This window comes from Schistocerca gregaria, chromosome 3 (genome assembly GCF_023897955.1).
Source record: "Schistocerca gregaria isolate iqSchGreg1 chromosome 3, iqSchGreg1.2, whole genome shotgun sequence".
Lineage (NCBI taxonomy): Eukaryota > Metazoa > Arthropoda > Insecta > Orthoptera > Acrididae > Schistocerca > Schistocerca gregaria.
The window spans coordinates 90,277,972-90,350,060 of record NC_064922.1 but is presented as its reverse complement, the minus strand read 5'-3'; positions in this window follow the sequence as shown (position 1 = coordinate 90,350,060).

Here is a 72,089-nt window from a genome sequence, read left to right as displayed (position 1 = left end):
TGTTTCGGTAATAAGACATGTGTTCGTATGATGAATGCCGAGGATGAGAGGGTAGGATAATCTGTAAATAAATTTGGATGGGTCTCATGCCACCAATCTTTTATCTGCTGAAGGAGATGAATGTAATGCAGATTTTACCTTCCATTGCAATGTGAATCTGTTCTTGAAAGAAGTGGTCAGCATATTGCTTCTAGTGTCCTTTGTTGTTTTAGGCTTATACAATCGATGTTTGCTCAGCAACACTCCCAGTTATAAGTGTGGATGAAAAGAGTGCTTGCTCAAAGCGCGAATGGATATGTAGCTTTTTTATTTGTGTTTGTGGGTCCGCATGGGTAGCACGTACGTTTTACCCCTCCTCCCTTTCTTCAGTATTCATGTGTACGAAGTTAGCACCAGCTGAACACGAGGAAGTTACGAGCTATAAAATTTTGCTTTTGAAGCGCCACACCAGCAGTTTTTGAGTATTTCATTGCTTGTGGAAAATGTGAACTATGAGGAGCGACTGATGAGAGGATGGACAGTATTCGTGTCCCGAATGTGTGAGATGACGGGACGAAATGCCCAAATGTGTGTCAGTTCCTAAGGGACGAAACTGCTGAGGTCATCGGTCCCTAGACTTACACACTACTTAAACTAACTTATACTAAGAACAACACGCACACCGATGCCCGAGGGAGGATTCGAACCTCCGGCGGCAGTGGCCGCACAATGGCGGGACGAGTTAGCTTTTTGCGACAGTTACAATGGACAATCTCTCCTCAATCTAAACGAATGATACGAGAGCGACTGCAACTTCACAACTATGTGTCTGTGCTTTCTACATTCAGGTTTGATTTCCTGCATGCTGTAGTAATTGTGAACTGACACGGACAAGAAGTCGCGGCAGGAGACTTAATGCTTGAGGGCGAATGACGGCCGCACAGTGCGTCGCCCTGAGGATCCTCAGGCTATCCTTCAGACCGGACAGCGCACTTGCGCCCAGGTATGGGGCGCGAGCACGGAGCTACTGTGGCATCATCAACTTAAATTCAAGCCCGATTATCCATTTTAACTGTCACAAACAATCTAATTCGTCCCATCATCTCACACATGAGTGATATGTGGCTAGCCGGAATACTCATCAGTTCCTCCTCGCAGTTCACATTTTCGCAAAAGCCGACATACTCAAAAATAACTAATGTGGCACTTTAAAAGCTAAGTTTTGAAGCTAGTAAGTTCCTCATGATCGGCTGGTGCTACCTTCTTCCACATGAATACTGGAGGAAGGGAGAAAGTGTAAAAAATACATACTGTCATTGCGGACCCGCAAACTCAGTTATAAAAGCAATATATCCATTCGTGCTTTTAGCAACCACTCTTTTCATCCATACTTATAACTGGGAGTAATGCTGAAGGCAGATTACTAGAATGAGCACAGGGCATTACCAACAAGCAGGCATGTATTGTACAAGCCTTAAAAACAACGCTAGAAACAATATGCTGACCAGCTCTTTGATAAACACATATAGATCTTAATGGAAGCAAAAATCTGCATTACAACATATGTATGTAATCCTCTTCTTCCAGGCAGTTGGTGGTCTCCAGATCATCGTTCCTTTGTTTGTTTCATCAGACACACAGCGTGGAAGTAAAGAGAGAGGCCATGGGGCGCGTAAGGTGTGTCGAGCTCCCCCCTCCTGTTATGTCAGCCTTACAAGCTGTGTTTAGGCGATATAGTAGCGAGGAACAGATACTGCTGATGAACAGAGAATTCGGATATTAATTTATTCCCATACATCTAACATCAAGTAGTAAAAATAATATGTAATATTTCTTGGTATTTTTGCAGCATCAGTGGCCAACAAGATTTGAGTCTGCAAATATATACAGATACAAACGATTTATAAATGTGTCACTCATCAATACAATGTCTGCACAGAGATGTCGAGCCCTGGACACTATGAAAGTCTGCAAATATTGTTCGACTGGAAAACACAAAAACGGGCTGAGTGCGTGAATGTTCTGACTTACGTACATTCGCCGCTGCAGCTCCGGAGAGGGGATGCTCGCACCTCGCTGGCAGCGACGTCATAGTTGGTGGCAGGCGGCGCCCTCGTGCCGCCGTGGCGGCTGTAGGAAACGCGGCGGCGCGACTGACAGCGGGCGTATTTGAAACTGTGGCCGAGCGGATAACGGGCGCTACACACCTCACCTGCCAGAACCGCTGAGCTGCTGGTCACTCCTCGGGGAGTGACATTTCAGGTCGTCCGATTTGCCTAAAAAGTGTTGCTTTATGTAGACGAAGCAAAGATACGCTCACCTCTGTAGTTAGTTTCCCAGTAAAACTTTTACTTTTCGCCTAAAAAAACAAAAAAAAAAAACACTGCTTTGAAATTCGGCGTGTTCTCCGCTAAGCTGTCTTTCTCATTCGCCTTTGAGGAAAGTATTCGGATAGAAAATATAATTTTTCTGTATCTTATAGCCACACATTGCATCTTGATAATGAACTACTTTTCTTTTCGTTACAACCAACACTTATTATGGTACTTGAAATAAAAGTTCGAGCCGGACGCGGTGGTCTCGCGGTTCTAGGCGTGCAGGCCGGAACTGTGCGACTGCTACGGTTGCAGGTTCGAATCCTGCCTCGGGCATGGATGTGTGTGATGTCCTTAGGTTAGTTAGGTTTAAGTAGTTCTAAGTTCTAGGGGACTGATGACCAGAGCAGTTGAGTCCCATAGTGCTCAGAGCCATAAAAGTTCGAATCGAGCATATTGCAGTGAAAAATGTAGTCGCTTGCCGTTTCGTATTTGCTGCATTCTACACCAAGCATTAACGCTTGCCGGCCGGCGTGACCGAGCGGTCCTAGGCGCTTCAGTCTGGAACCGCGCGACCGCTACTGCCGCAGGTTTAAATCCTGCCTCGGGTATGGATGTGTGTGATGACTTTAGGTTAGTTAGGTTTAAGTAGTTCTCGGGGACTGATGACCTCAGATGTTAAGTCCCATAGTGCTCAGAGCCATTTGAACCACTTTGAAGCATTAATGCTTACGAAATTTGGCTAACATATCGAAATTGTTTCTAACAGTGGAAGAAGCGTCGTACCTCTTTCCATTCTGCACAAAGTATATAATATATATTGGAGATCCTCGGCGGCGATGTTGGCACCTTCGTCTCACCCGCACCTGCGCGGCCACTGCCGCCTGGTAAGAGAAGTGCGGAGCCGATTCGTGGTGCTCTTTTTCATGTGATGCCGATACGAGCCGAAATTCAAAATTAAAGAAAAACTTCATGAAATGAAAAGACACAGGGAGTCATAAGCTCATCACACTGTTTGTAATTTTTTTCAGTCTGTGCTGCCTGGTTTCAGGAAAAAATGTCACCTACGTTGTTTTGTTCACATTGTTACCTATAATTTTGAACTCACTCGCTCGTTTAGGTATTGCCTGTTCTTTTTATAGCCACCTTTTCAGCCTAGCACACTTCGAATGTTGAGGTGTTCTACTACTGGCTGTTCCGAATGACGCACGACCGATATACACTCCTGGAAATTGAAATAAGAACACCGTGAATTCATTGTCCCAGAAAGGGGAAACTTTATTGACACATTCCTGGGGTCAGATACATCACATGATCACACTGACAGAACCACAGGCACATAGACACAGGCAACAGAGCATGCACAATGTCGGCACTAGTACAGTGTATATCCACCTTTCGCAGCAATGCAGGCTGCTATTCTCCCATGGAGACGATCGTAGAGATGCTGGATGTAGTCCTGTGGAATTGCTTGCCATGCCATTTCCACCTGGCGCCTCAGTTGGACCAGCGTTCGTGCTGGACGTGCAGACCGCGTGAGACGACGCTTCATCCAGTCCCAAACATACTCAATGGGGGACAGATCCGGAGATCTTGCTGGCCAGGGTAGTTGACTTACACCTTCTAGAGCACGTTGGGTGGCGCGGGATACATGCGGACGTGCATTGTCCTGTTGGAACAGCAAGTTCCCTTGCCGGTCTAGGAATGGTAGAACGATGGGTTCGATGACGGTTTGGATGTACCGTGCACTATTCAGTGTCCCCTCGACGATCACCAGAGGTGTACGGCCAGTGTAGGAGATCGCTCCCCACACCATGATGCCGGGTGTTGGCCCTGTGTGCGTCGGTCGTATGCAGTCCTGATTGTGGCGCTCACCTGCACGGCGCCAAACACGCATACGACCATCATTGGCACCAAGGCAGAAGCGACTCTCATCGCTGAAGACGACACGTCTCCATTCGTCCCTCCATTCACGCCTGTCGCGACACCACTGGAGGCGGGCTGCACGATGTTGGGGCGTGAGCGGAAGACGGCCTAACGGCGTGCGGGACCGTAGCCCAGCTTCGTGGAGACGGTTGCGAATGTTCCTCGCCGATACCCCAGGAGCAACAGTGTCCCTAATTTGCTGGGAAGTGGCGGTGCGGTCCCCTACGGCACTGCGTAGGATCCTACGGTCTTGGCGTGCATCCGTGCGTCGCTGCCGTCCGGTCCCAGGTCGACGGGCACGTGCACCTTCCGCCGACCACTGGCGACAACATCGATGTACTGTGGAGACCTCACGCCCCACGTGTTGAGCAATTCGGCGGTATGTCCACCCGGCCTCCCGCATGCCCACTATACGCCCTCGCTCAAAGTCCGGCAACTGCACATACGGTTCACGTCCACGCTGTCGCGGCATGCTGCCAGTGTTAAAGACTGCGATGGAGCTCCGTATGCCACGGCAAACTGACACTGACGGCGGCGGTGCACAAATGCTGCGCAGCTAGCGCCATTCGACGGCCAACACCGCGGTTCCTGGTGTGTCCGCTGTGCCGTGCGTGTGATCATTGCTTGTACAGCCCTCTCGCAGTGTCCGGAGCAAGTATGGTGGGTCTGACACACCGGTGTCAATGTATTCTTTTTTCCATTTCCAGGAGTGTAACTGCGCTGAATCAGAATCCAACGCGGTTCATGAACTGTGCTTCGTGTACATGCTGACAATAAACCCCCGTTTGACATTTTCTTCAACAGAAAAACAACCGAAGTAAACAATAGGAAAATAAAAAAAACGTTTTACGGTTGAACAATGCTGCTGTGCGAGTAGGAGGCAACAGTACTTTGGTTTTTAATGTATTCTTTTGCAGGGAAGCGTAGAAAATGAAAATACTTTTCTTTGTGCCTAATAACAATGTGAAAGTGTAAAACGTTTGATATTGACACATTCGTCCACAGACAAGGCTACGAAATTGAAATAAAACTCTTTTTTCTTACGATCTCATGATTTCTCTCAGTGTTCTAAGAGAGCGTGCACGCCATATTACATTGTCCTGCCTCTTAAACAGAACTGTTGTATTTTTACATTTTTTATAACGAAATAAACCATTTCGTTTTTCTTCTCGACACATGTATCAGTTCTTTGCCATCTGAGAACATTCTTTGACCAGGCAGATTTAAGCAATGTCTATCCATTTCAGAAGGCGCTAGCAATACGGAAAAGTTGTAACCCACTATGACTACAACTTGACCAAACAGTGGCGATGGACGGGCGTCGTTCGTGTAATGTCGAGCATTATCGGACACCTTCAATCCCGGCTGTGTGTAATTCCACGTTGTGCTGTCATCAAATGTGAAATGAACAGGTTGCAATTAACTCAAAAATCAACAAATTTAAAGCAAACCAGGCAGAAAGGCGACATGAGGTAGTGAGTAAACATGCAGACACGGAGAAAGCAGCAACGAGACCGGAACTGCGCAACTGTGGCAGGGGTGGAGGATCCAGGCACACACCTTCCGGTTATTCGGCAGGGGAAACGCCCCTTACTTTCTCCTACGCTCTATGGTTCCAGACTGCCGCACAGCTGCCGGCAAGGGACCAAGCGGCGGGGCAACCTGAGCTACGGGACAATACGAGTAGCCGATAGCGAGTCTTCGCTGCTGACTCAAAACACTGTCCCCTTCACCCACTGTTCCCGCCGTTTAGCTTGCAGACCGTAACACACGCGCACAGAGTGACATGAAACGACTTTCCCGGTGGAGTCAACTTCAGTTGGAAAGACCACATAGATAATATTGTGGGGAAGGCGAGCCAAAGATTGCGTTTCAATGGCAGGTCACTTAGAAGATGCAACAAGTCATCTAAAGAGACAGCTCACACTACACTCGTTCGTCCTCTGTTAGAATATTGCTGCGTGGTGTGGGATCCTAACCAGGTGGGATTGACGGAGGACATCGAAAGGGTGCAAAAAAGGGCAGCTAGTTTTGTATTATCACGTAATAGGGGAGAGAGTGTGGCAGATATGATACGCGAGTTGGGATGGAAGTCATTAAAGCAAAGACGTTTTTCGTCGCGGCGAGATCTATTTACGAAATTACAGTCACCAACTTTCTCTTTCGAATGTGAAACTATTTTGTTGAGCCCAACCTGCATAGGTAGGAATGATCATCAAAATAAAATAAACCAGAGCTCGAAGAGAAAGGTTTAGGTGTTCGTTTTTCCTGCGCGCTGTTCGGGAGTGGAATGGTAGGGAGATAGTATGATTGTGATTCGATGAACCCTCTGCCAAGCACTTAAATGTCAATTGTAGATGTAGATGTGGAGCGGCGGACTTTGTGGGAACTATGTCTCCTGAGTTCGCGCTAGCATAGACTCCGCCGCAGATAACATCTGTAGGAACACCACCTAGTGTGGACTATAATCGCACGGCCGGTGAACCATCAGGCCCCGCTGATGGAAAATACACTAGCACTCATTAGTGGATGTTTCTCTGACGTAGGTTCTGAGCCCCACATTTTAGGCGGAGAGGGCCGGTAGATCAATTGATTGCCGGAATAGCTCTACGGAGCCTTAGAAAGTTATACCATTGGCTAGTATTGGGAGAACATTTAGCGATTCGTCAAAAAAAAAAAAAAAAAATGACGCGCGGTAAACAGCGATTCGTCAAAAAAAAAAATTGACGCGCGGTAAACAGTCGCCAGGAGGAGGGGGGCTGTGTTTTGGACACTTAGCTGGCGCACTCTCTCGAAAGACAGGAACATTTGGGCTCGATGATGGCGACAGCAGGAGACTTGGGCTGCACGATCTTAAGGGGATCCAGGCGCTGAGGAGGAGGGCGGAGGGTGCCTTGTGACAGGGAACAGCAGTGTTCGTTTCAACAGCCGCCTCCCTCCGAATTCATCGGCTTCCGAGTGTGATGTTCCAGCAGATGAGACGGAAGAGGGCTCGACTGCATACAATCAGCCAGGTTTAGTGTACTGGGCAACACATCTTACGACAGCCGAACCTAGAACAAAACGTCTATCGCATGCGTCAGTAATGAATCAGTTCAAAAAAATTAAGAACATGAACTTTCTGTTCAATTTGGAAAAAAATGAACACCCCTTCGATTCAAAAAAATCAGTTAGGATGTTCTGCGTGACTCCAAAGAGATGGAAACAGAAGGAGCAATTATTCACGATCGGACGTTGCGGCTGTGGGCCATCGACGTGAGATAGCGATGGATCCACAAAATACAAGTATACTCGGTTTTAAAGTTTGTGATTCCTGTGTATATCACTTCAAGAAGAGGTATAACATTGTTGACAGAGTAACAACCGACACAGTTGGCAGGAAGTGGCAGGATAAGGAGGCAAATTTGTCACAGGCGTGCGATGATTTTATAGCGAGGATTCGCAACCACATCGTTAAAGAAAACTTTCCACCGACACATCTCTTCAGCGCTGACCAGAACAGACGAACAACGGTTGTTCATACCGTTGTTGGGCAACGTATATGTATACGAACCACCTGAAAAATTTCCGCAGTCAAAGCTGACAGATACTCCGAATATAATATCGTATGCTGGAAAACAGCGTACATGTGGAAAGTAGATCTCAGGAGCTCTATCGCGACGCATTCACGGAGCTCCAATATACAGTAATTCATACATTGTCTGCCTCCGAAGTACCTGATGGTAAGGTCCCACAAAAATAACTGGTACCTGAAGGATGTAGGGGAATGATTGAGCCTCTGGATATTCATTTTTTCAGACACTACAATTTCTTTGCTTGTTGCATAACGGATACAATCATTATCGTGATACAGGAGCACGTTGGGCTTCGTGAGAGTTTTCTAGCACCGTACACCCTATCCATGTATCAGTTCAGCGCTCCTCGTTTCAAGAACGTGATCAGGTATACAGGACGGATACTTGAAAGACAAATTTGGAATGCGGATCGCACCAATGGATTGTTGACAAATGATGGGTATGCAAAGTATGAGGCTATCGCTTTTGTAAAATGTACCCATCGTGATCTATCTTTCTCTGATTGGTAGGGGTATGGTCCCATGAGTCTCTCACCGTCAGTTCCTGCCCATACCTTGATAAGCGATCCTGATGCCTCAGCTGCATGACCCCTCGAAGATTTACATCTGTCCACACTATTTGATCGCTACATTGTACAAAAGATATATGGAACACGATGAATTTACTTGGACCACCCACTGACAGGTCACATATTGTGTGGCCAGATAAAACATGACGATATGCATCGATCTTCTACATTTAGCCTACAAAGATGAAACTATTCGACAGAACAGATCACAAGAGTATCCAACGCCCTCTGTGCATTATTCATTGTGGTCACTGTTTATTTGATGCACTGCACATTGAATGTCTCTTGTAACAGATTTTACTTGAAGTCAATACAAGTCACATTTTCAACACAACAATGTAAATTTTTTCTTTTCATCAAGTTGTTTCTTCCTTTATATTGAGATCTCTGACGTCTTACCATACTATTAGGTCATACAAATACGTGCAACGAGCATTTTAGCGACTTTACTTGTCAAGTATTTTGTGTCCCTATAGCTCTTAAACGCTTGTCCTTGATTCCCTAAAATTTCACAGTTTTTGTACTTGTGACATAAGATTTCAGAAAATATATGGGTTTCCGGCAAACCGGTATCAAAGATGATGAGATTTACTTGTAATATCCTTGCGAACAATTAGTTATAATAATCAGTTTTGACCTCTTCTGCACTACTTGATGTCAGTGAACTGTATGTAATGAATTTTAGACTCCTTTAATTTTTGCTATGCCATTTACAAAATAAATTATGAATATATTGTGCTCTTCGAATTGCCTTTCGCAGTTAATGAACCAATCCTCCATCCTTAGACAGAATCAATAGAGTGTTATACGAGACTGACTCAGGATACAGTACTTAGGACACCTCATAACTTTCTGCGTTCTTTAGAAGCCGTCGTACAACTTGATTGCTCAGCAGTGGTTCCTGAGGAGTAAATCATTAACGAAAGACAAGCTCGTAGGTCCTTACAGCATTTAAATAGCCCCCGCATGCCATTACCCTACTTTTGGAGCCCTGGAGAAAGACATTCACGGCCGTCGATTTTCTTCAGCCGAAAAGGTGCGCGCTACGTACAATTATTTCTCCATTAAGGCATTGACTATCCTCTCTCAGTGGATGATACATGTATTAGGAGTTATGGCCGTTACTTTTGAAATAATGAACAGTTTACTTATTTCTTTCCATCTGTCTCGTTTTCACTGGCATCAAAACCACCTCTGTCAGTCACACTGAGATACCTGTTTCGCCTCTGGGCGTCGCATCTCGCTCTCTCTTCCACTGCAGCGTTGTGCGCGCTGCCTGTTCCTGCTTCGGCCTCCATTAACTCGCTGGGCAGTTGGGACACTCTACAAACGTCGTCGATGACAACGTGTGCTAGGCAGCAGTGCAGGCACACTAAACACGTTATCGACTATCCTCTCAAAACACACACAAACAAATATACATGTATAAGAACGTAGGCTTCCGCGGCTGGTGTCATAGTAATTAAAATACTTCTGGGTATTATGCCGCGTCATTGCTAAAAACTAACAGCAATAATAAAGTAAAACCGACGTTTCGGCCGAATTGCAACGGCCTTCCTCAGGACACGACTGATTTTGCATGGGGATAGGTGCTACTCTTTATTACAGACTATCGATGTCTGACGTCACTGTTGTAAAACTTTTAATTGGCCCTCTCATATGACTGGCTAGTCATGAAGTAAGGGAAGATGGAAGGGAAGAGGCTATTCGTGGATGTCCATGTCGTCAACGATTGGTAGGTGTCCGCCAATCAGCGTTCGGCTTCTGGTCGGCAAGTTTCCCTCCTGGTGTGCGCGGAAGTGGACTGACAGTTGCTCTACAACTGTTTGTGCAGATACGTCTGTGTCCCGTGTAGCTTCTGCCCCGCGATCGCTCGCGGCCCGTTGGACTGTGATGGCCGGCAGCCAGGACGCCGGGAGTTTGTAGCCATCTTCTCTGTTGATGTTGGCAGGCTGTTTAATAATTTCGATCGCCTCCCGTATTTTGCGTTCTCGCAACCACGATTCTTTCGCCAGTACTCGGGCCTCCTGGAACCTGATAGGTTGTCCGCAGTCACGGTGGTGTGCCGCAAACGCCGATTATGTTGTTGTAATCGGACATAACGTTCGTGTTCTGCTACTCATAAGCTGACAGGTCTCCCTGTTTCTCCTATGTAGGCAGCTCCGCACTCACACCGTAGTTCGTAAACACCTGCAGTGTTCAGAATGTTGACTACACCCTTGGTGGAATCTGACATTTCGTAGACCCTGTTATTGCTACGAAAAATCTGTTTGGAACCTCATCGGTGGAAGACGTTGCCTATCCGTTCACTGACGCCTTTTACATATGGTAAGTGTAGCAGTGGAAGTTTCTCTTCTTTGCCTTCTTCTCGTTTTCTGCTCTCTTTCAGTTTAGCTACCTTGCTTATGATTTTGTCGTCATAGCCGTTGGCACGAAACGTGTGTTGTAGCTCCTTTAATTCTTCTTTGATGTTATTTTCATCGCTTATCCGGTAGGCTCGGCAGTTACCGTATGCACTGTACACATGGATGCGCAGTACGTACGGATGCACTGTGGTTTCGTGTGTTTGTCTCTGCTATTCGTTGTCCTAGAACGAAATTTTTTATATGTTCCCATGCTGCGGTTCTGACCATGGTTTTCGGGGATTTTCCACGGTTGTAAGACTGCCAGATCATGCCGGAGATGCCCTCTCCAAGGATTCCAATTTATGACACCCTCTCCCAGGTTATTATCTTGCCTTATGTTCAGATGGTTCAAATGGCTCTGAGCACCATGGGACTTAACATCTGAGATCATCAGTCCCCTAGAACTTAGAACTACTTAAACCTAACTAACCTAAGGACATCACACACATCCATCCCCGAGGCAGGATTCGAACCTGCGACCGTAGCAGTCGCGCGGTTCCGAACTGAAGCGCCTAGAACCGCTCGGTCACAGCGGCGGACGCAGGATTCGAGCCTACGACCGTAGCGGTCGCGCGGTTCCAGACTGTAGCGCCTAGAACCGCTCGCCTTATGTTACCTACAAAGAACATCTCTGCAATGCATCAGAACTCAAAAAACACTATCTACGTTTAGGTGTGTAGAGTAACAGTAAGAGAACAAAAAATTAGAAGACGTGGCATCCAGAAACTTGGGCTATCCCTTGGTTGCTGCCCACCGTGTTGTTTGTAGAGCGAGCAAGGCAACGCAAGTGTCTAGACGTAAGTCGATCGCTGCTCACACGGGAAACTCCCCACCGCAGTCCCTTCACACTTAGTGGTAAGAGGGTACATCCCCTCAAAACCGAACATATATCAAGCGCTGAAACAGGAAGAAGCTTTACTGGATTGCGAAATGAACAGCGTGGTGATTTTAGTTCCGCTTCGAGCACCGAGCGGGAAGGTTCTTGTTTATGCCGCTTGTTAGTGTTGTCCTGTCTGCCGAGAGAGTCGTAGCGCCTCCGCTCCGCCTTATTGTCCGCTTGTGTTAGTGTACTGGCAGCGGCGTCGGCCGCTCCGCTATGGCTACCATGGTTTCCGCATGTATGCCACGAAAAGGTACTGTGAACTTAACTTTCGATAAAACCACGCGACACGTACAGCCCGGGTCTCTAGAAATGCATGATTGGCATTTCGGTACAATTCATCTGAACATTTTTATGCAGACGAGTACGTGTTTTACGTGACATTTATTGATCCTCTTCAAGCTGAAAGATTACTGTCGCAACGTAGTTCTCAAGTACCGTTCAAGCATCGCGATAATTCTGTTAGTATGGTGTCACTCGCAGATGCTGAAATTGACTTTACGAATGTTGGAGTGTTGAGTCTCCCGTCGGAAGTTGATGACAACTTTCCAAAGGACGTACCAACTCCTTGCGGTAACGCGAAAAACCTCCGTCGTGAACGTTTGTCTACTCAACACAGGTTTTAGTGGAATTCGTTCCGTGGAAACGCATGTCAAACGCAATATTCCATCACATTTAGCAGTGTGTCGTTACCACGTTTGTGTTGTGTATACTGGTCTAGAGGGAACTTGCTTCCTATGTAATGAAAGTGGACACGTTCGGTCTAATTGTCCGCCGATGGTTTTTGCATTAATGCCGCCATTAATGCAGCGTCGAAAATTGACTGTTGCTGATGTTGTTCCTTCCGACTTCAGACCTACTTCTCCTTCAGATCATAATGATAAAAAAGCCGTTTCCGATAACCGTGTGAATGAATATCCGCCTTTACCTCCGCAAAAGGTTCAGAAACCTGTTGGCCCCAGGATATTAACTGTAACAGTGACAAACAAGCGACGTCACACTCAAGATGGCGAGGCGAGGCTTTGGCTGTGCCTTCTGCCCCAACGTGCTCCGCATCCATTGTGTCCCCTGCTCCTCTCGATGCTACGATACCTCCAGTACGGTGAGTGGCGAAGAAATTATCTCCAGCATTCCCCCTGCACGTGATATGGCTCCTTCTCAGCTGCCTGTGTGTGGAGAGGCAGTCCTCCGTTACGATCTGAGAAGACGCAACATCTGGTCCTTCGTCTTCAACCGCCGACTGTTTCCTAAATTTGCCGCCTGCAGCAACTACCGAAAAGAATAAAATTGGTGACCATCTTACCTGTTGCATTTGCACTGCCACAGAAATATTCTGCCTTAGTGTCTGGACCTGCATTACATTACCCTTGTTCTGAGGGGCAGGAAGCTGTGCCTATAACCTCTCCCACACCTCCGTCTGCAGACGTCGCCATGCCACGTAGCGGACATAGACAGCGTATACAACCTGACCGTGCGGCGGCACATAACATATCTAACCGCACATTCCTGTATAGCTGTGATCAATGACCCAAGGTCTGCCCCCGGTAGCTGAGTGGTCAGCGTGTCAGAATGTCAATCCTAAAGGCCCGGGTTCGATTCTCGGTTGGGTTGGAGATTTTCTCCGCTCAGGAACTGGGTGTTGTGTTGTCCTAATCATCATCATTTCATCCCCATTGACGCGCAGGTAGCCGAAGTGGCGTCAACTCGAAAGACCTGCACCAGGCGAGCGGTCTACCCGACGGGAGGCCCAATCCACACGACATTATAATGATCCAAGGACCCAAGACTCCACGTTCCGTTTCTTAAACATTAATCGTGTGGAGTCAGAGTTGCGATTGGCTTCGCTGGGTCAGTTCATTTATGATATAGTCACCTTATAGAAGGTATTATTTCGGCGTTTCTCCTTACCTCGTTTTCGTGTGATCTACCATGTAGCACCCGAATATTCTACGGGGACCGCCATATGCTTTCACGAAGACATTCCTATTGCTGAATTGGAATTGCTGGAAGAGGCATAGGCTGCCACCTTTTTAATCTTACCTTGATTCTTTTATATGTCCCTTCTGGCACTGGTCGCGTTTTTATAAAAAGGAAATCGTTTATCTGTTGCGTAAGAGTGCGGGTATCCTGTTGGGTGGCGATCTTAACTGTTGTTACGTCCTGCAGATCAGTCTCCAGATTTTAATTTCTCTCGTGAATTACATGAACTGGTGCGCTCCTCACGTCTAAAGACGTCTGGATATGTAATTACCCGACGTTAGTTAAATTTACCCACTTCACTGCAACTTCTGGTAGCAAGTTGGATAGGTTTCACTTATCAGAGTGCCTCCCGATTGTATTCTTAATGCTGACGTCATCCCAGCTTCATTTAAGGAACACTGTGCTGTGACTACAATCTTCAATATTGACGACAAACAAATTGTTTCGCACTCAGTGGATGTTAAACGTCGCCCTCCTAGCTGACCCCTCTATCGATGACGAGATGCGAGCCGCGTAGGAGCGTACTCTACGGCCCATTTGGAAGTACTCTTCCATCCTTGATTGTTGCACACAGCCGGCAAAACCGAGTTACAGGCGAACTTTGATATTTTTCTGTGCTGCCAAAGCGCTAGAGTTCGGAGAAGCTACGAATATTACTATTCCATCCAACGTGAACTTTATTATGCTGCGGATCAAGCCCATCTGCGAATTACGGATGTTAGGCGTGTAAAGGCAAAATTGTAGACCTTGAAGAGAATACAAATGGAAGGTTTGAAAATGCGATCCAAGCCACGTTCATTGCTGACGCAAGAACTGACTTCCTTGTACCATTTACTTCGGCATCAGACCAGTCACCGACGCGCATGTATTTATTCTCTCACACCGAATAACTGACGTATCGTCGTGGCACAAGCTGATATAGTGCGTGGTCTAGGGGTAGCGTCTTTGATTCATAATAAAAAACGCCTTGGGTCCCGGGTTCGATCCCCGCCACTGCTTAAAATTTTGATAAATAATCAGCATTGGCGGCCGAAGACTTCCGGCATAAGAAGTCAGCCTCATTCTGCCAACGGCCTTGTCAAAGAGGGCGGAGGAGCGAATAGAGATTCAGGGCACTATCTTGTCCTAGGGGTGGGAAATTGCCCCTAAAGACGGAAGAATCAGCAATGATCAACGACATGAGGATGCAGAAAGCAATGGAAACCACTGCATTAAAGACACATAACGTGTATCCACAGGACATGTGGCCTGTAGTTGAAGAACTGTCATGATAATATCTCCAGTGGCAAAAGATTCCGGAATAGTCCCCCATTCGGATCTCCAGGAGGGGACTGCCAAGGAGGAGGTTACCATGAGAAAAAGATTGAATAATCAACGAAAGGATAACGTTCTACGAGTCGGGGCGTTGAATGTTAGAAGCTTGAACGTGGTAGGGAAACTAGAAAATCTGAAAATGGAAATGCAATCTAGATATAGTAGGGGTCAGTGAAGTGAAGTGGAAGGAAGGCAAGGATTTCTGGTCAGATGAGTATCGGGTAATATCAACAGCAGCAGAAAATCGTATAACAGGTGTAGGATTCGTTATGAATAGGAATTTAGGGCAGAGGGTCTGTTACTGTGAACAGTTCAGTGACCGGGTTGTTCTAATCAGAATCGACTGCAGACCAACACCGACAACGATAGTTCAGGTATACATGCCGACGTCGCAAGCTGAAGATGAACAAATAGAGAAAGTGTATGAGGATATTGAAAGGGTAATGCAGTATGTAAAGGGGGACGAAAATGTAATAGTCATGGGCGACTGAAATGCAGTTGAAGGGGAAGGAGTAGAAGAAAAGTTTACAGGAGAATATGGGCTTGGGACAAGGAATGAAAGAGGAGAAAGACTAATTGAGTTCTGTAACAAGTTTCAGCTAGTAATAGCGAATACCCTGTTCAAGAATCACAAGAGGAGGAGGTATACTTGGAAAAGACCGGGAAATACGGGAAGATTTCAATTAGATTACATCATGGTCAGACAGAGATTCCGAAATCAGATACTAGATTGTAAGGCGTACCCAGGAGCAGATATAGACTCAGATCACAATATAGTAGTGATGAAGAGTAGGCTGAAGTTCAAGACATTAGTCAAGAAGAATCACTACGCAAAGAAGTGGGATACGGAAGTTCTAAGGAATGAAGAGATACGTTTGAAGTTCTCTAACGCTATAGATACAGCGATAAGGAATAGCGCAGTAGGCAACACAGTTGAAGAGGAATGGAAGTCCCTAAAAAGGGCCATCACAGAAGTTGGGAAGGAAAACATAGCTTCGAAGAAACCATGGATAACAGAAGAAATACTTCAGTTGATTGATGAAAGGAGGAAGTACAAACATGTTCCGGGAAAATCAGGAATACAGAAATACAAGTCGCTGAGGAATGAAATAAATAGGAAGTGCAGGGAAGCTAAGACGAAATGGCTGCAGGAAAAATGTGAAGACATCGAAAAAGATATGATTGTCGGAAGGACAAACTCAGCATACAGGAAAGTAAAAAGAACCTTTGGTGACATTAAAAGCAACGGTGGTAACATTAAGAGTGCAACGGGAATTCCACTGTTAAATGCAGAGGAGAGAGCAGAAAGGTGGAAAGAATACATTGAAAGCCTCTATGAGGGTGAAGATTTGTCTGATGTGGTAGAAGAAGAAACAGGAGTCGATTTAGAAGAGATAGGGGATCCAGTATTAGAATCGGAATTGAAAAGAGCTTTGGAGGACTTACGGTCAAATAAGACAGAAGGGATAGATTACATTCCATCTGAATTTCTAAAATCATTAGGGGAAGTGGCAACAAACGACTATTCACGTTGGTGTGTAGAATATATGAGTCCGGCGACATACCATCTGACTTTCGGAAAAGCATCATCCACACAATTCTGAAGACGGCAAGAGTTGACAAGTGCGAGAATTATCGCACAATCAGCTTAATAGCTCATGCATCGAAGCTGCTTACAAGAATAATATACAGAAGAATGGAAAAGGAAATTGAGAATGTGCTAGGTGACGATCAGTTTGGCTTTAGGAAAGGTTAAGGCACGAGAGAGGCAATTCTGACGTTACGGCTAATAATGGAAGCAAGGCTAAAGAAAAATCAAGACACGTTCATAGGATTTGTCGACCTGGAAAAAGCGTTTGACAATATAAAATAGTGCAAGCTGTTCGAGATACTGAAAAATTAGGGGTAAGCTATAGGAAGAGACGGGTCTTATACAATATGTACAACAACCAAGAGGGAATAATAAGAGTGGACGATCAAGAACGAAGTCCTCGTATTAAGAAGGGTGTAAGACAAGGCTGTAGCCTTTCGCCCCTACTCTTCAATCTGTACATCGAGGAAGCAATGATGGAAATAAAACAAAGGTTCAGGAGTGGAATTAAAATGCAAGGTGAAAATATATCAATGATACGATTCGCTGATGACATTGCTATCCTGAGTGAAAGTGAAGAAGAATTCAATGATCTGCTGAACGGAATAAACAGTCTAATGAGTACACAGTATGGTTTGAGAATAAATCGGAGAAAGACGAAGGTAATGAGAAGTAGTAGAAATGAGAACTGCGAGAAACTTAACATCAGGATTGATGGTCACGAAGTCAATGAAGTTAAGGAATTCTGCTACCTAGGCAGTAAAATAACCAATGACGGACGGAGCAAGGAAGACATCAAAAGCAGACTCGCTATGGGAAAAAAGGCATTTCTGGCCAAGAGAAGTCTACTAATATCAAATATCGGCCTTAATTTGAGGAAGGAATTTCTGAGGATGTACGTCTGGAGTACAGCATTGTATGGTAGTGAAACATGGACTGTGGGAAAACCGGAACAGAAGAGAATCGAAGCATTTGAGATGTGGTGCTATAGACGAATGTTGAAAATTAGGTGGACTGATAAGGTAAGGAATGAGGAGGTTCTACGCAGAATCGGAGAGGAAAGGAATATGTGGAAAACACTGATAAGGAGAAGGGACAGGATGATAGGACATCTGCTAAGATATGAGGGAATGACTTCCATGGTACTAGAGGGAGCTGTAGAGGGCAAAAACTGTAGAGGAAGACAGAGAGTGGAATACATTCAGCAAATAACTGAGGACGTAGGTTGCAAGTGCTACTCTGAGATGAAGAGGTTAGCACAGGAAAGGAATTCGTGGCGGCTCGCATCAAACCAGTCAGTAGACTGATGACAAAAAAAAAAAAAAAATTGCACCAATACTAGGTAGACATCTACGTCCTGGACTCGCATTCGGTTCAATCCCGCGTCCGGCTATCCTGATTTAGGTTTTCCGTGATTTCCCTAAATCATTCCAGGAAAATGCTGGGATGGTTCCTCTGAAATGGCACGGCCGACGTCCTTCCCCATCCTTCCCTAATCCGATGAGACCGATGACCTCGCTGTCTGGTCTCCTTCCCCAAACACCCCAACATCTACGTCAAAGATGAGTCCAGTGAAACCTTTTACAAACCATTAGTCACCATCTTGGATACGAGAATTACACCTGAAAATTATGAAACGCTTTTAGTTGCCTTTCAGCTTGACAATGTTTACAAACTTGTTGTGGTATCGCCTTCTCAAAGTTCCCGCGTCTGGACGGACCTTCCAAGGAAATTTACGTGTGCTTTCGGCCTCTGTTGGATGCTACCTTTACGTCCCTTTTGAATGAAGTTTAACAGGGTACAGCAGTGTAGATCTCATTCAAAGTGAGAAACTTGTTTTAATCTCGAAACGCCCTGGACTGGCTTCCCCTGATAGCTTTCGCCCAGTTACTCTGTTAAACTTTGATTATAAGAGTATGACGAGGGCAGTTAGCGGGATGTCGGCTCTGATGTAGATGATTTTTGCAAAACATCAAAGCTGCGTACCTGGTCGTACTATTCTTACCCCTATAGTGGAGTGTCGTGAGGTGGTTTCTGTTGCTGCTGTAACGTCTGGCCCTTGTGCTTTTTCCTTCCTAAACCTTGATAAGGCATTTGATCGACTTAATCACCACTGTTTGCTTCGGGTTCCGGAGGCAGCTGGTTTTACTGTTGACTCACGGCGAGTGCTCTAAAATCTGTTTACGGGTATTTCAGCTTCGGTGGTTGTTAACGGCCAACTGACGCCCGCGATAAATATCCGATGGGGAGCCCGCTATCAATGACTTTGTTTGTGTTGTCTTTGGAGCCCCTCCTTTGGATGCCGGCATCCCAACTGAAAGGTCGGTCTCTTTCCTGATAGACTATAGCTGTTCGTGAATGTACTGAGGACGCTCTGATTCTACTTCGCAACACGGCGGATATACTCTGACTGAGGCTGTAAACGATGATTATTGTGGGAGTCCTGGTGCATTACTTAATGAAGATAAATGTTGGATTCTTACTTAGCCAGGTTTTGATGGTTTAAATGGCTCTGAGCACTATGCGACTTAACTTCTGAGGTCATCAGTCCCCTAGATCTTAGAACTAATTAAACCTAACTAACCTAAGGACATCACACACATCCATGCCCGAGGCAGGATTCGAACCTGTGACCGTTGCGGTCGTGCGGCTCCGAACTGAGCGCCTAGAACCGCTAGACCACCGCGGCCGGCCCCGAGGTTTTGATGACAGGATTGTTTCATGACATACTGCACTGGATCGACATCCCTCTCTCGATATCATCACTGATCTTTGTCCACTCAAAATGGTGAGGCTGATGAAGTCCGAATACCAGACACATACGTCTTATGCAAAGCTTATTACGTAGCCCAAGTTTATCCCCTTCCTCACTGATGGTGAAGAAACTGCATCAGTTATCTGGTTGTGTCATATGGAAACAACATATCTTTCGCTTACGGTATGAGGTGTTGTCGAAGCGTCGTTCCTTTGGATATACGAAGGAAGACGCAGACTCTGTATGTGCTACGTAATATTTTGGCGATGACTCAGGAAACTCACACATTCACGTCTCGTTTGTTCCTCTGTGTCCGTCCTGCTATTCTTGAACCCACTATTGATGTTGGTCGCATGATTTGTACAACTAATAAAATATAAAACACAACATAAAAATTGTTGATACATATCAGTAATTTTTCCTGTTGCAAAATCAACATATTTTTTTAAATTTTTAAATTTTATTTTATTTGTGATATGTCAGTGAACTCACGTGGCCCTCATTTTAGTAAAATGAAACTTGTGACACAGCATTGTATTTTATTACTATTACAACTTTATTATTATAATTGTTTTACTACTATTACTACTTTTCGAATCAAGAACAGCTGCCAAAATTAATAACCTTAGAATTAGAGGTACTGGTAGTAGTGAAGCAACTTAAATCACTTAAGTTAACCAAGTCTTCCAGTCCAGACTATATACCAATTAGGTTCCTGTCAAAGCATGCTGATAAAATAGCTCCATTCTTAACATTTATTTACAACTGTTCCCTCGACGAAATATTCAAGAAAGGTTCTACGAGTAATCCACTAATTACTGGTCCATATAATTAACGTCTATATGCAGCAGGATTTTGGAACTTCGAACATTCTGAATTACCTCCAGGAGAACTGTCTATTGACACATATTCAACACGGATTTGGAAAACATCGTTCTTATGAAACACAACTAGCTCTTCACTCACACGAAGTGTTGAGTGCTATTGACAAGGCATTTCAAACTTATTCTGAATTTTTAGGTTTCCAGAAGGCTTTTGACACTGTATCACGCAAAACGTCCTGTAGTGAAATAGCGTGCTTATGGAATATCGTCTCAGTTATGTGACTGGATTTGTGATTTCCTATCAGAGAGGCCGCAGTTCGTATTAACTGACGGGAAGTCATCGATTAAAACGAAAGTGTTTACTAGCGTTCCACTAGCTAGTGTTATAGGCCCTATGCTGTTCCGTATCTATATAAACAATTTGGGAGACGAGCAGCCGTTTTAGGTTGTTTGCGCGTGATACTGTCGTTTATCATCAGATACAGTCATCAGAAGATCAAAACAAATTGGAAAACGATTTAGAATAGATGTATGTACGGTACAAAAATTGGCAATTGACCCTAAATAATGAAAAGTGTGAGGTCATTCATTTGAGTGTTCAAAGGAATGCGTTAAACTTTGGTTACACGATGAATCTGTCAAATCTAAATGCTGTAATTCAACTAAGTACCTAGGAACTACAATCATGAACAAGTTAAATTGGAAACAACACATAGAAAATGTTGTGGGGAAGGCAAATTAAAGACTGTGTGTTACTGGCACGAAACTGTAACAGAGCAAAAGAGACTGCCTACACCATCCTGTCCGCCCTCTTTCACAGTACTGCTGCGCGGTGTCTGATTCTTACCAGAAACACTATGTGACCAAAAGTATCCGGACACCCCCAAAAACATAGGTTTTTCATATTAGATGCATTGTGCTGCTACCTACTGCCAAGTATTCCATATCAACGACCTCAGTAGTCATTAGACATCGTGAGGGAGCACTATTGGGCGCTCCACTGAACTCACGGCCTTCGAACGTAGTCAGGTCACTGGGTGTCACTTGTGTCACACGACTCCACGCAACATTTCCACACTACTAAACATCACTAGGTCCATTGTTTCCGATGCGTTAGGGAAGTGGAAATGTGAAGGGACATGTACAGCACAAAAGCGTACAGGCCGATCCCTTCTGTTGACTGACAGAGAATCCGGCCGCGGTGGCCGTGCGATTCTAGGCTCCAGTCCGGAGTCGCGCTGCTGCTACGGTCGCAGGTTCGAATCCTGCCTCGGGCATGGGTGTGTGTGATGTCCTTAGGTTAGTTAGGTTTAAGTAGTTCTAAGTTCTAGGGGACCGATGACCACAGCAGTTGAGTCCCATAGTGCTCAGAGCCATTTGACCCATTTGAACTGACAGAGACCGCCGACAGTTGAAGAGTGTAGTAACGTGTAATAGGTAGACGTCTACCCGGGCCATCACACGGGAATTCCAAACTGCATCAGGATTCAATGCAAGTACTATGACAGGCGGGAGGTGAGAAAACTTGGATTTCACTGTCGAGCAGCTGCTCCTAAGACACACATCACGCTGGTAAGTGCCGAACGACTCCTTCCTTGGTGTAAGGAGCGTAAAATTGGACGATTTAACAGTGGAAAAACATTGTGTGGAGTGACGAATCACGGTACATAATGTGGCGATCCTATGGCACGGTGTGAGTATGGCGAATACCCGGTGACCGTCATCTGCCAGCGTGTGTAGGGCCAACAGCAAAATTCAGAGGCTGTAGTGTTATGGTGTGGTCGTGTTCCTCATGGAGGGGGCTTGTACCCATTGTTGTTTTGCGTGGCAGGCCTACACTGACATTTTAAGCACCTTCTTGCTTCCCGCTGTTGAAGGGCAATTCGGCGATGACGATTGCTTTTTTCAACACGATCGACCACGTGTTCATAATGCACGGCCAGTGTCGCAGTGGTTACACGATAATAACAACCCTGTAATTAACTGTCCTGCACAGAGTCCTGACCTGAGTCCTATAGAAGAGCTTTGGGATGTTTAGGAACGTCGACTTCGTGCCAGGCCTCACCGACCGACATCGATACCTCTCCTCAGTGAAGCACTCCATCAAGAATGGGCTGCCATCCCCCAAGAAACCTTCCAGCCCCTGATTGAACATATGCTTGCGATAGTGGAAGCTATGAAGAAGTGGGCCAACACGTTGCTGAATTCCAGCATTACCGATGGAGGGCGTCACGATCTAAGTCATTTTCAACCAGTTGTCCGGATAGTTTTCATCACATAGTGTAGGATTAACAGAGTATATTTAGGAAGGTCAGTGGATGGCAGCACGTTTTGTATTATAGCAAAATAGAGGAGAGTGTGTCACTGAAAAGATACAAGATTTAGATTGGACATAATTGAAACAATGCGTATTTCGTTGCGCTACAATCTTCTCACGAAATTTTGATCTGTATCTTTCTCCTCTGAATTCTAAAATATTTTGTTGACTCCGACCTACATGGGGCCAAATGATCAAGACAATAAAATAAGGAAAATCAGAGCTCGAACGGAAAGATATAGGAGTTCGTTCACTCAGGGACGCTTTTCGAGAGTGGCCACGCATTTAACTGTGATTTTCAGAGTATACATGTAGATGTAGATATAGATAATGTAAAGCATAATACAATAAAACTAAGGCTATTCTTCCGGGTTCCACGTAAGAATGACGACCGATTTGAAACATCAGAACTTAACGTTTCCCAGTCCCAACTCTCCACAGCAGGGAGACGGGTGTGTCTTGTCGGAACACGATCTTGTTCAATGGCTCATTCCGGTATTCAAATCAGAGTACAACAGAATCTACTTCTCTTAAGCAGTAATGACCAGCAATTGAGATGGGAGGGGTAGGAGGGGGTTTCTTGAATATTTTCTGCTCAAGTAACTACCACAAGCCCGACGATATCTGAAATTTTACTGCAGTTGATTGTTTCGTTCCTGTAAGGATTTCCAAAAGTCAAGAACATCTTGGAGGCAGTCTTGAAAAAGGTAGTAAAGAAAGTCCTTTGATCGAAAGTTAAAGCAGTTACAGCCCTCGGTCTCCAAAATTAAGTCTTTTGATCTGGTTGCGACACTTTTATGAGTGACTTCATCAGAAATTAAATATCCAAATTGGCATGTCACGTATAAAATAAATATTAAGCGATAAAGGTTTAGTCACAAAATTTTTAAACAAGAGAATACATGGAAGGCGAGCCACTATGGGCTGTAATAACTTTAACATTAATTTGTAAACGGTCGTTGACTACCCAGTTCCAGTTCATAGCATGTCTCTTTGATTGGAGAGACTTTGCCTTAACCAGAGAAGTGAACGCTCTGGTCTTGGTCGTGTGGGATAGTACTCGGAGACAGAAGGCAAGCATACTCTGTATTAGAAGCCACACATCGGCAGAAGCTCCACATTCGAGGCAGTGTTCATCGGTGTCTATCGCACAGCACAGCGTGCATATTGGGATGTCAGCTAGAGCAACGTTGTGCAGTCTCCATCTTGTCGGAACCTTTTAGTTGAAAATGAGGTACCAGGTGGTGCGGATCTCTGTCGTAAAATATTTTTGGTGAATCGCTCACCGCAAGTCAGGAAACACCACTCCTGGATGGCGTCTTTTAACCACATTCCGAGAGTAATTCGTCATTAACGGGCCGTATTCACCACGTGCCGTAGGTGCCCTAGTATGGGGGAGATTCTTGTGCACATAGCTGTAATCAGAAAAACATTTGGGTGAGGTAGTGTGCAGGCGTGATGTGATCGAGTGTGAAATGGGCAGGCTGGACGGAGGCGCCAGTTCATCAATGAGGAGGCCAGTGAAACTTTGTCGACGATGGGTCCACATCTTCACCGTGGTACTGATGTAAAGAGCTGCTGTATGAGCTCGACCATTGAAAAGTTCCGGTTCACTGCTGGAAAGGGGGGTCTCATACTGTACATTGAAGAAAAGTCAATTACTAACAGAGTAATCAAAGGCTACCTGGTTCTGTTGTACCATCGCTGGAGTCACCAGTAGGATCTGTGCAAAATGAAGTATCTGGGCCACCATGCAGGTGTTAATGAACCTGACCCTTTTGACCATATCTAAATCTTAGAGGAGATAGCCTCATATGCCCATACACAAAGCTTTTAAAATGTGTTTATAGTTCAGCGCCATCGTACAGACGACATCTTCCGTACATACAATTCCCAATCACTGAACTGTATCCATCATCCACAATGGGCCCACACTCCCCTCTCAGGGCCCTTTGCTGATTTCCATGGTTAGTGATTTGACCATGTTCATGTGGCTGCCTACCACTTGATCCATCCTGTCACCATTTGGACCTCCCCTTCAGAATGGGTGAAAAAGGCTGCATCATCCAAGTAAGTGCGGCATCCCAGCTTGATACCCAAAAGATGTTGTTTCACCCTGATAAATCTGGATCTATTGCTATTGCATAGAGGATCGCTGAGAGGTGACAGCCCTGTTGACCAAACATTAGGGTAGGTCTTATGATCCATCACGCCAGACAGGAAAGAATGTCTCATTTTATCAAATGTGTGATCAAAGTCCATCAAGACCATGACACTGCACAGCGTACAGGATGATGCAAAGATGGTCATAACTCGATAGGCGCTAAGGTCTGTCTGCCAAAGGTGGTGTTTCATATGAAATAATTTGGCACAATATTCGCTTAAGATGCATCACCATGATTCTGGTGAAGATAATGAAATCACAGTTAAGCTGGATGACTGTACAATGATGTTGAATCCGTTTGTCCCTGGTTGGTTTCGGCACGAGACCTTCCATTAAAGCCAATGAAATGAGAACTAATAATGACACCAATTCTCGGTACATCTTCTTCCAACATGGAGCCATCAGATCCTTAAAGTTCCGGTAAATTTCAACGGAAAACTATCTGGACCTGGTGATTTATTAAGTACCCCTTGGTAATGCATTCTGCAACATCATCATTTATGATATATCCCAAAAGTGATAGTGATGCCATATCACCATGTGTGCCAAAGAAGGTCTGGGGGACTGCTCCCAAGACCGCATCATGGTACTCCTCCTGATATCGTCAGTGGTAGTGGTCAATTAACGCATGTGCGATGTCTACTTGGGTTGCCACCCTGCTACCATCTGCAAGATCGACAGTGTGTGCCAATAGTCACTGTCTTTGTAATTGAGTGAAGTTGGTGTGTTGCACAGATGGAGGTTCTTTACAATCGGCTCCCTGCGTCTCATTCGCACAATGACGCACAATGTCGTTAGTCTGTGCAAGAGAGCTCTATCACCAGTGTAAGCAACCAGAGCGTGTCATAAAGATGGGCTGACACATTCGAGCCACCATCAAAGCCACAATGTATATGGCAGCATTGACGTTCACATGAGACACACGTAGTCACTGTGAGTGGCCTAAATTGCTGATCCTGCAGGAATTCCACTTTCAGTTTCTATAGTTCATGACTTCTCCACGCCCTCTGTCTTCAGTGGCTGATCGTACATATGTATGTACTATGGTCCAAGAAGCCTTGGGTCAGTGCGTCTATGCTAGAATCACTGTAGCAAGATTGGAGCAGACGTAGATCTAAGCGAGTCTGTTGGTAGAATGACTAGTCACACAAGTAGAGCCAGGGTGATAATCGAGTAACGCATTCAAAGCATCGGCTAGATACAGGAGTTGCACCAAGAGTTGCAGTTTGGGACTTGGAGTGCAGTTTGATTGTTGATGGTTCTGAGTCAGCACACTAATCAAGTCTCCCATAATAATGATGTGGTCATAGTAACCCAAGAAAACGGACGTAATTTATTCCATGTAAAACTGCGACTGATTCAAATGTTCATGTGTGTGAAATCTTATGACACTTAACTGCTAAGGTCATCAGTCCCTAAACTTACACACCAGTTAACCTAAATTATCCTAAGGACTAACACACACACCCATGCCCGAGGGAGGACTCGAACCTCCACCGAGACCAGCCACACAGTCCATGACTGCAGCGCCTTAGACCGCTAGGCTAATCCCACGTGGCTGCGACTGAATCCGCCTTTTATTTGTCTAGGAGGGGCATAGACATTAATAACTCCAGATGCCTTCGTATCGAACGCCTCTGCCAATGCCGAGTACACCAAATTAATTACCGATATTCCATCTCGCACAAGATCAGCCATCCCACTGCCTCATGTAGCAAAAGCAGTGACATAAACAATAAACTCATAGAAGTCTGGTAAGGTCTCCAGTCGACCTTCCTGCAGTAAAACAACATCCACGTCCGCCGCCCTTAGTACATCATGCAGCAGTTGAAGTTTGATATGTGTGTCAGTAAAGTTGAAATTGATAGAGGGACTCTTGTAGGCTTGTAGCTGGTCTGCAGGCTGTGGGACGTTCATAACAACAGAGCGAGGAGCTCCACTGCATATAACGTTCTATCGTTCCTGTTCTGCCAAGGTAACAGTCGCCTGTGCTCCCTCAGCCAGAGGTCCAGGGAGAACATCATCAGCCTGCGCCACTGGGTGAGCGGCTGGTCTGCAGACGCTCACTAACTGGACGTGGTGGCTGCAGGGATACTTCACGTGACACAGGGCATCGTCGTTGCAGTGGTCAGCAATAAACAGCTGCGTATCTGACAAGAGCAAATTGACAGCTAGGTCTTGGGAATTCACGTGTCACAATCTGGGATGGAGGTGTTCCTCAGGAGTTCATTATGGTGGTAATGGACGGCATCAGTTTGCGGCTGTGTCATCTTTTGCTTCTTATGCCTCTTTGATGGCTGCTGGTTGACTGTGTATCAGTGTCAGGTGACAGGAGTGAGTCCCAATTTCAACGGACGAGTGTGGCCTTCGGCACAGCCACTGAATCGACCTCCGTATCTCCATAAGACGTCTCTTCATCTCGTTCTACATCTGACAGAACACGAGGGTGACCGTGTTAGGTGCTGGGTGGCCTTCGTATCCAATCTTCATATCAGCTGTTGCAAAAGATCCTGTGGATGGTCAGGCCCAAGCAGCTGAGACCAAGTAAGGAGCGCTGATGTATATGTGAGAGATAAATACGTTGGAGCCGTGGAAGGCATCAGATCCATAGCATGGAGGTGGGCAGTCCATCACTGCAGACACTCTGAGTGAATGTGGCCCTCTTTTCTACATCCTGAGCAAGTCTTTGCTGGCCATCATGTATGATGATAGCTCTGCATCCCCCGATGTAGACGTAGGACGTAACATGCTTATTAAGTTCAATGCATACCTGTCACAGTGCAGTCTATACAGATTAGGTAATGAATTGCGTCCACTTCTTCACAGCATGTCTGCCAATCGTTCTGTAGGATCTGAATGAAGTCACCAATCATCTGCTAGCACGAACAGTAGTTTTAATATGTATATCACCCTCAATCCGAGATTACCAAGATCTACAGTCACTGGACCAATATTACCGTCCAAATTTGGGTACTTGAGCCTGATACTCGTCTTCTCTAAAATTGCGCCAGATACTGTGTCAGTTAGCACTGAAATACCTAAGTCGAAACAAGGCCCCGGGAGTAGACAAAATTCCATTAGAACTACTGATAGCCTTGGGAGAGCCAATCCTAACAAAACTCTACCATCTGGTGAGCGAGATGTATGAGACAGGCGAAATACCCTCAGACTTCGAAAATCATCATCATCATCATTTGATTATGCCTTTCAGCGTTCAGTCTGGAGCATAGCCCCCTTATAAAATTCCTCCATGTTCCTCTATTCAGTGCTAACATTGGTGCCTCTTCTGATGTTAAACCTATTACTTCAAAATCATTCTTAACCGAATCCAGGTACCTTCTCCTTGGTCTGCCCTGACTCCTCCTACCCTCTACTGCTGAACCCATGACTCTCTTGGGTAACATTGCTTCTCCCATGCGTGTAACATGACCCCACCATCTAAGCCTGTTCGCCCTGACTGCTACATCTATAGAGTTCATTCGCAGTTTTTCTTTGATTTCCTCATTGTGGAATCCCTCCTGCCATTGTTCCCATCTACTAGACTTCAAGAAAAATATAATAATTCCAAGCCGCGTGGGATAAACTGAGCGGTCTAAGGCGCTGCAGTCATGGACAGTGTGGCTGGTCATGGCGAAGGTTCGAGTCCTCCCTCGGGCATGGGTGTGTGTGTGTTAGTCCTTAGGATAATTTTGGTTCAGTAGTGTGTAAGCTTAGGGACTGATGACATTAGCAGATAAGTCCCATAAGATTTCACACACAATAATTCCAATCACAAAGAAAGCAGGTGTTGACAGATGTGAATATTACCGAACTATCAGTTTAATAAGTCGCGGCTACAAAATATTATCGCTAATTCTTCACAGACGAATGGAAAAACTGGTAGAAGTCGACCTCGGGAAAGATCAGTTTGGATTCCGTAGAAGCTAGATTAAGAAAAGGAAAACCCTGCGTTTGTAGCATTTGTAGACTTAGAGAACGCTTTTGACAATGTTGACTGGAATACTCTCTGTCAAATTCTGAAGGTGGCAGGGGTAAAATACAGGGAGCGAAAGGCTATTTACAATTTGTACAAAAACCAGATATCAGTTATAAGAGTCAAGGGACATGAAAGGGAAGCAATGGTTGGGAAGGAAGTGAGATAGGGTTGTAGCCTTTCCCCGATGTTATTCAATCTGTATATTGAGCAAGCAGTAAAGAAAATAAAAGAAAAATTCGGAGTAGGTATTAAAATCCATGGAGAAGAAACAAAAACTTTAATGTTCGCCGATGACATCGTAATTCTGTCAGAGACAGCAAAGGACTTGGAAGAGCAGTTAAACGGAATGGTCAGTGTCTTGAAAGGAGGATATAAAATGAACATCAACAAAAGCAAAACAAGGATAATGGAATGTAGTCGAGTTAACTCGGGTGATGCTGAGGGAATTAGATTAGCAAATGAGACCAAGTAGTAAATAAGTTTTGCTATTTGGGGAGCAAAATAACTGATAATGGTCGAACTAGAGAGGATATAAAATGTAGACTGGCAATGGCGAGGAAAGCGTTTTTGAAGAAGAGAAATTTGTTAACATTGAGTGTAGATTTAAGTGTCAGGAAGTCGTTTCAGAAAGAATTTGTGTGGAGTGTAATGTATGGAAGTGAATCATGGACGATAAATAGTTTGGACAAGAAGAGAATAGAAGCTTTCGAAATGAGGTGCTACAGAAGAATGCTGAAGAATAGATAGGTAGATCACATAAGTAATGAGGAGCTATTGAATAGAATTGGGGAGAAGAGTAGTTTGTGGCACAACTTGACTAGAAGGAGGGATCAGTTGGTAGGATATATTCTGAGGCATCAAGGGATCTCCAATTTAGAATTGGAGCGCAGCGTAGAGGGTAAAAATCGTAGAGGGAGACCAAGAGATGAATACACTAAGGAGATTCAGAAGAATGTAGGCTGCAGTAGGTACTGGGAGATGAAGAAGCTTGCACAGGACAGAGTAGTACGGAGAGCTGCATCAAACCAGTCTCAGGACTCGACCACAACAGCAACAATAACTGTATCAGTTACTAATTTAACATAAACTATGCTCCTCTTAATTGAGAGGTGGATTTCAAGAACATAAGGAACAGGAAATCTTGAGATCATCTCCAAGAAACCGTTCTACTTCCAGAACTTCAGGGTATGCATATTCATTCGAAGAGCTGAATTTCAGTGTCTATTTCTGAATGAATTGGCCGTACTTTAAGAGACAGTGATTCGCCGAAAGTCACTGCAGCACGTGAAGACCTCGCGAATGCAGTTACCTTGGCGAGGACGTAAACAGCTTCGTGTTCACTGCTGCACTCCTCCCGAAGGCAGACTACCGCTTTGGTTGTCAGAGGGTGACTCAAAGCCAGGCCAAAACGTCCATACATCATCGCTGCTGCATCACAATCTTTACTCCTACAGTTTCCTGAGGAACGAAGGACCTGATCTGCGGAATCTGAGTCGATGCCACACATCGACCAAACGTACAACCTACTTAATCCCGAGTTTCCCATGGAATCGTCTTACCACTCAGGTTCTGAGCTGATGCTTCCATTGTTATTGTTATTACCTGAAAAAACACAGCAATAAGTCACTTGTTATAGAAACATACTTGTATTAAGAGGCGTTTGGGGTTTTCGCCCATCTTCAGTTAGCATAATACATTTGTATCTCTACCAATACTACGTTTTTATAGACTGCCTTTTCCTTAATAACAGTTCGTATAGTTTCCATGTTCGCGAATTTTCTATTTACGGTCAATTAAGGATTAGGTGCATTTACTTTTCATGTGTAACTTTTAGCGTCATTTTTTCGCATTTGTAAGTATAGTACACATACATTTAGTGAGGCAAGTCGAGACTGTAGCGTCGACGTGAAAGTGTTTGTGGACCAAATGTCCTGGTCTTCTGCATGGTGACGTGTGAGGACACGTGTTATACTATGCAGGATGGTCTTCCTAGGGTCTTTGTAGTGAAATGCACGACGGAGCTTCATAGGTTGTAAGGAGGCTGTTTAGGTTTTTTTATTGGTAACGCCGCCGCCACGTAGCGCTCTGTATGAAAATCACTGGCTGTGCCGCATGCAGTCTGTGGCTGGTTTGCATTGTTGTCTGCTATTGTAGTGTTGGGCAGCGGCAGCTGGATGCTAACAGCGTGTAGCGTTGCGCAGTTGGAGGTGAGCCGCCAGCAGTGGTGGATGTGGGGAGAGAGATGGCGGAGTTTTGAAATTTGTAAGAATGGATGTCATGAACTGATATATATATTATGACTATTAAGGTAAATACATTGTTTGTTCTCTATTAAAATCTTTCATTTGCTAACTGTGCCTATCAGTAGTTAGTGACTTCCGTAGTTTGAATCTTTTATTTAGCTGGCAGTAATGGCGCTCGCTGTATTGCAGTAGTTCGAGTAACGAAGATTTTTGGTGAGGTAAGTGATTTGTGAAAGGTATAGATTATTGTTAGTCAGGGCCATTCTTTTGTAGGGATTACTGAAAGTCAGATTGCGTTGCGCTAAAAAAATATTGTGTGTCAGTTTAAGCAAAGTCTTGCACAATTGTTCAAAAAAATGGTTCAAATGGCTCTGAGCACTATGGGACTTACGCAGTTCCGGACTGAACGCCTAGAACCGCGAGACCACCGCGGCCGGCAATTGTTCAAAGAGGACGTTTTATATGTCGACCCTTAGCCGAGGATACCTCACTGGAATCTTCTGATTTTTTCTTGTAGTTTGTGTAGTTAGTGTAGCCTTTGTTTATTGCTAGCGCGTATTTGTAGAGAGAATTTCCTCTGTAGTTGCAGTCTTTCATTGTTGGACAGTAAAACAGTTGTGGCATGCATGTAGTTTTGCACGAAGTATTTCGCAGCTGCGCTTGCTATTAACTAGTTATTATTTTCAGTGCTATGTTAATGTGTTTTCTTATTTTTGCTCTTCAAATTGTGCTTTTCTGTGTTATCGTGTGAAATATTGTGACAATAATGGCGTGTGAAAAACGTAACACTAGGCTCGAGAGTAAACTGAGAAATAATAGTGACGACGAGCGTCGCTTATCAGCATCACTGTGTAGTGAATTAACAGACATTCGAAGTAGTAATTTGGTAATTGTGCATAGGGAAATGGAGCGGGCTGCAAATAATTGTGTAGGCAGTGAAACAATTAGTGAACAGGGAAGCATTATCGATCGATCGGTCGGCCACAGCTCGCGTCAGTAATCCGAAATGACAGGACACAATCTAGGAAATATTGTACATTCAGGTTTTGCGTCCTCACCGTTTTCTCAAATAAGTCAAGACACATTTTTTGCTTGTCAAAATGTGAATGTTGCCGGTGCAAATGCACTGCCAAAAAGCATAGAGGAACAGATTCCAGACACTAATACATTATTATTGAAATTCATGCAACAAATGAAACAAAATCAGAGACAAACACAGCAACAGTTAGACACAATGGAACAAAATCAGAGATAAACACAACAAAATCTTCAAAAGTTAGACACAATGGAACAAAATCTTCAAAAGTTAGACACAACGGTTGAATAAAATCAGAAACAAATGGGACAAAATCTTAAAAAGTTAGACACAATGCAACAAAATCTTCGGAAGTTAGACACCACGCTAGAACAAACACGTGAAGATTTAACTAATGAGTTACATAACATTGAATCGAAATGTCAAAAAGTCTGTAATGACGTAAAAACACAAATTTGTGAGCATTTTCAACCTATTTTTTCTCGGCATGAAGATGCATTACAGAATCACGAAGCAGCCATAAAAGAACTGCAAACTATTGTTCACGAAAATCATGAGACCTTGCAAGCTAAAATTGACTCAGTTGCATCTACCAATTCGGTTACGCAACTTTCAAAACTCAGGAAAACTTAAAGGACACAGTAGATACGATTTCAACACAAATGGACACTCTGAAACTTGGTTCAGAAAAACACACAGAGGAAATAATTTAACTATCGGATAAAGTAGCCGAACTTTCAGATCAATTCACTAACTTATCTACAAAGGTAGATGATGATCTAAATGACACAAAACCTGTAGCCTTCACTGACACTGAAGAGTATGAACAAATTAGAAAATTCAAACAGAACCAAAATCAAATCAACACACAGTACAAAAGAGAAATGCGGGAAGTACAAGATCAGTTGGCTCAAGTAATACAAGAATTACATATTTCAGAGGACACTCGCGCTTCAGTACGGGAAGAGGGGCATAGAAATACAGAACAACCACAAAATAATAACACAGGACACTTCTGAAATTATGAAAGAAATTGGCAAGGCGCATTGAATTTTGAGATGGAACCGCCGAAACGATGTAACAATGACCGACATGCGACTCGCCGACATGATGATTTTGACTATAAGCTGTTCATTACTGCACGTAAATACAAAATATTTAAGAATTCTGGCAACGACATTCATCCACAAGCGTGGCTCCATCAATTCTCTCATTGTTTTCCTCCCAACTGGTCATTGGAGCACAGATTAGAATTTATGTGCGGCTACTTAGAGAATGAACCAGCTGTAAGAAATCGATCGGTCATTCACGATTGTCACAGTGAAGGAGAATTTTATCATGCCTTCCTCTCAGCATATTGGTCTCAAGCTATACAAGACCGAGTAAAACATAGCATCAACATGATGAAACATTTCGAACAATCTGAATTTTCCAGTCTTGTGAAATATTTTGAAGACATGTTACATAAGAATCAGTATCTTCCAAACCCATACAGCCCCTCAGAACTCATCCGCATTTGCTTAATCAAATTACCTGAATATTTACGACAGATTATTTTAGCAGGACGATGCAAAGACCACATTGAAGCTTTTCAGGGACTGTTACAAGACCTGGAAATTGACACTGACAATCGCGGAACGCGAAATCAGGAGCACAACAATTACAGGTCACACCTGTCACAATTCCGCAATGACAGAAATAGTGCACGACAAGGCTATTCGTACAACGTGAATCGTGACCAAAACAGACACCACCCGTTTGACAACCGTTGGCAGAGTAGTAATAATTACAGGGAAAGATCACCTCTCCACGGTAATGACTATCACAGAGACAATCAGAGAAACAGACAATATGGAAACCAAAATAATAATTATCAAGGGAGACAGAATAACTTAAGGCGCAACGGTCCAGCGCGCAGTTACGATTCAGGGAGAAATTCTTCACCACGTGACCGACAAGAAAGAAATCTACCGACATGACGACACACGATATGATCGTATCGACAGACCTGAATTGCAGCAGAACTGGCGGGGTTCAAAGAGAGCAGGGCTCTCTCGACAAGGTTAATTTGTAGAAGTTAGGTCTCCAAATCCCATTAACGACGCGCGCCAACAAAGACACAATAGGCAATGACTCATACCGCTGGCAGCCACAAAACGTACTTATGAAACTGACAACGCAGCTGCCGTAGCTAGTAATTACGTAAAAATTGAAGACATTAGGGACATCTTACTCCAGGAACACGACGTAAAACATAACAACATTGCATATCCTGTGATTCACATTACTGTAAATGACGTAAAATTTACGACAGTACTTGACTCAGGCAGCTTTTAGCAAATGCAGCAAATCGAACGATTGCCCCACACTTCCGTTACACAAGACACAAGATTAAATTACAACATGCAGTCATTGGAAAAAGTGTAGATGCACGCCAACAAACCAACTTAGAATTCTTTTGTCAAAGCCACAGCTTCTCTATGAACTTTCTTATTGTTCCATTATTGTCGAAGGAAATTATACTGGGAGTAGACTTTTTGAATGAATACAAAGCAATCTTAAACTTTCACGATGCTGAAATAAGTTTAGAGAAAGAAGGTAAGTCAATAGCTTTGAAATTTGAAGATTGGCTCTCAAACCATGACGAGGAAATTAATCGGCTTTATCTTCTGTTAGACAACAGTTCGGAATTTTCTACGGAACTAGACACTAACAATCACTCTGCAAGTACTGACAGGGATGATATCGACGGCATATTTGAAACTAATGAGTTAATTCAGAATAAAATTCAAAAAATTGATAATTGTAATTACACTGATAGGCAGGACCTTTTTGAGATTTTACAAGCACATTCCACAGTTTTTACTCACAAAACAGGAACAATCAAGGGATTTCAATACCAATTTCGTGTTCGTGAGCATACTAAATTTTGTGTTAGACCATACGTAATTCCAGCACATTATAGGGACTGTGTTAGAACAGAAATACAATTATGCTCGACGAGGGCATTATTGAGCCTGCAGTAAGCTCATACAACAATCCATTACATGTTGTTGAGAAGAAAAATGGGTCGATCAGGCTTGTCTTAGTTTCAAGACAAATCAATACTATCATTATTCCTGAAACGGACAGGCCGCAAACGTTGGAAGAACTTCTTCAAAATTTTAATGGTGTAAAAGTGTTGTTTTCCATTGATCTCAGATCCAGCTTTTATCAGATCGAACTTCATCCAGAATGTAGAAAATACACAGCTTTCCTTTGTTTCGGCGTTTGTTATCAGTTTCGGAAACTTCCTTTTGGCTTGAATATTTCTTCGGCAGCATTCATTCGCGGGCTAAATTCCATATTACCTGAGTTCTTAAAACGTCACATCAACTTAAATGTGGACGATATTCTGATAGCAGAAGCCTCATGGTAACAACATAATCGTATCCTCAACAGCGGTTACGTATTTCTTCAGTATCAGGAATTACAGTTAACTTGGAAAAGTCTGAATTCGGCATTACAAAGGTGAAGTTTTTGGGACATGTTATTTCTTCTGAAGGCATTCAGCCGGATCCTGAAAAGTTTGAAGCAATCAGAGCCATTCCAGTTCCATCCACAAAAAAACAAGTCCGCAGTTTTCTAGGTCTCGTAAACTTTTACCGTCGTTTTCTGAATATGCAAGTTCTAGTTACACCAAAACTTTGTTCTCTCTCTGGAAAAAAATACTATTTGGAACTGGGACAAACAAGCACAGTTGGAATTCAATTCTTTGAAAGAATCGCTACTTAACGCGCCAATACTAGCTCATCCTGATCTGTCACAAGATTTATGCCTTAGCACGCATTCTTCTAAAGTCGGTCTTGGTGCCCATTTATTTCAAGAAGCCATAGACAATGACACTACTGTTCAGAAAACTATTGCTTTTGCTAGCCGAGTGCTAACAAAACCTGAAACAAATTATTCCGTTACTGAATTAGAAGCTTTAGGTATCGTTTGGGCATTTAACAAATTCCGTTTCTTTCTTTATGGTAAGCACTTAAAAATATATAGTCATCATCGTGCATTACAATTTCTTATGTCTTCAAAATTAAATCATGACAGGTTAAAACGTTGGGCATTGTTTCTGCAAGAATTCCACTTCACAATAGTCTACATTCCCGGCAACGAGAACATTGTTGCGGACGCACTGTCACGCGCACCGGCTGGACTCGAGAAAACTAACACAGAAAGCAACCTCGATACAAATTTCAGTATTCTTTACATTCAGAAAGTCGCCTTTGAAAACTTCATCACAACATCTTTAGAGGACATTGCTCATGAACAAGATAAAGATCCGATTTGGAAAGACATCAAAAGTAAATGGCATGAAAAGACACACACACAGATTCGGCATTATTATCTGGTTAGAAACAACATACTTTTCAAACGCTGCACTGTTGGTGACAAGCTATGGGTACTTTGCATTCCAGACGATTTCGTTAGCAAGCTCATTTGGTACATTCATTTCAGCTATGCACATTTTGGTCCACGAAAATGTTATCACATTCTTCGAACGACTTGTTATTTTAACAATATGGAAAAGAGAATTCGAAGAGTCTTGTCTATTTGTAAACTTTGCCAAAAGGCGAAACCATCTACTGTCTCGCATCGTGCTCCATTGTTTCCTATCATACCTTCTAAATTAAAAGAATTTGCTGCTGTTGATCTCTTGGGTCCGCTTGTCAGAACATCTAATGGATTTTCGTACGTTCTAGTCGCTGTTGAACTTACTTCAAAATTTGTTTCTTTCACTCCGTTACGTAAAGCCCCTGGACGGTCTGTATCCAACGCCTTTGTTAAAAATTTCTTACGTGAAGTTGGACACGTTAGTAAAGTAATTTCAGATAACGGACCGCAATTCAGGTCTGCTGTTTGGTCACACATGCTTCGTAGCCATAAAATCAAATCTGTTTTTATTTCGTAGTACTCACCACATTGTAACCTGTCTGAACGGATTATGAAAGAAATCAATAAGCTTTGCAGACTTTATTGTCACAGAAAGCATCAGCATTGGGACAGATATTTACACTTATTTCAAAACGTGCTGAATGAAATGCCTCATGACTCCACTGCTTTACCACCTATTCTTGTACTGAAGAATAAAGAACCACCGAACAGAATCAGAGAGCTTGTACCTTTTCGGAATACACGTAAACTTCGACACAAAGACATAATTGATTTGCCTATTAAAAATATAAATTCTGCTGCAGACAAGAGGAGAAAATAACACGGTAAAGCAAATGCAAAGAAATTATATATTGGTCAGAAAGTTCTCATTAACGCTCATTCATTGTCACATAAGAAGAAACACTTGAGGCACAAATTCTTTCTAGTTTACAATGGACCTTACAGAATCCGACGTATACCACATGATAATTGCGTTGAAGTTGAAACTCTGCTTACTAGGAAGAGTAAAGGTTTACACCACATTTCACATGTAAAACCGTTTATTGAAAGATAATCTGGTTTTTAACTTTGTCTTTGCCATTAAATTTTTCACATCACACTACTAGTACAATTTGTTAGACTTAGAATCTGTTAACATGCAACCATGTTTTGAAGTTATCTATCCAGTCTAGAACCTAGCGAACATTTTTAAACAGTAATTACCGCTGCATTGTGATAGTGAACAGACGACACAGTGTTAAAGTGTGAGTACATTCTTGCTTGTTAGTTGCACGATTACGTAACGGCTATAAGGCTCACATACTTAGAACATTTACCAGTACTGCTAATGAGATTTTAATGCAACATTTTGGTTTACTTGAAAATACATTCTTTATTTGAAGTACATTCGGTAAGATTAAAGATGACTTAGCATTTGGTTTCTCTGATAGCTACACGATTATATCACGACACTACTAATATGTAACACGATTTACATTGTTGCTTTTACGGTGTATCTGTTTTATATCTGCACAGTTTTTCTGTATTATTCTGGAAAGTAAAACATGTTTTAGTAGTAACGTTTATGTATAGCTACAATGAGACAGCCTTTTCTGTAGCACAACAATACGTACAGTACAGTACTTACTTCATCACGGCAATAAGCGTAATAACCAAGATATCTATACGCAAAGCATTTCACTTTCGTTTATCATGAGGTAAGTACATTAACTTCTGCAGAACTTAGCTTTCGGAGGACGATAACTACGACACTTCCACAGAGATTATCTTACAACACGACACACGGTTTAGCGCTACAGTACACGTAATTGAGTGATTAAGTTTGTACTTAAACCATTTATTTTTCAACACATTTGAATTACAAAGAAAGTTTTCCGTGATACATTAAATTCCATTGCTGTAATCTGTAACACCTGAGGATATAATTACATTAATCCTCAAGGGGGTACACGCCTACTTTGTGTACCATGTGTTTGGCAAGCACAAGGAGCCCTAGCTAATATGGTATTTGCTTCTACAACTTTACACATCAGTACCATATTTCTCTAACACATAAATTACACAGCTATCTGATCATTTAACTTGGACAGACAAACATTTATTTTACTACTTCAGTGACAGGTGTTTACGAAATTACGCAGCTGGATAACTTTACACTTATGAAATTGTATTTTGTCTGTGCTGTGTGAACCCTTCATATTTTTCGGAACCATTGTGATACTATGAGAGCTTTGAATGATGCATTTGGTATGGGATCATGATTTTTAAGGTACGTTTGACGCAGATGACACTTTTGACATGAGCAGAGAATTTTTCTTTGGGTTTTGAAATTATTGGAGGAAGCTATGACGAGTTTGAGAGTTGACTGAGGTGTTATCATGTTATTATTACGATAACTGTGTATTTTGCTGTTGCGGTATGTTTATATTCAATAAGCTGACGCTATATGAGTTATTTGATTATGCCATGTATCTGTTACAATGAAATATTGAAGAAGTGTCGAAGAATAAGGTAAGGAATAAAGAGTAGTGGTTAGGGTCTCTGGTTTGTGAAAAAGGTTGTTGGAAACCAAGAATAGTACATTAAGCGTTATGAAATGTATGTAAGTGCGTGAATGTATTACGATGTCGACGAAAACTTTTTGGACACTGTTATATTTATAGAATTTTATTTCCTACACATTTGTAACGCAAATTCTCAACCTGTGATAATATTTTTATATGAGTCTGTCACTGTAGCGGAAACTGCTGTCGTAAATATTTCAGTAAGAAAAGTAAGTGACCACATGCACGTAATGCGTCGTGGGCACCCAGCTGGGCGACAGCCACCTGGAAACAAGCCATTAGTGTGTGCCTTTCAGAGGCACAGGTGGAGAAAAGAAAAAGGTCATTATCCACGCTGTTGACATTCCTTTGTAGAAAGCATCGCAAATATGACACACTCAAACTTGAAAACATATGACTATACTGTGGAGCTCTTAATTTATGATATTTACTAAAATGCCTAATGAAACAATGAGAAACATTTCACAGCTATTGTCTTGCTAGTTGAGAGAAATGCCATATGGCTTGCTTTATGTATTTATTTACTCATTTTGTTTAATATCTAGTTTCTAGCTGCACTGCAGCATTGGTTAAAATAAAATTTTATAGATGTACTAATATAAATATTTTATGCCTACAGATCCAGCCAATAATAAATTTATGATCTACTACCAAGAAAACGAGGGCACATAAATAGACATTTCCATTCACAGGAATTGCATAAATAATTTTTTTACGATTTGGTAACTTATCTGCTAGCGTATGTTCTCGTGATGCATCACTCTAGTGTTAAGATGTGACATAGGTATTAAATATTTTTACTGTAATATTCTTTCTGCTTCTGCTTTGTCATGTTTAGATATAAGTTATTGCATTTTCTGCTGATGTTTGCCAGGCACAGTGTTACTGAATTTGACTTTGTATTACTCTGTTGAGCTAGTTTTACTACTAATTTATTTTTCTTGTTGCTGCACATTGGCTCACATTAGTTGTAATGTTGCATTGCTTGGTAATTTAGATTTACTGTAGCTTTGTTTGCCAATTTGCATTTTTTTGTCATTGCTGTTTAGGTTAATTGTTTTGTGCTGCTGCATTGCCTCATCCCTTAGTTTAGCATCTGAGCTCAGTAGGTTTAAGTTAGCTTCAGAGGGGGTAGACTATATAAGAAACTAACTATGATGAATTGGAAGAAAAGCATTGAGAACCTATAAGAAAATGGTTTGACCAAAAAAGTAGTGTACAGTGAAGAAAAACTATTTTTGAAAGAGGATGTGAACAGAATACAGAAAGCATGCTTGGATAGGACTTTTTTTTGGCTGGAGCAAATGATGAAATAAGAGGGACGATCTATGGAATTAAGTTTTGGGTTGGACTGCAGTACCAAATGTTACACTGAAAACAAACCTTGTCCTTTCCTTTTGTGTTATCCCACTATGTGTTTGTGTACCCTTGTGTATTTATTTTCTTCCTGTCTCTGCATACTGTTTCATAGAGTTTTTTCTCTTCTAAGCTACATTCAGTATGATGAGGAATACTGTTATCCTCAAATATAATTTGCATTAATAACATGTTATTTACTTCGTAAAGATGTTTACACATTATTTATTCTGTTTTGTTCTAATGCTCATGTGTGAAACTGATGTTTCAAAAGTTATTCTGATCTTTTATGTATTTACTTATGTCATAATTCCTGTAACACTGATGTATTTGTTATTTCGATTCTTTTGTAAAGCCTGTATTACTGCAAATGTTATCTGTACTATTATGTTCTTTAATGATGTATTTTGTTCCTTAGTTATTATATTCTTATGTTATGAAATTTTAATTGACACCAGTTGATCAAATTAAGTAATTTGTAAGTTACATTTCACTGCACACGTTTCTGTTGGTCATAGCATATTGACAATATGTGAGAAGTAGGGACTGATAGTGTTTGCACGTGTGTTAATAATTCAGCAAGGGACTGGATAACAGCATTGCTGGTTCTAAGGACATTTCAAACAAATTCTTTGTGAGTGGACAAGTGGTGGTTTATGGACTTGCTATATTGTCCACAAGACTCTTCGATAGTGATTGTGCTCCTGCACAGTCGCAACAGTTGGCTGCTAGCCATCTCTACAAGGACTGAAGTGGGTCTACACCTTTGATGACTCACCAATACCATTATTTCTACAAGGACTGCAGTGGGTCTGCACCTCTGGTGGCCCACCAATACCGTAATCTCTACCAGGACTACAATGGGTCTACTCTGTGTTGACCTACCTACCAATATTCTTCAACTTCGACTGACTCTGCTGTGGGTTTGCTCTGTTGTGGCCCATTACCTGCCTGCATGTCAAGAGTCATCACTGTCTTTCCGTTGGAAGGTCAACACTACTTCTTCAAGACTGCATGGAAATCCACTACTTCCGTGTGCATTTTCTTTTATTCCTCAGTCTGAGAAAAACACTGCTATTTTACTTTGATGAATGATCAGGACTGTCTATATGGACTGGGAGAAAATTTTAGCTTTTGAACAACATTGTATCAATAAGTGTGTGCATTTGATTTCTTTGTTATTGTAATCATAATTATAAAAAAAAATCAAATTTGTGTTGGTTACTGCCCAAACAATTTGTAATTTTTTTGTGGGGAGCATGGGGGCTATGTAAGTGGGCTGTTTAGGTTTTATTATTGCTAACGCCGTCGCCACGTAGCGCTCTGTATGAAAATCACTGGCTGTGCCGCATGCAGTCTGTGGCTGGTTTGCATTGTTGTCTGCCATTGTAGTGTTGGGCAGCGACAGCTGGATGCTAACAGCACGTAGCGTTGCGCAGTTGGAGGTGAGCCGCCAGCAGTGGTGGACGTGGGGAGAGAGATGGCAGAGTTTTGGAATTTGTAAGAAAGGATGTCATGAACTGATATATATATATATTATGACTATAAAGGTAAATACATTGTTTGTTCCCTATTAAAATCTTTCATTTGCTAACTGTGCCTATCAGTAGTTAGTGACTTCCGTAGTTTGAATCTTTTATTTAGCTGGCAGTAGTGGCGCTCGCTGTATTGCAGTAGTTCGAGTAACGAAGATTTTTGGTGAGGTAAGTGATTTGTGAAAGGTATAGATTAATGTTAGTCAGGGCCATTCTTTTGCAGAGATTACTGAAAGTCAGATTGCATTGCGCTAAAAAAATATTGTGTGTCATTTTAAGCAAAGTCTTGCACAATTGTTCAAAGAGGACGTTTCAAGGCGTCTGTATGTACTATGCAGCATTTATCGTTCGCCCTTGGGGAAAAAAAATCAGAATGCAACCCTGTACATCCCCAGATTCATCTTGGTTATTCGTATTTCTATCTTTCAAATGTTTCACTCCTCTCCTCACATAGCCGACGTCCATGCAGACATGTCTAAACAGGGAGTTACAAAAAGGCACGGCCAAACCTTCAGGAAACAGTCCTCACACACAAAGAAAGAAAATATATTACGTGGACATGTGTCCGGAAACGCTTACTTTCCATGTTAGAGCTCATTTTATTACTTCTCTCCAAATCACATTAATGATGGAATGGAAACACACAGCAACAGAACGTACCAGCGTGACTTCAAACACTTTGTTACAGGAAGTGTTCAAAATGTTGTCCGTTAGCGATGATACATGCATCCATTCTCCGTCGCATGGAATCCCCGATGCGCTGAAGCAGCCCTGGAGAATAGCGTATTGTATCACAGCTGTCCACAATAAGAGCACGAAGAGTCTCCACATTTGGTACCGTGGTTGCGTAGACAAGGGCTTTCGAATGCTCTCATAAATGAAAGTCAAGACGGTTGAGGTCAGGAGAGCGTGGAGGCCATGGAATTGGTCCGCCTCTACCAATCCGTCAGTCACCGAATCTGTTGTTGAGAAGCGTAAGAACACTTCGACTGAAATGTGCAGGAGCTCCATCGTGCATGAACCACATGTTGTGTAGTACTTGTAAAGGCACATGTTCTAGCAGCACAGGTAGAGTATCCCGTATGAAATCATGGCGGTGGATCGAGGAAGTACAGTACATACTGACGAAACTAAAACGAGCTCTAACATGGAAATTAAGCGTTTCCGGACACATGTCCACATAACATATTTTCTTTCTTTGTGTGTCAGGAATATTTCCTGAAAGTTTGGCCGTACCAACACCCTGTAGATGCATGGACATCTGGGGTGATTTTCAACAGTATATTTTCCCTCTTTAACAAGGAATTCAATGGGATCACAACTTAGAAGCACTGACGTCGAGCATCTAGGAAGTACTGCCTGTGATCACGTGATAGAAACTAAACACTTCATAGTATGGCCGTATGTGGTGTGACGTCTATACATTACGATCCTGCAGTCATCTTTGTTACATTTTTGGAACTGATATTTTAACAATGTGTTGCTCACAACTTCCAGTAGGGCTCTTGCATACAATTCGAGATACGTGGCAGTTTAAACGAACTTTATTTTGCATAGGGCAGCTGCAGCATTTAAAAAAACGTTCTGTTTATGATGATTATATTCTGCGAACTGTAGAAGCGGGGAAACTCGAAACACGTCATAACATAAATAGAGCTATATAAAAGTGTCGTTTATTTTTCATATTCCTTTGAGTACGTTAGCCCAAACATGGAGCTCAAATACAATTATCATGCGTAAATGGTAGCCATTAGCTAACGACTTTCAGTCTGTAAACTTTATTTCTCCATGTGCGCTCGAAAGTAAAGCTGCAACAAAACAGAGCCGCGTCATTGTTACCAGTGTCAGAGTGTTTGTGCGAGATCTGAAGGAGTAATACAGTATGGCGTGACCGAGACCGTGAGCCTCCACATTGCCTCACAAAACAGAAATATAGTTGCTTTAAACTGGCCATATCTGGTGATCAGAGGAAAGTTGCCGCACACACTTGCCCTGTTCTGCTAAGCACACGCGTGTTAGCGACTTATTAAATTCATGTCGACCCCAAAGGCCATGCGAAATGTTAAGCTAATTGCTAACTCCGCTGTCGGCCGTAATTCACCCTAGTAACACCTGCCAACTAGCAAACGGCTGTTTTGGCTCCAAGGTACCCACCGTCGTAACGTACCGAAAAGGATTGCATTACTGCACTGTTGAATAATAAATTTGTGGAGGTGGAATGCTTTACGTATCGGTCCTTTTCTTAATTTACTTTTCTTCAGTGCTTTCGCGCTACTTCACTTGGTGGTAAAATTTAATTCAAAGGAGACATATAAGCATTCGTATGTGCATCGTATTCTTTATCATTTGGATAATACCACCTGTCGTACATGAGTTTCTTCCAGGATACAAGAATTGTAGCGTTGCACTGCAGGAGTGGCGGATCGGGCTGTTGTAATTTTGTATCTGCATGAATTGTAGCGTTATGTTGCAGGGGTGGTGGAGTGTACTGTCGTAATTTCGTGTCTGCATGTATGTTGTACTTGTTGGTGTAGTGTATACACTGCATTTGATAATTGGTTCAAATGACTCTGAGCACTATGGGACTTAACTTCTGAGGTCATCAGTCCCCTAGCACGTAGAATAACTTAAAACTAACTAACCTAAGGACATCACAAACATCCATGTCCGAGGCAGGATTCGAACTTGCGACCGTAGCGGTCACTTGGTTCCAGACTGTAGCGCCTAGAACCGCTCGGTCACTCCGGCTGGCATTTGCTAATTGTTTCGTGTATGTTGTGACTTAGTAGATATAACAACCGTTCAAGTACATTCGCTTGAGCTAATGCTTGTACAACTACTTGTTTCATTAAATTTGAAAGGGAAGTCTTTATTTATCCTATAATAAAAGTAGTCCCAAACTTAATGAATGAGCGCAGGAGAATAGTAGAGCGAATCCTGAGAAGGTCCTATAGAGGAGTTGGTTTCCAGTTGCCTTCCTCCATTCTGTTATGAAGCGACAGGAATGTGCCTGTGTCGTGTGGATAACTGTGAGCAGTGGGTGTACAATGTAGGGTTGTGTTAATGTTTCTGTGGGTGAAGAGGAGGGAGAAAGCCAAATCTCAGTGCCGGCACACAGCGTACTGCTTTCGAGAATAGCGTGAGCCGCCGAACTGAATGTCCCCACACGACCGACGGTCACCACGAACAGTGTAACAAGACTTCTCCCTTTGGGACACTGGAGAGGTTACAGTTTTAAGTCAGGACGCTGGCACGAAGATTGCTGGTCACGAACTTTACGCCACCGTCGCTCTCTCGCAGGCCAAATACTGGAAGTGACAATGTCATCCACCACCAGGATACGAAAGTGATTACCTTCGAGTCGTATGCCACAGTACAAGCGTACCTTAGGTACATGTCCGAAAGGACAGAGGCCACGCGGAATCCGGAGCTGCGATATATTGTAAGTAGGCTGTTTAGGTTTTTTTTTATTGGTAACGCCGCCGCCACGTAGCGCTCTAGTCTGTGGCTGGTTTGCATTGTTGTCTGCCATTGTAGTGTTGGGCAGCGGCAGCTGGATGCTAACAGCGGGTAGCGTTGCGCAGTTGGAGGTGAGCCGCCAGCAGTGGTGGACGTGGGGAGAGAGATGGAGGAGTTTTGAAATTTGTAAGAATTGGTGTCATGAACTGATATATATATAATGTGACTATTAAGGTAAATATATTGTCTGTTCTGTATTAAAATCTTTCATTTGCTAACTATGCCTGTCAGTAGTTAGTGCCTTCAGTAGTTAGAATATTTTATTTAGCTGGCAGTAGTGGCGCTCGCTGTATTGCAGTAGCTTGAGTAACGAAGATTTTTGTGAGGTAAGTGATTTGTGAAACGTATAGGTTAATGCTAGTCAAGGCCATTCTTTCGTAGGGATTTTTGAAAGTCAGATTGCGTTGCGCTAAAAACTATTGTGTGTCAGTTTAAGCACATTCTTGTATAATTTTTCTAAGGGGACGTTTCAATATTATGTGAAAAATGAAGGTGGAGAGGGGAGAATGCAAAGGAAAGGGAAGGGGCTATTGTAGTCAACTGCATCGCGATTGGGCGTGGAACCGGCGACGACAAGCGAAAATGTGGGTCTAACGGGATTCGATCACGGGATCTCTTGCTTTCTGGGCAGCCACGTTAACCACTGCGCCACCTGGGCACATTGTTTATCTCAGGTGGGTGAACTATCTGGGGACGCCACTCTTGTGGATATTTCCAAATAGGCAATTAGCAAATAGCCAACTGCCGATAGTTGGCGCTCGGTGTGAGCGTGGCTCGGCCGAGAGGTGCGCCGAAGCAGTCACCGCAGTTGAGACAAACTCTGTAGCTGGGTGACGCAGCGGCCTAGTGATCACGAGATCCCGGGATCGAATCCCAGTCCGGCACACGTTTAACTCGTCGGCGCTGAATCAGCGTCCAGCCCCAATACGGCTGGCATCAATAGTCCTTTCCCTTCCCTTCCCTTCCCTTCCCTTCCCTTCCCTTCCCTTCCCTTCCCTTCCCTTCCCTTCCCTTCCTTTCCCATCCCTTCCCTTCCCTTCCCTTCCTTTCCCTTCCCTTCCCTTCCCTTCCCTTCCCTTCCCTTCCCTTCCCTTCCTTTCCCTTCCCTTCCCTTCCCTTCCCTTCCCTTCCTTTCCCTTCCCTTCCCTTCCCTTCCCTTCCCTTCCCTTTCTTTGCTATCCAGCCTACCTCTTGTGAAAAAAGGCAATTATGTAGCTCCTGACGGCTACTGATGCTGAATCTTGAAGCTATTTCCATTATCGCAACTCCTCTATCTCGAATATATCTCGAATATTACGTAATCCGCTCTTAAAATATTGATGAAACTAAGTTACTGATCGGTCGCTGTCATATGACACTATACTGAACTCAGCTATATGTAGAACATTTTATGGTGAGAAATACGGACGGGATGGAAAATTAAATGCTGAGCGACAGCTGTATCGTTCACATAAAGATCATGTTTCAGTAACTGCGGTAACATCGGTCGGTGATCAATATGGCGTTGGTATTGGTCGATATTAGTTGACAGACCCGCCATTAAGTAGCGATTACCTACACTACTGGCCATTAAAATTGCTACACCACGAAGATGACGTGCTAAAGATGCGAAATTTAACCGACAGGAAGAAGAGGCTATGATATGCAAATGATTAGTTTTTCAGAGTATTCACACATGGTTGGCGCCGGTGGCGACACCTACAACGTGCTGACATGAGGAAACTTTCCAACCGATTTTTCATACTCAAACAGCAATTGACCGACGTTTCCTGGTGAAACATTGTTGTGATACCTCGTGTATGGAGGTGAAATGCGTACCATCACGTTTTCGACTTTGATAAAGGTCGGATTGAAGCCTATCGCGATTGGGGTTTATCGTATCGCGACACTGCTGCTCGCGTTGGTCGAGATCCAATGACTGTTAGCAGAATATGGAATCGATGTGTTCACGAGGGTAATACGGAACGCCGTGCTGGATCCCAACGGCCTCGTATCACTAGCAGTCGAGATGACAGGCATCTTATCCGCATGGCTGTAACGGATCGTGCAGCCACGTCTCGATCCCTGAGTCTACAGATGGGGACGTTTGCAAGACAACAACCATCTGCACGAACACTTCGACGACGTTTGCAACAGCACGGACTATCAGTTCGGAGACCGTGGCTGCGGTTACCCTTGACGCTGCATCACAGACAGGAGCGCTTGCGATAGTGTAGTCAAAGACGAACTTGGGTGCTCGAATGGCAAAACATCATTTTTTCGGATGAATCCAGGTTCTGTTTAGAGTATCATGATGGTCGCATTCTGTGTTTGGTGACATCGCGGTGCATGGACATTGGAAGCATGTATTCGTCATCGCCATACTGGCGTATCACCCGGCGTGATGGTGTGGGGTGCCATTGGTCACACGTCTCGGTCACCTCTTGTTCGCATTGACATCACTTTGAACAGTGGACGTTACATTTCAGATGTGTTACGACATGTGGCTCTACCCTTCATTCGATCCCTGCGAAACCCTACATTTCAGCAGGATAATGGACGACCGCATGTTGCAGGTCCTGTACGGACCTTTCTGGATACAGAAAATGTTCGACTGGTGCCCTGGCTAGCACATTCTCCAGATCTCTCACCAATTGATACGTCTGGTCAATGGTGACCGAGCAACTGGCTCGCCACAATACGCCAGTCACTACTCTTGATGAACTATAGTAGCATGTTGAAGCTGCATGGGCAGCTGTACCTGTACACGCCACCCAAGCTCTGTTTGACTCAATGCCCCGGCGTATCGAGGCCGTTTTTACGGCCAGAGGTGGTTGTTCTGGATACTGATTTCTTAGGATCTATGCACCCAAATTGCGTGAAAATGTAATCACATGTCAGTTCTAGTTTAATTTGTCCAATGAATACCCGTTTATCTTGTGCATTTCGTCTTGGTGTAGCAATTTTAATGGCCAGTAATGTATTATGTCTCGCCTTCGGAATTTATTGGACGTTCTACTGTCTTCCCTCTCGCCTTTGCTATCGTACTTAGCGTTCTTAACATTAAGAATTTACAAATGAATATGATTAATGAGCTGCTTTTCTGACTGTTTGTTTAAATGATGAAGGAACGAATACAAACTAACGGGTTGCAACGTCGCACCCTAGAGGGGTAACGATATGAAAGTAATATTTAATAATAGCAGCTGTTGCTGTAGGTGTCGTCGTCGTGTTCAGTCCGAATACTGGTGTGATGCATCTCACTACGTCAGTGTGTTTATACCGGTGCAGTCTACGTCGATTTCAACTGGCTTATAGCATTGAAACCTCCACCTCCCACACTCCCCTCCGTTACAAAACAGACGACTTCTTGTCGACTCAGGCTGAGTCCTTCAGATCAAACCCTTGTTTCAGTCATATTGCGCCATAAATCTCTTTCTCCGCAATTTGATCCCGTACCTCCTCATTAGGACTTTTCAGTGGCATCACTTTGCAAAACACTGCCTCTCTCCCGCCTACAAATATCACAACCGTCATCATCACTTTTAACGTGCTGAGGATGCCTACTATTTCAATAACGGTCGTAATAAAATATACAAAAGTTTTCTTCTTCAGCCCTTTCGAGTCCCCTATTAGAAACGTAAACATCTATTTTACTGTCGCTTTTTCCACTAACTTTTCTTTCGATCAGAGTGCCGTTTTTTCCGAAATACTTAACAATTTCCTCTAATTTTCTTTAGTTTTCTTTTTTTGCTTTTCAGTGGAGAAGCAACTCTAAAATACTTTTTGCAAACGTTTCTCTGTTCAGAATTTGCGTTCTTCAGCCTCTACCTTTTCCATATCAGCTCTGATTTTGAAGCCATTAGCACAATGCTGGTTTCGGTGATTAGCATGTTCAAAAATTCTCTTTCATATGGTGTTCCATTCACCTGAACAAAGTTTTCTCAGCTTTACATTTAGTTGTTCACTTTTCTTGTACAGTTCCTGTATTGTGTTTTGCTTTCTCCAAAATTTCCCTCATGATATTCCTATCTCCCTTTCCCATATTTTTTATTCCTCCCGTCTTTGTCAGATTCAGGCATCCTGCTGCGTACAGACTTTCCAGTTGTGTTACTGTAACATAGTGTTGTAACTTTCTTTGAAACGAGGTATGTCTAGGTCTGTATCACCGTGACTTGGGCTTACTTTAGTGGAGTTTTGAAATATTTTTCAACCTGCTGCAATCTATGTTTTTTTACATTCCAGTTTTATTTTCTCTTTAATAACTGGAATTCTCATGACCACATTCAACCGTTGTTTAGGGTTCTATGTGGATTAGAATGAGTTAGAAAAATTGTATTAAAGTTACCCCATTAAGTGAGGTCAACTAAATGCAAACGTATATCCCACTGAAATAACATTGTGGTCACTTATTCACTGTTCTCACTCCACTGTCAACGTTTCCGCACACTCTGAACATGTAGCAACTCCAATTTCTGTTTTAAAAACATATTTTCAACGTGTTTTAAGACAATCAATAATATTTCGTCTCTTTTCAACTTTACTATTGTCTGTATAAAAGGTCACCAAACAACAATGGAAACACCATAAAAATAGTTAGCAACTTTTATCATGTAGTGAGAACAAAAATGCTGAAAAACGATTTTAAGTGGAAATGAATTTAATTTTTCATCTTCCCCTTTACAAAGTCAGTCTTTGATCAGAGGCTACATTAGGTCCATAGCAACTAAAAAAAATGTCAGTTTGGATGAAGACTGGTAACCAAAGAAGAAGTAAAAGTAGTATTGTGAGATAGGTGAGAGACCTCTATCTTACATTCTAAGAACATTTCCACTTTCTCGTGTGAAACAAAAAAAAAAATTCCCTCCTAGATTTAGACGGAGCAACTTCACAATTTGTCTGTAACTGTTCACCGCACATTTCGTCAGCTGGTACGGACAACTTCCAGAACTTGCCATATTTTATCGTGCATCTTCACTAGCAACTTGTAAACACGCCCTTTGCAGTCCAGTAGAATGTAGTTTCGTATTTGGACGGCGAGATCTCAGTCGCTTCAGAAGAGAGGATCGCAGCGCGAGTATTCTGAGCTCATTCGTTTCCTCTGTCCTCTCCACTCTGCACAGATCTCTTCCCTCGTAGTCAGATCATGTTCGCTTCTGCACAGCTCACAGAACAGTCGCCACTTTGAGAGTCGCTGGCATCCCTAGTTCGTTTTCCCTTCCTTCCCCTGCAGTCCTTCCTTGAATTTAGAAAACTTTTTTTTTTAATATCCTGTGGTCCTACAGCTGGTCTTTCTCTGACCAACCTATGACTGAGCTTCAGCCCGCGTCGCTTCAGAAAGAATTTAAGACCACTCTTTTCCTGGGTGTACTCCACTTTGAACTTGGGTTTCTTTATTTCCTACACGAATTAAATTGTTGTTGTTGTCTTCAGTCCTGAGACTGGTTTGATGCAGCTCTCCATGCTACTCTGTCCCGTGTAAGCTTCTTCATCTCCCAGTACCTACTGCAACCTACATCCTTCTGAATCTGCTTAGTGTATTCATCTCTTGGTCTCCCTCTACGATTTTTACCCTCCACGCTGCCCTCCAATGTTAAATTTGTGATCCCTCGATGCCCGAGGACATGTCCTACCACCGATCCCTTCTTCTAGTCAAGTTGTGCCACAAACTTCTCTTCTCCCCAATCCTATTCAATACCTCCTCATTAGTTACGTGGTCTATCCACCTTATCTTCAGCATTCTTCTGTAGCACCACATTTCAAAAGCTTCTATTTTCTTCTTGTCCAAACTAGTTATCGTCCATGTTTCACTTCCATACGTGGCTACACTCCATACAAATACTTTCAGAAACGACTTCCTGACACTTAAATCTATTTCGATGTTAACAAATTTCTCTTCTTCAGAAACGCTTTCCTTGCCATTGCCAGTCTACATTTTATATCCTCTCTACTTCGACCATCATCAGTTATTTTACTTCCTAAATAGCAAAACTCCTTTACTACTTTAAGTGTCTCATTTCCTAATTCCCTCAGCATCACCCGATTTAATTTGACTACATTCCATTATTCTCGTTTTGCTTCTGTTGATGTTCATCTTATATCCTCCCTTCAAGACACTGTCCATTCCGTTCAACTGCTCTTCCAGGTCCTTTGCTGTCTCTGACAGAATTACAATGTCATCGGCGAACCTCAAAGTTTTTACTTCTTCTCCATGAATTTTAATACCTACTCCAAATTTTTCTTTTGTTTCTTTCACTGCTTGCTCAATATACAGATTGGATAACATCGGGAAGAGGCTACAACCCTTTCTCACTCCTTTCCCAACGACTGCTTCCCTTTCATGCCCCTCGACTCTTATGACTGCCACCTGGTTTCTGTACAAATTGTAAATAGCCTTTCGCTCCCTGTATTTTACCCCTGCCACCTTTAGAATTTGAAAAAGAGTATTCCAGTCAACATTGTCAAAAGCTTTCTCTAAGTCTACAAATGCTAGAAACGTAGGTTTGCCTTTTCTTAATCTCTCTTCTAAGATAAGTCGTAAGGTCAGTATTGCCTCACGTGTTCCAACATTTCGACGGAATCCAAACTGATCCTCCCCGAGGTCCGTATCTACCAGTTTTTCCATTCGTCTGTAAAGAATTCGCATTAGTATTTTGCAGCTGTGGCTTATTAAACTGATAGTTCGGTAATTTTCACATAATTAAGTATCAAGCTGCAATGCGTCTCAGACCCACCAGAGTGATCGGAAACCCAGTAAGCGATAGAGCCGCATCGTGTGCCACCAACATTTCTTGCTGTTCTGAGCCGAAACTCGTCCTTGTTGCCTCTGGGTTACTGCACTTTTCCAACTTGAAGAAGTAAGGTGCTTTATTGAACGTCATATCTGTAAATGAATAAAACGGAGAAATTTTAACTGCCCAGTTCACGATCTGCCTTGAAGTGTGGGAGATGCACCTACGGATATTGCAATACAATTTCACTGAGGATGACACTGTACCGTTTTTGGACCTCGAACTGACCGTAAAAAATGGAAATTTAAGCTTCGATATTTACCGAAAGCCAACCACGATAGATCTTGTTATACATAGGCAGCCACGTCACCCAATTGAATGTAAATCCGCAGCACTACGAGCAAAGTTAAACCGTATTTATGAAGTGTCCCATACCAAAGAAGCTCAAGTGGCTGAATATGAGGCTATAGAGTATATAACGTATAAAAACGGTTACGATCCAGAATTTACTAACGCTGTTAATAGAAGTATATTGAAAAAGAAAATTCTTCCTACCTGTAGCGGATTAGAGACAGATTTTATAACGCTTAGACCAGCCCAGCAGACAAAGAAACGCTCCGTTTTTTTTTTTTAATCTCATATCTGGATGCAGTATCCGAAATAACTAGCATACCTATGAGATCCAAAGGCATTATTCTAGCGTATTTTACAATTTCAGATCCAGGCACAAGGAAAGAGCTCAGGCAAATAAATATAATGAAGCAGGTGCATACTGTATTACATTCAATGATTACCCTACGAAACACGCAGGACAAACCGATAGATCATTTCGTATAAAATTTCGGGAACACCTTAACTTAAATAACCCATGATCTCCAGTAACAGCGTACTTACGCGATGAGGTCCAGAGCATCACAACCCATTCAGAAAATTTAAAAATACGTAACAAAAAAGAAAAAAAGCTACATTTTGAATACATTAGAGGAAGCGGATATTTTTAGACACAAAAAAGAAAACGCACATTTCACTTTCAAAAAAAATTTGAATTAAAGTACCATAGCTTTCGGGCTAATTTTGATTGTTTGTATGATTAGGTGCTAGTGTGCAATAAAATTCTGTATTATTTTAGCTTGTAAAGGTAGCAACCCAGCTTTCCTAGACGTAAGTACATGAGGTCACACAGTCCACATGGATAGCTCCCGTTCCTGCAGACAGTTAGCCTCTCTTTGTCGCTCGTGCGGGACGCTTTTGTCCTTCCCTGCACTGAGCTGCCCTATTGTCCCACTGCCACCTGACACTTTCCACACAGGAATTGGCATTTGCCGTGACTAACCACGGTAGCTGCGAAAAAAAAAATAGCGTCCACTTACTACCAAATATTTTCTCTTTTCTTACTGGATGGAGCCACATTTTAAAGACTGGAGCACGTCTTCTTTGCCTTAAGCTCGGCATAATAGACGATATTCTCTGAATGGTAAATTTTGACTAGGGGCGATGGGTATGACTATGATTTTTTAACGTTGTGAGTATATTTGAGACATTCCTGAATTAGTTATAATACCCGCAAAATATGGTGACACTGTAGTCTGATTTTTCCCATGCAGGTTCACCTGACGATGCGACTTGAAGCCGCGAAAAGGGGTCATGTTTAATGTTACCAGCTGTAAGCGAAGTTTCTCCGAACATCAGGATTAATTAGGCATTAGGTATAGACCTACCTACCTTTTAGAAACCATATGGAAACCGATTTTCTTTCTCTTGATTGGATCTAGAGCACACTGCAGGGTTCTGTTGTGTTGTTTCGATAAGACCTTCGTCCCAATTTACGAACATATTGTCGTGCACTCTTTATGGAGCGGAAAAGTAGTGTTTTAGATTGAAACATGTGTGTACCAAACTCACCCTCCCAACCTTTAGACTAAACAGCGGTAATGAGTGCAGACAGATAAGTGAATGTTATCGCAAATCAAACAAGAGTATATTATTACCAAAATTCACACTTACCTATTATTCGGGTACAGTCCTTTGATTCGGGTAGAATCCTAATCCTCATGTCATCAGTTGGTGTGTTTAACATAACATAACTTAACAAAGCTCTCACAAAACTGATTTATATGTAATCTCATGTTGTGAGAATTGAGAAAGGAAAGCATGAATTGTTGACAACTATAATCAACAAAAAGAAACTTACCACGAAAATGACATCTCTTGTCAAAAATATTTGAACTACTACAAATTATCAGTTGATAAATTTATAAAAGCCCATATGTACTAAAGTAATTTCATATTACTGGTACTTACCTTACGTGATATGCCATTTACATTGTTGAGTTTATAGACTCACCATCATGGCTGCCATTCTGTATCACCTCAACCAGATATTTAAATATATCGACTCTTGTAACTCTTCCTTCAGCTGTATTCATGGTTTAATATAGTAATAATAATAATAATTCAGAATAACGTCCAAGAAACTGCAATTTAGAGAAATATAAAATCTGAAAAGTATACGTTTAGAAAGCTAAGTGATAGTGCAGAAGAGGGGATGTTGCTTCTTTCTGTGGTATCCACCTATATTCGAGAAGTTAGTCTTTCTGTTTTATTTTTTGCATAGTGGGGTGACGGTATTTCTATGTGACCTACTGTTTCTGTGCCGGATTTGTTGCTGGCAGCAGGCATCGTCACTCTCTTAGATGACTGGCACGTTGCGAGTTAGTCAGCTCGGGAGCACTTCCACATGGGGGCGTCCGGCAAGCAAATAATAAACTGCGTGGAGCGTTGCTTGCTTTTTCGAGGCTCTCAGTTCTCACACTGATCCATTCTCTGAAAGTCAGGCATGTTTTTCTTCTCCTTCGTTCTGGCCTTTGTCTCGTCTCTTCCCGGGGTCGACGTTTTGTTTTGGATTTGGCATCGTCGCTAGCGGCAGTCGTCAACCCATACCCCCCCCCCCCCCCCCCCCAGAACGAAATTTGTGTCATATTTCATCCCATGTGGAATTGTACGAACGCTATACGCTGCAAATAATAACTCGGTGATGAATGAGGGCCACAGTCCTGTAGACAATATTGAAAGACACCTAACTCGCCATTACTGTACAAATCTTTGTTTTCAAAATCGACCTTTCGGCCTTAAGGCCACCATGTAGTAGTACGCTACAAACGACTGTACTTCAGCACATGTCAAGCATATATCTATTTGTAAACAGCGTACGAGAGCTGTAGTTTATTGCGATTTCTTTCAAGGATCTCTAACAGTTTATGCAACTTACATCATTTTCATGATGTACACAGTATCACGTTCGTTTAATGTTGGTGTATTCTTACAGTTATCAGGCTCAGATGCGACGATGAGGTGTGTAAATGTCGAGGAATATTAACTTTTGAGAAGTCCTGGGACAAAGTCGTTCGCAGTATATAACTTGATATTGACCATAAGGTGAGAATTGCCACTATGAAAATAAATAGTTTCTACAGTCACTGGCAAGTACGATGTCTTTGAATAAACGTTTTCTAAACGATCCCGAACCGAGTGACTGAGGCGGGACGTGGCTACAAGGTCGGTATTCCCGTTGTCGGATGCGGGAAACTGCTTAGAAATCACATCTTGGCTGGCCTACACACGGCTCCTCGTCGTTAAGCCGTCGGATGGGTACCAGCCGCTGCCGGCGCCCCTCCCCGAATCCCAGGACCGGTGGCCTCAGACCCGCGCCTACCTGGGGACGCGACGAATGATCGGCTTCTTCCAGAAATGACAGTGAAAGTAACAGTCGATCAAGTAGTTTTGAGCTCCGCAACTCACCTGACACTCTAACTGCCATCTAGTGGTATTTTTCAAACTGGCCAAGTCATTTTGTCCAGTTTAATATGCTCCCTGTCAGGAAATATTGTGACCTTGTGTGGACGCAGCTGGACTTCCCAGGTCCTTTATGCACGTAGACACTGTCGAGTGGCCATTGAGAGTGGCTGCCTCAGGTAGCCTGCAGGCGCTGCTGCGAGCAGACGTATGTCTAGACCAGCTGAGCACCACAGCCCACGGGCGCCTTGTAAAATATTACCTGTTCCGGCGTAAAGTCGAGCGTTGGCACCCCAGGCGGGAACGTTAAGAGCAGAGAGGGCTGTGAGATGACGTCAGCCAATCGCACGCTGACCGACCTCTGTCCAGGACGACAACGAGACGGCAGCGCCATCTACACGAAGTGGACGTAAACACCGCACTGCCTGGCCACGGCCCAGTTCGCCCACTTCCACAGCGGCATCAAGAGCAGGCATTTGCATAGCAGGGACTTGGGAACTGTACTACTTGTCTTGTATCAGGGGAGAGCGGTGTGTCCACTCGTACTTAACACTCCAAGTGTACGAATGCATGACCAGAGGCCTCCAGGTCGACTGTCTATATTTTACAGTCCTCTGGGCCAGATTCAGTGAGCGTGCAGAATAGTTACGATCATGCGCGTCTTTGTTCCTATATTTATTTAGGATTAAAAGCTGTGACAAACAGTATCATAAGCCCTGTTCCGGACTTCAGAAGCAGGCTCAACACCAGTGTTTGAAGATGTTTCGGTGACGGTTAACGCGTCTCGTCGAAAGCAAACCACGCGGAGTTCAGACACGGACTGCGCCAATCACCTCTTGTGACGTCACCTGCTCCCTCCGAAACTTCGCTACATCGGCAACTGCTGCCCTCCCAGCACCATCTGATACCGTCTGAAGCGTCTTTGCTGCTCCAGTTCGCGCCGACTGCAGCCTGATAAGCGCTGCTGTTGCCTCCTGTCACCACCTGTCTGCTCCAGAAATTTGAGGGAATACTGTCAGCCGAACAGAGAGGTTTTGCAGTGGCCCCCCTCACACACGTGTGTGGTTTCTTGTAGGCTGGCAGTGCTAACGAGTAAATGCTAGAATCAAAATGGAGTAGACTGATGCAAATTCACACTGATTTGAAGTTGTCTCAAGGTCGGCTGGAAATTGAAGATGCATCCATGGATCATTCTAAGGACAGGGTAGAATACAAGAATTCCTGTGACTTCTTCGAATCCACTATCAAGGGTTTAATGAAGATGGTCTTACAGCTACTGAGGCCTTTGGAGTTATATCCGAGAAGCAGCACTTCGAAAGTACCTACTATTAAAGTGACAAATTCAGAAGGGGGCTATCTTAAGTACTCCCCTTGCAGAGATGCCTTTTTTGCTCTCATTGTGAATAATAATTATATTGGCGACGTGCAAAAGCTTCGTTATATCAATTCTACTTTCCGAGATGAATCAAAGGACCTATCGAAACATATCCATACCACATCAGAGAATCTGTTAATTACTTGCAGCCTTATTATGCAGAGATATGATAATCGAAACATAATTGACACCATACATACAAAGGCTTTGTTGGCCTTACCTACAGTCGACCATGGTACGGAAATCTATTACAGGGAATTATTAATCACATGTGTAGCCATTTTAAGGCTTTAGTGGCTTATGAACCTGACATTGCACTTCACAGAGTAATTCTTTCTGTAGCCATTCTGGCTAGTTTGCAAGCCACCGACCGTCATGAGTATCACATAAAAATGTCTGGGTCCAAGTTTACCACATTGAATCAACTAATAGAGTTTTTGGAAGCAAAATGTCAGGCTCTTGAGTTGATCAATTCAGGGATATTATCTCAAAGTATCCGAAAGGAAATATCAGTAGCTCAAATCAAACGAGAGGTATGGCAATGGGGGCATGATGTAAACCGTCGCTTGCTTTAATCATAAATATATGTCTGAGTGAAGCTACTCATGTACCACCACAATGAAATAAAAACAGTGAATAGTAGTGGGAGTATGGATGAAAACAACTGCATATTAAGTTTGAGGAATAATGACAAGTTTAATTAAACCTTTACTAACTAGAACTGGCTGATAAATCTTACACAAACAAGACAAACACAGATCAGATAAAAAATGATGTTTGATAGTCAAAGCAAACATTGGTCTGGAAGCTATAAAATATCTCCCCTAAATTAATCCCTATTACAATGCAGTCTGACTTTGTTTACACGAATCTCCTGTGAGGTCCAACTCCATTCTAATGGAATCAACCACGTTCAACTATACCACAAACTATGGTTGACCTAAGAACACTCAGTCGTGAATATTATTTAACAACCCTAGGCCGATGTAGCTCTACTTTACCCTTTCACCTTGATTCCGGCGCCAGCAGAAAATGGAGCCCTGTGGGCGAGAAACCCTTCCTGCGGCAGCTGTAAAGTTCTGACGAGTCCAGGAAAATATGCGAACTATTTGGTTTGGTTATCAGAATGCGGAAAACCACTCTATCAGATCGCTGAAATCCCAGCAGATTTCTGTATGAGGTGCACCCATTCACTGGCCTGGCCAAACCAATTTGACTCACAGGCAGGACGGTGCGTACTGGAATTTCTAGACGTCAGACAGCTCGTTCAGGGCGAGTAAGTTCACCCTCACATGACATGATATGCAGTTCCACTGTCGGTACAGTTGGAAACTGCCACAGGCTGCCGGCCGAGGGGGCCGAGCGGTTCTAGGCGCTATGGTCGCAGGTTCGAATCCTGCCTCGGGCACGGATGTGTGTGATGCCCTTAGGTTAGTTAGGTTTAAGTAGTTGTAACTTCTAGGAGATTGATGACCTCAGAAGTTAAGTCACATAGTGCTCAGAGCCATTTTTTTTTTTTTTTTTTTTTTTTTTTTTGCCACAGGCTGTTAGGTCAACACAAGATACAGACCACAAGTCTCACCCACTTTCCACAAAGCCTCGGTACAGGAATCGAGTTAGCAAAATGAAACCGCCCCAACATTACACAAAACAATTGCACTATAATCTATTCATTGATTATCCCGTCTTGACTGTTCTGTTCACCTGGTAGCCAACCGATGCTCCTCTGCCGGGGGAACAAGCCTCTACTGTAAAATGTTTTGTCAACTGGCGCCCTTCTATCCAAACCTAAACAAAAGGAAGAGAGAGCTTCGGCCAGATGTTCCTCTGCAAGTAAGAACCTCTAAACACTGTATCCCAGTATCATTCACATTGCCAGATCGCTGCATTCGGCGTTAATGATCCCAAATTCATCTCGTTCCCTGTTCTCGGTCACCTTCAGTACGGCCCACAGGTACAAGTTCTCTACAGGTTACACATTTAGTTGCAATTACATTCTGCTCACAGTTTCCTCATGCAGAAGAAGTCATTAAACGCATATAGCAAATGTAGTACACTGATATCAGGTCCTAAAATATGAATCTTGTTAAAATGAGAGAGTGGCATGTCACCTATCACTAACTCCCCGCTACCCAATGGTTAGTATTACACTTCAATAAAGTGGTTAGCGTGACAGAGAGCAGAAAGAATAATGGCACTTTAACTGGGTCTTCGAGAATGACGTGCATGACTCATTCCGGCGTAACACCAGGCACCAACGAGTCGGCCTCGAATGATACAGCAGGGGAAGCGGAGAGCCGGCGTCAGCCTGTAGTACGCTGACCAGGAGCGCACCACGGCAGGAGCGGCACCTGTACGTAGAGAATGCAAGCGCCGCTCCAAATAGCCTCGGCCGTACTAGAAGAGCCGCACTGGAACACCAGCACTGAGGTACGAACTTCTGTCATCTGTTATTACCTGCTTGCACGGAAATTCTGTATAGCGAAGGAATTTGGTTATTTGCATGTCGCCAATTGCTTGCGACATCTAAGTGTAAAAAAGTCCACGTTAATTATTGTCACTTTATTTTACTGTAATAAACTCCACAAATAAGATCCTATATTGAACGAGTCAGGAGGATTCCACAGGACTGTGACAGCTTTGCCAACCAAAACCCAAAAATACCACACTCTGGTCTTTGACACGCACCCCTGACCCTAAAGACAATGATTGAATAGTTGGAAGGTCATGCAGACTGTTAACTAACCCGTTCACAACGAAGCTGACGTCAAGCATGGTTGATATCCATATCATCAATACGCTATCACTGAGAATTGACCATTCTCTACTTGGGGGATATCGTGACACCTGTCCAGGCATTCACAGTGATTTACTCCTCTTTAGAGACAAATAACATGACAACTTCTATCCTAGCACCGAGGAAATCTAGATAAGTCAATCGTGTGTTCTTGTGACGTGTGTCGTCTGTTAACCTTGTCTCATAGTAAGGTGGCTCCCTGTTCTTTTTGTTTAGTGGTGTAAATAGTATTATCACAAAATAAACAACATTTAACTGACACGTGGAACATAGTAAGACTTTAAACTTACAAAGACGAAATAAAGACACGAGTCAATTTCAAAGAGTAGTTCCAATTTCAAAAAGTAGTTGAAAGTAGTATTTGTCATTGTTAAATTTTAGATGTGAGTGACCTTGTAACACAGTACACATCTGATAATGGTTTTCTCCCTCATGACAAATACAGTCTGAAAGAAAAGTTGAAAATTACAGTTAATGCAATAAAATAAATACAGCAAAGCACACAAAAATACGAATAAAAAGCATAAGAGTATTTTAAGTCCCCTACTGCCCCCTTCTCAAGGGTCTTTAGGCAGTCCAAAAAGTAACTTATCAGTCAGGAAAATAAACACGCACTACACTCACGAGATATGTAACAGGTTGGACATGGCAGCTGTATGGGGTGAATTGGCGCTAAGAGAAGGGTTACCACGTCACAACATCATCAGTGGTGGCAGCAGTGTCTGTGGCAGGACCTATCTCCTGTCTGTGGCAGCAACATTCACGTGCTGGGGCATCAGATGACGGATCTCTTGTTGAAGACAGCCCTCCAGAAGCCGTGATCGGCGTTGTGGCGTCTGGAGCAGTCAGTTGCTTGGTTCAGCGCCCTCTAGTCCCTCCTTTTCGTCAGCAGCTGCGTTGCCTTCAGGTCCGCTCCCTCGGACACTCTCGCGTCTATCAGCAGTGGACCCAGGTGGTCGCGTAACGTCAGGGCCGAGCCTCCCTTGCTGGTGGGTGCAGGTGAGGTTCCGTAGCGCCTGGAATTCTTCGACGAGGGGGATTGTGTGAGGACCCCTGTCACCAGTCAGCCGCCCCAACGTAATCTTGTCACCCTCCTCTGTCACTTCGGGGCGGCAGACGGGGGCGGGTCGCCTGTAGCTGACACCTGCCCGAGTGGACATGCGGTGACGTCACATCGGTCGTGCCACGTCACAACAGCCCCACCAGCCGCATCGCGACGAGTGCCACCAGCCCAGCATCCCGCCATGGCCGGCCACGGCTGTGATTCTCGCCGTTTGCCGTAGTCCTCTGCACAATCCCTAGTGCATGTCATAGTCCTGTGTTTCTGCAATAAATGTTTACAAAAACACATACATACAAAATCATAACAAAAATATAAACCATTTGTAGTTAAAATTTTACAATATGATTAATGTAAACAAATGAAACACGCCTTCCTGCTCTCTTTCATTTAAACAAAGTTACTATTAAGGTTTTTTTTTGAATTGGCATAATTTACCGGTCTTTTCAATTTTAATTAACGTCGACAGTTAATGGCTTATCTAAAGGACATAATCATTTTCCAGCGGTAAAGTTGTGTTGATGTGGTGCAACTCTGTTTTCTTAGTTCCAAACACCACTCATGCACTCAAATGGGCTAAACCGGCACAGCCTGCACATTCGTACTTCAAGCGCTATCGCACTATGCAACAATTAATTCTAATTATGTCCTACACATCATCAGCTGTCTCTAACCCCTTCTCCTTTACACCCGGATTTTGATAACTTCTCATGCCAACTTATTGGATTGTGACGCAGATGTGACCGGCTGGATCAGAATCTGGGCCGAATACCGCTCGCCGCCATCTGTAAACTCCTTACTGGCTTGTCAGGATGGATCAGATATCGCCACGAATTCACCTTTCTCTCTGATACTGACCTAAATCTCTTAAAATTCGATGCACAAATATCTATTAATAACAGGTGCTGTAAAGAAATAAAATACAAGTTTTTATAATTTTTAGTGCATAAGAATTTTTTATCTTCCGTTTTTGTATCCCATTCGCCCTATCTTTCCTATTCATCTAGAAACACACTACCGTGAGTCGCACTCCATGTGTTCACGTCACGTAATACGCTGATGACGCGCCCCTGGCGCTGCCGGGCCACAGTCGAAATACGACAAGGCGAACATCATAGCACCATTGGAGATAACCCATAACCGATAACCGCCCGGGTTCCCAAGTTCGATTCCCGGCCGGGTCAGGGATTTTCTCCGCCCCGTGATAACAGAGTGTTGTGTGATGTCCTTAGGTTAGTTAGGTTTACGTAGTTCTAAGTTCTAGGGGACTGATGACCTCAGATGTTAAGTCCCATAGTGTTCAGAGCCATTTGAACCATTTGAGCCAAGCAATAACCACAGTCGAAAAAGTACTACCGGCGAGAAAATATCGCACCATAGGCAATTATCCGCAAGTGTAACCACATTCGAAAAACCGCCAACATGAACATATGGCTATACTGGCAATAATCCTAATCGAACCACAGCGAAGAAGAAAAAAATACTCGCTCCACTGGCGATAACGCTTATGGAACTACAGTAAAAAAAAAAAAATACTGGTACTCGAACGTAACGTCCACGCGCCTCTTGTGTAGATAACCCATGTCCACCTGGCAAGATACCCTCATGGGCATCGGTGGCATCATCCAAATCATGCCAAGATTACTACCGATCACAAATCAACTTCCGTAGCCCCACTGGCAATGCACACAATATCAACGGAAGAAACCAAACCATTATTACATTACAAGATGAATTCTGAGAAGAATTGTGTCTCCAAGACTAGTGTAACTGTTTCTGAATCAAGAGTGCAATTTTCATGCTGTTGAAACACATGCCTTTGCTGTGGCGTGACAAGCTACTAATATACCAGTGCTCAAGTGGTAATCCAACCAGTTATACGAGGGTTGGAACTTAAATACTGGCAACAATTTATTCACAACCTGCTACAGCCACCAGCGTTGTGTAGAACCCGTTGCCAACGATGTACAAGGCGCAGAATACCGTTAGCGAAGCCTGTTCTGATGATGGTGCAAATGGAGCGGTCTACTGAGTGTCGAAACTCTGGAACAGACCTGAAGCGAATGCCACAAAGTGTTTCCTTCATCTTCGGAATCAAATCAAAGTTACAACGACTTAAGTCTGCGTAACAGAGACATACAGAAAACAGAGGATACGCTCTCCAAATGTGGAGGTGGCTGGATACAATTGAGAAGAGTGGTATACTACACCCTGCGATCACTGCATTTGGACTAGGTGTTGGCAGCTGTGCTACATTTACAAGCAGATTTAAAACACACGACGAGAGGTTATGTCAGACCGAGTGGCTAGAAGTGACATACCAATCGACAGATTTGCTGAAAATAGATATAAATTGAGGGAAAATACGCTGAAGTGCGGGGAAATTGAGGAAATACTTGCGTGTCTCCTGCTTGGCGCGGAACAATTTGTACATGGTGGTAAGTATGCGATATTATGCGATAGCAAGAGGAATCCGGGAAAACGTCGACACGGAAGCGAACTACAGTAGGGAAACAGTCACTTTTTCTTCCGTTGAGGTGGCATTCAACTGTACGTCTGTTGAGGTAACAGTGATACACGCCAGTTGACCACTGTATTTGACGCTGTTTCAAGAAGATAGGGAACCATCTGCCTCTAAACGTACTTGCATCTGCGTTAAAGGATAGCAGTGAATGAACGGGGTGATCGATTGGGATGGTGCTGTAAGGAGGTACGATTTCATGGCAGACTGATGTTGCATTCTAGAGAGGGATGGATATGTTGGCGCAGGTCATTTGACCATTTCTTCCGCTGATCTGTCAGGATGCATCAGTCACATGACATACCTGCGTTCGACTCGTATACAACTCCTTGTTCTGTGTGGGTCTTAGAGCACTATCTACTTGCGATCGTTAACAGTAAATCTCTCGGTCGTCAGAGGACTTCCATCTTACGTGTGATGAACCGTGACACATTCCTCTCAACGAACGAAGATTTCTGCGATGTACTCCATAACCTGTCGCATGTTAAGTGTGAAATTGATACTTCAGTTTCATAACTAAGTTAGCGATAGGTGTTGGTGAGACACTGCTATCCCTGTTTATACATCTGCTTTATGGATGTGCTGTTTACAGAGTTAGTGGTGGGAAGGATTTAAATTTCACATGTCGGACACTGCTGCTATGTGTTTACCTGTTTCCTAGTAAGAGCTATTCTCAGTTATTAATGATCATTTTATATAGAACTGATGTGGACACAATATTATTTCTGTGCTGTAGTTGGGTGTGGACAGTGGATGGTATACATCTCTGGAAAGCTACACTACTGGCCATTAAAATTGCTACACCAAGAAGAAATGCACATGATAAATGGGTATTCATTGGACAAATATATCATACTACAAATGATTACATTTTCACGCAGTTTGGGTCCATAGATCCTGAAAAATCAGTACCCAGAACAACCACCTCTGGCCGTAATAACGGCCTTCATCAGACTGGCCATTCAGTTAAACAGAACTCGGATGGTGTGCACAGGTACTGCTGCCCATGCAGCTTCAACACGATACCACAATTCATCAAGAGTAGTGTCTGGCGTATTGTGACGAGCCAGTCGCTCGGCCACCATCGACCAGACGTTTTCACTTGGTGAGAGATCTGGAGAATGTGCTGGCCAGGGCAGTAGTCGAACATTTTATGTATCCAGAAAGGCCCGTACAGGACCTGCAACATGCGGTCGTGCATTATCCTGCTGATATGTAGGGTTTCACAGGGATCGAATGAAGGTTAGAGCCACGAGTCGTAACACATCGCAATGTAGGGTTTCACAGGGATCGAATGAAGGTTAGAGCCACGAGTCGTAACACATCGGAAATGTAACGTCCACATCACGCTGGGTGATACGCCAGTATGGCGACGACGAATACACGCTACTAATGTGCGTTCACCGCGATGTCGCCAAAAAAGGATGCGACCATCATGATGCTGTAAACAGAACCTGGACTCATCCGAAAAAATGCCGTTTTGCCATTCGTGTACCCACGTTCGTCGTTGAGTAAACCATCGCAGGCGCTCCTGTCTGTGATGCAGCGTCAAGGGTAACCGCAGCCATGGGCTCCGCGCTGATAGTCCATGCTGCTGCAAACGTCGTCGAACTGTTCGTGCAGATGGTTGTTGTCTTGCAAACGTCCCCATCTGTTGACTCAGGTATCGTAATCTCGCTGCACGATCCGTCACAGCCATGCGGATAAGATGCCTGTCATCTCGACTGCTTGTGATACGAGGCCGTTGGGATCCAGCACGGCGTTCAGTATTACCCTCCTGAACCCACCGAATCCATTTTCTGCTAACAGTCATTGGGTCTAGACCAACGCGAGCAGCAATGTCACGATACGATAAACCGCAACCGCAGTAGGCTACAATCCGACCTTGGCCAAAGTCGGAAACGTGATGGTACGTATTTAGTGATCTGTGCAAAATAATTTTACCACTGAAATTCTCATCTGCAGAAAGAAAGAAAAGGTGGATGGTGCTTCAATACAGGTGGCATCAGTAATTAGGGGGGTAAATTCGATAAGAGCCAATCATAATGATCATTTCATTCACAAGACATCGTTTGTGCTGGGATATAAGAGTCTCTACATAGAGGTGTGAACGTTTGTGTGCGTTGAAAGCAGGAAAGGTAACACATGATGGATAGAGGGTATCACGTTAGGACCGCTGGGAAGAGTCCATTCGATGTTATTCTGCGCTATTTTCGTAAACAGGTTCTGTTAGGGCAAGAATTTTCGTGCATACAAGCTGAGACATCACGAAAACTCCTACAAAAGCGCCCATTAAGTATTTCTGGGACACTATGCAATTTCCTAGAGTTCGACTGGGCTATTATTTTAGATATCCATGTGGCTTTAGTACAACATTCAGAACATTTCTAGATATGTTTGCGACAGTATGTAGCTATGCATGGCAATGTGTCAGCACACGCCATGCATGGTCCGCTAGAATCGCTATGGAGAAAGCAGCTTGTGCTATTGTGGAACAGATTTCTGCAGCGTCTTCACCGGACCGCAGGTTGAGGGAGGGTAGAGGCAAATACACATGCATATGGCCCACCTTGGAGCATCTGCACTCTGTAAGTAAGTCTTTGCTCCCGTCCTGTTGCGTCATCAACGGCGCCTAGGTGATCATGTATTTCGATAGGAATTTCTCAGGTTGAAAGGGTACAGTACCGCCCGACATTGAAAATAGGTACAACATTCTTCGTTATTCTTGTCAGGACAACATTTTTTTGTAATAATAACTCAATTTCACTTAATTCACCGAAGCCGGATACCAGTGTAGGAAAGAATGACAATTTATTTATTTAATTGATCACATGTGCACTCCCACAAAGTAAATCCCTACATCCAGTTTTGTGAGATCATCTTTGAGACAGTCCTTTGGTCACCTTTGGTGGAACCAAAGAGATGAAATTTACCTGAGCTTTGAACGCCTGAAATGTGGCTGACCAATGGGTAGCATGGTCTTCCCCCACCTCGACGGAGGTGGGAGATGACCTGAAGAACGGCCATGTTTCAGCACTCTGCCGTTGGATCTTGCGTTGGTAAGACCTGTCTTAGGTGTGCTCCATAAAGACAAAAGAGTGATGATAGAATGATATGCATGTGGAATGAGTAGTTTGGAATAATAATTTCTCTATTTCAGGAACTTTTGTGGAGAGAATTAAATGTCAGGCAGGTAATATTAAGGGGATCGTATTAATCTTCGGAAGTGATGGCCACAATGAAACCACGTGTAGCAATAAGTTGAAATACTTCCGAGTGATAAAGTTAAGCAGAATTACTGGCGTGTGTAGTATAAGTTGGAAATATTTAAGAAATGGCGTGTGCAGGACTTGAAATTAGAGACGAATACTTCCACGTGGTGAATACTGTGTGAGTCTCAATCCGTGTATGAGACAAAGGATAAGGAGAAGTACTCGTCCATGGTATCAGTTGAGGACTCGCGTGTATGATGAATATGTTCTTAATATTACTTTGCGTGTTATGTTTCCGTGTAACGCTTGATTCAAATTATAATACTCTGAGAGTGAAGCAAGGTGAGTCAGCTGTCTATCCAGCAACGCCACTTGGCTTGCATTGCACAGGAAGACGCGCATATATCCTCCAGAGTTCGTAGTAGGAAAGAAAAGTTACGAAGTGGGGCAGTGTCGTGTGAAACTGGGATAAATACTAATTGAAGTGGGAAAGCTGAAAGTGATGTGATTATAACGTTTTGACTATTGTTTGTATTGTATGTTGCCAGTGTGATGTATTTCATGAAATTTAAGTGTGTGTGGTTGGCATGGGAGAGTAACAAGATAGGTTCAGAGGCAGTGGGCTATGCATGTTCCTTTTTGTACCGCTCGGTATGGAGGAAATTTTCGTCAGTATGGGTGTGAGTGTCGAAGTGTAAGATAAAGAAAAAAAAAGATCCACCGTCCCATGCAGAACGTGCACTGCTGTATTAGATAATTACGAGACCAATGTAAAGCCATGCCCACTGGGCGGTTTCTCATGTGCAATTGTTGTAGAAAATGTTATGGTGTGTTTAGGTTATAGAATTTATCGGAACAAAAAAGATAGTGAAAAGAAAATTATTGGTGGGCTTTTCCTGCGAATAGTATGCTGTCATGATATCCAGAATTTATAATGTGTGAGCCATTCATATTCAGTGCGATGGCCACGTGTTAATCAAAGGCGTTGGGTAAGAAAGGAAATGTGGTATTGCCAGTGCGTAGTGAACAGTCAGAATTGTGTAAATTACTAATAGTCAGATGTGCGTTATGCATTATCCGTTGCGTAATATGAAACAGGAGAATAATTTGCAACCTAATTGTGAGTACTAGAGCTCATGTTACTCGATAAATAAGAATGAATCCACTCGCTTGGCAGACCACTCACCTTGCAGGCCTGACTGCTTGATGCCACAGTATGAGCAGGGCATGTGGGTGTCTCCCAAGGTACCAAGCATGAAAGAGATGTGACCACCCCATGAATGCGGGATCATAACGGACATCTGTGCGTCGCTCGTGGGGTGTGTCAGTGAACCCCACTTGTGGGAATGTCTGCGGTAGCCTCCTGTGTGCGCCAATGGACAGGGGGGCAGCGGACAGTGTCTGTGTACATTGTTTGCAGGTCTGTTGCATCATTTCATGAGCAGGTCTGCAGGCTTCACGATGCATTATTTGAACAGTTTACGAGTGCTCAGCATGTCTACACATCAGTGTGCTGCATTGTTTAGGAGGACTCTGCATGTCTGTACTGAAATTAGTTTGGTAAATTAGGAGTTGTTTGCATGTGTGCTGAGCAATATTTAGGAGTAGTCCACAGGTCTGTGGGCTTTGTGGCGTGACCCCAAGCATGTGTTTTGTATCAGTGTGATAACTATACTCCACCCCTAAATAAATTGTTACAAAATAAATAAAGTACACTCCTGTATGAGTGCAGAGTCTCGCAAGATAACATCAAATAAAATGTTCTTGGGTTTCCAACCAGGTCAATTGCTTAAATGAGCTTTTGGCAAAGCACTCCTTGGCCAGTCATATCACTTGACAAAGGCTTAGTCGAAAACTCGTGAAGTTTTAAGCAACTGATGTGGTTGGAAACCCGAGAAAATTTTATTCAAAGTACACTCCTTCCTCTCTCCAGCAGCCCAGTACAGGCTGCGTACTTTTTGCACAAATCCCTAGGAAGAGGTGGCGGTTGGGTGACTTAGGTTAGTGCAAATGCCCTATCTTTCCCGACATTTTCTGAGATTAGTAGAGTTAGCCCAATAGACCTTTCTTTACCACCAACATTCAAACTCAGAGCCACTTCCTAGGAAGAGGTGGCGGTAGGATTAGCTTAGTGGAGGTATCCCAAGTGACATACCTTCCCGCGATTTTCTTAGGTTTCTGGAGGTGTGTTGCATTGTCCTGTTAGAATTTGGACTTTTTGCCATTTTCTGGGGGAGGGAGGGGAGGAGGGTTAGGTTAGTGGCGATACACCAATTGACCTATCTTCCTGCCAAAATTCAAGCTTCCCGCCAAAAACCGCCATCTTGGAAATTACATCATGGCTGTCATCTTGGGTGACGTCATTGCCGCCATCTTTGCTAGCGTCATCGTGATGTAACTTTCGGGGTACCCTATGGGGTGACATAGGCCTAGCCCCACTAATTACTATGCCTTCCACATCACTGGCAACGGTTTGTACGCAACACTGGCGACTGCTTTGGAGGACAGTAACAGGTGCAAACATGTAACTCTTCCGTATCGGTTGTGAATAAATAGTTGCCACTGTTTATGTTCCAACCCTCGTATTATAAACCCATGTGTTTTCCGCCGATAAATCGGCACATACCTATCCACAAAAGAATTTTCTATTTAAACATGAGAGGATACCAGTACGTCTCAAATTTGCGGTAAGTTATCAAAGCGCAAATGCTGTACAGAAAACTACAAACAAATGACTCACTGATCAGATGTCACAGGAGAATCCAATTATCCAAAATGTGTAAGTGCAAACAAATGACAAATAATAGAGTAAATGTTTACATAAATAAATTGGAAACAAAATAGTCTTGACACTAACTTAACTGTACAAGTTCTGTTCAAGTTAATATTGCCCATATCGAAATTACGTGCGACTTTGTTTTTGGGCTGAGGCCGCAGTGGCCGGCTGTCAATTCCTAAGCGTACTCTTCTGCGGTTTCTGTTTGAATGGTTAGGTGGTGATTTCCACTACGCCATTTTGGTGATCATATTACGGACTGTGGCCAGCAATCCCTCCATTATTCCTTACTTGCCCTGTCTTACAGGCCGACTGTAAGAACTGGTCCGACGCTTGCATTTCCCTCCTGTAGCTATTTCTGTTTTCTTGGAAGTTACCACCACACGACGCTCGCCTGGTTCTGTCCTTCCACTGAGGCTCGTTACTAAATCATTGGCCTTGCTGTTGTTCTCTTGTCACCCTGTTTCTGTTTGTCTTTTGCCCGTTATTATTTCCACCAGATGCACGTTGCGCTTTTCGTTCATTTTGTCTCCTTCGATCCCTCTCCTTTTGTGCTTCCGACAAAGCCTAACTTTCTTAAAGCGCTTCAGAAAGACGCTACTGTGTCATTGCATTTGTCAATGAGCAGTTCCTGGTACCTCGATGGCAGTTTCATGTAGCAGCGTGGTATTATCTCCGTATCACTATAAGACTGGTCCGGGTGACGGCTCTTGTTGACAAGCGTCTCGAAAATCTTTACCGGATCTGCGGCACCCCGGTGCTTTGTAATCCTTCCCTAACATAATCTCTTGTTTAGTCCCTTCTTGGTTGTCCTGTGACCAGTAGGTCTTTTAGGATAGCCTCTCTGAATTCTCCGTAGCCGCGGCAGCTTGCTGCAACACTACGCCTGTTCTCGGCTATTCAACCTCCCAGGTATCCACAGACAAATTCCCATTTGTATACCAAAGGCCACGACTCGCGTAGTGTCCTATCATACCGATAAATCCATGACTTTGGATGCAATGAAATGTAATTCTCTTTGTAAACGTGAAAAGTTTGAACTGAGAGAAAAAGTTTCAGTTCGAAATATTCATAATTTTGGCCCTTTCGACTCTCTCTAACTTATGGGGAACTCCTGTCTTTGGACTCCTTCCATCCGTCTCTTTTCTTACATTTCCTTCCTCTGTTTTACCCTCCTGTCGCCTCTTCTCCGCCTCTTGCGTAAACTGAATGATCGGTTCTAACTACGCACTTACAGCAACGAACCCCGGTCTAGACGCACGACATTCGGCTGCTCTGTGACTCCTTCCCCGCGAAGCCGGACTGTTGCTTTCGGTGACTGTACCTCTTTCCATATTTACCTACGTGACCTGCCGCTTCAGCACCTTTTTCACCTTCATTTCCTGAGAGAACTGCACCATCATCGGAGTATGCATTTGTCATTAGCGCACTGTTTGCAGACTGAATTAAACGAACTGCTTCCGGCGCTCTGTCTCGTTCTGCATCAATGACTGGCTCGTGTTCCATTTTCTCACCATACAAACCAGCTGTGCTTCTCGTCAGCGTTCACATCGACTGTCACTTCCGCAATCCCCCGATTCTAATGCCGGCCGGAGTGGCCGTGCGGTTCTAGGCGCAACAGTCTGGAACCGCGAGACGGCTACGGTCGCAGGTTCGAATCCTGGATGTGTGTGTTGTCCTTAGGTTAGTTAGGTTTAAGTAGTTCTAAGTTCTAGGCGACTGACGACCACAGAAGCTGAGTCCCCTAGTGCTCAGAGCCATTTTTGAACCATTTGAGTCAACCTGATTCTAACACAGCACGTGCCACAATTCTATTCACCGATTTACGCTTAAGCCCATGAAACAAAACATACTCTTAAATATCGTAGACATGCCGTAATCAACTTCCTTCCCAAAAAGTTTGCGGAATGCTGTCAGCAACGACGTAACAACAGACAAGAAGTGACACAGGACTCAGTGCAAGATACAATGAGAGACAATAAATGACACGAACAATACAAACCCTGATATAAAACGACTACTACATACAACAAATTGCTGAGATACAAAACATAAAGCCAGACCCCGAGTCTAAATCACACAAAAGTGCCATGATTCGAGATTCTGGCCAAGGGCAGGCCTTGACTCACTTCCATCATAAATATTTGTCGGGGCTAAGCTACTCATGTACCACCACAATAAAACAAAAACATTGAATAGCAGAGGGAGTATGAATGGGAAGAGTGGTGTATTTGTATTTAGAAAATAGCGACAAGTTATATTAAACATTTGGTAACTACAACTGGCTGATAAATCTAACACAAACACGACAAACACAAATCAGATAAGCAATGATGTTTAATACGCACAGCTTACATTGGTGTGGAAGCTACACAAATTCTCCCAGAATTAATCCCTTTTACAATGCAGTCTGACTTTGTTTAGATGAACCCCCTGTGACGCCCTTCCTCTGTTCAAATGGAATCAACTACACTAAGCTATATCACGAACCATAGTGCTCCTGAGAACAGGGAGTTGTGAATATCATTTGACAGCCCGACAGTGGTACAGCAGCACTTCACCCTTTCCCCTTAGTTCAGGCGGCAGCAGAAAA